At 39.4% G+C, this 72,089-nt stretch overlaps 3 protein-coding genes and 2 pseudogenes across 3 annotated transcripts; 1 reads left to right on the forward strand and 4 right to left on the reverse strand.

Moving 5' to 3' along the window:
• Positions 1 to 6,768: 6,768 nt before the first annotated feature.
• Positions 6,769 to 7,344, reverse strand: LOC140853102 (uncharacterized). Its single transcript, XM_073247200.1, has one exon. It carries the CDS (start codon positions 7,342 to 7,344, stop codon positions 6,769 to 6,771), a length of 576 nt encoding a protein of 191 aa, XP_073103301.1.
• A 5,726-nt stretch (positions 7,345 to 13,070) lies between these two features.
• LOC105056417 (L-ornithine N5-acetyltransferase NATA1-like) lies at positions 13,071 to 23,479 on the forward strand (annotated as a pseudogene).
• Positions 23,480 to 23,812: 333 nt separating this feature from the next.
• LOC105036390 (rust resistance kinase Lr10) lies at positions 23,813 to 30,644 on the reverse strand. Its single transcript, XM_073247201.1, is given in 4 exon segments — positions 23,813 to 25,247; positions 25,750 to 25,782; positions 28,052 to 28,084; positions 29,689 to 30,644. Coding segments are annotated over 4 exon segments (1,908 nt in total). The 5' UTR covers positions 30,395 to 30,644; the 3' UTR covers positions 23,813 to 24,111.
• Positions 30,645 to 31,556: 912 nt separating this feature from the next.
• On the reverse strand, positions 31,557 to 43,866 carry LOC105036389 (rust resistance kinase Lr10). The gene is made up of 3 exons (XM_073247542.1): positions 43,581 to 43,866; positions 42,961 to 43,491; positions 31,557 to 32,244 (listed from the first exon to the last, which is right to left on the reverse strand). Exons 1-3 carry the CDS (start codon positions 43,783 to 43,785, stop codon positions 31,622 to 31,624), a joined length of 1,359 nt encoding a protein of 452 aa, XP_073103643.1. The 5' UTR covers positions 43,786 to 43,866; the 3' UTR covers positions 31,557 to 31,621.
• Positions 43,867 to 68,762: 24,896 nt separating this feature from the next.
• The window catches only part of LOC140853103 (rust resistance kinase Lr10-like), a 4,300-nt pseudogene continuing 973 nt past the window's right edge, over positions 68,763 to 72,089 (reverse strand).

The following is a 72,089-nucleotide window of genomic DNA, read 5'->3' on the forward strand; positions in this document are numbered from 1 at the left end:
GGAATTCCCCAACAACTTAACGGCAACCAGTTGTTCACCTGAGAGTTCACCTCTACAATATTGACCGGCATCCGCATTCTCCAAAATTTGCAGGGGAGAAAAAGGCCAAAAATTAATGGCGCAAATACAAACCTACTCCCTATTGCCAACGCTGCAAGCAGAAGTTCTACCAAGATTTTGGATGTAAGTAGTTATTTATAATGATAAGTAAGCAAAATAGTTTGAACTGTGAGCCTCAAAATCATTTGGGATCTTACTATATAGTACTGTAAAATCGTAATCAATATTACCAGGCCAAGTGTGATCCAAAAACAGCAGTAACACTTGCCTTGTAATCTACACATTTAACAAAATTAATCTCACTTTGTTTTATGAAGAAGACCAAAGAAAGTATCTGTTTGCTCGTAAAATGACTGAAAAACTCTCTGCATTTCATATGAAGGAAACAAATGTGGAGATGGATAAGATTACCCACGTTCCTTGAAAAAAAAAATGAAAAAGTGAGAGCCCATTTGGAAGAATGGGTTGAAATTTTCATTGGATTTATTAGATTGGGCCGGCAACCAATTACAAATACACTTATAGATTGGGCTACACTTGTGAATCTGCTACGCCTTTCCCTAATACAATGAACCCGTTTTGTAGGAGTACAAAAATATCTGTTGTTGAATTCATGACAAGAGCATCATGGGCCATAGGAATCATAGCTAACAGTCTGCAGTAGGGCTCAAGATACTTCACTACATATGCTTGTTTATCTACTATGACATAGACAAATGTACTATTCCGGTTCAGGCATGTAACAGGCCAATACATTAGGTTGTGCGCTGCCCGACTACAGTTCACAAAACTAGGCCATACCCTTGCCAAATAGAAGTACAAGTCTTGGGAGCTCTCATATGCTGACCAAGACTCGAGGGGGAAGTGACAACCACCATTTGCCAAGCTTGCACCGACAACATTAATCATCTCATACAAAGAACAAGGTAGAGCCTCCGTCTCACTTCTCCTTACTTCACATTGGTTGATCTGAAAAGAATGAAATAATCAAATCTTTCAGTTCGAAGCATACTCTATTTTGGAAACAACGAAGAAATCTATCAAGGTCTTTGAAGAATGGACAATGAGAACTAAGAATTCAAAAGGATCAAAAAACTCAAAGCTTTATGAAGAGATAAAACGAATACAGGAGCACGCTTCCAATTTGAGAAACATATGGGCAGCTAGATCTTCTATCAGAGAGAACGACTCTAATAATTACCAAGCGTTAGGACAGGAGAGAGACCGATTAGAAGAAATCTACCGGAAAAGCTATAATGTAGCTGTTCTGTTTTTCTACCTTCTTTTTGTATTCATCCAGTTCCCTCGGGCGTTTGGTGCTGACGACATTTCTAAACTACATTCTGTAACAAATATGTAAATATTAAATAAACTACAATCTGAAATAAATATGTAAATATTAAATATTAATATATAATACATGGCCCTAGGGAAATATCCTTTTCTTCCTTGCTTCTCAAAAAAGATATTAATCGTCTCGTAAGATTTGGTCGCATGATATTTGCCTGAGTGATAGTCCAAGATAGTTTTGTTACTATCACAGATAAATTGGCACTTTGGATCCCCACATTCAGCTGGATCGCCTTTTAGATGGAATGGGTGTCTGATGGGGAGTTGTCCTCAAGATGAAGGAGAAGAGTCTCTAGCTAATTCAACAATGGAGAGGAGACATACGAGGAGAGAATAGAGAGCAAGGTGTGGCTTCATTATGGCTGTTGGTGGACTCTTGCATCAATCTCGGAGAACTTTTAAAGCCAACCATATGAAAAGCTTGAAATGATTGGCACGTCTTTCTGTTTTATCCTATTTCTTGTTGAATTTAGAATGTTTGGAGCACACTTTTTACCTAACGAAACTTGTTTTGAGAAAACAATAGGCACGGAGTAGCTGAACAAGTTTATCAAAGAAAAAAATAAAGATGGTACAAGGAAAAGAGAGAGAAGAAAATAGGGAATGGGATGCAGTCCTCCCAGAGCGAAAAACAGCACCACGTGGTTAAGATTTGATGGAACAAAGTTTGGGGTTATATATATATATATATATATATATATATATATATATGTTTTCATCAAAAAATGTATATACAATTAAACACATAAGTTCCATATGGAGCCCACGGTTATATATATAGATATCAACGATAAAACAAGATATCTAAAAGTCCGATTTCCCATATCTGGCTTGATTTGAGATTGTGAGGCATTTGGAATCAAAAACTTTGCATAGGTTGTTCCATGTTTCTAGTGCAACCGGGCTGCGCTTGGAAAATCATGAGAAATTATTGCTTGGACAGGTAGATCCAGGCAAATCTTGAAGCAGCATCTTCATGGTGGATAATGCATAATCGGAAGTTCGTGAAATACTATGGTATGTTATCCACCGGGGATTTGGATGGTTTATTTGGGCATGGTTCAGAGAAATAAGGACAGGAAAAATTATAGCTTTGATAAGGATAGATGACTTGTCACATCCGTCAAGTCTCCTACTAAAGAACTATAGACTTTGTGCCAAGACGTAGGCGGTATGAAACCATCCTCCGACCTGAGAACGTTTTCTTCGTAAACTCCCTCACGCTAGGCGGTATTAAGGCTATTGGAGAGCAGTGTAGCCCCTTGTTCCACGCTCACGAAGACGCAGCCATGCTTGATCTCAAGGTTAATGGGACTTATCTTCATCCTTTTATTCTTTCGGTAACCAACACGAGGTTTTTGGTGTCAGAAGTGGAAGAGGCCTTGTACTCCCCATTAATTACTTCCATCCTGGTTCATGCGGTATCGCCACGATCGATGTATTAGGATGGTGGAAGAAGTCATGGACAACCAAAGGCAAATTGCTCAATGGATTAGGATAGTGGAAGAAGTGTACAATCCTGTGATGCACAACCGAATCAAGAAACATCCTTGTTCTTCTTGTTCTTTATTTTGTTTCTTTCTGTGTTCTTTTTTATTTTGTTTATTTCGAAAGGAATATTTTTTTAAAAAAAAGAAAAAAAAGATGTAGCATCACTGCTGTAACTCATGCCAACTCAGCATCACCGCTATAACTGTGTTGTGTAGGTTTTATTTAATAAAAAAAAAAGGGTAGCATCCTTCTGCCACCTATTCATATAAAAAAATAAAAAAATATGACACTGCTTTCAATAAAATGAACATTTGCAAAGAATTTTGAAATAATTCAAACATCTGATAACAAGAAAGGCTACAGCTTGTGCTAATCTCTTTCCGATATATCGTTTGAACAAAGACTTAAATTATCCAAACCTGGGATCTAAAGGACAAGATTAGGATGTAGCGATGGAAGAATCGATACTTCATGATTGATGTGCATAGAAGTAGATGCGGTTGCTTTAACTTGGGTGGCATGGAGGCTATCTCATACCAGGCGTCAGTGCGAGAGGAACCTGGTGCTTGAAACTTTGCATGGAAAGAAGCAAATAATCTACTGAATTTACGTAGCTGGTTGATTTTTTTTTTTTTTTTTGAGCATCAAACATAATCTATACTTTATAATACTTAGTAATTGATGTTTTAAACATGCTATTATAGAGGAAGAGAAATTTGGATATGACACTTTTGAGATTATTTAGATCCAAATATTTTGCAGAAATTTTATATTGTTTGCTTGCTTCCTAAGAACATGTTTTACAGAAAGCAAGAAAAATATTCTGATAATAAAAAAATCTTTAATCATTCTATTTAATTTATATTTTATATGAATTAGTTTAATATGATCTTTTTCGCATGATCATGTTTGCATTTAGCTCAAATCTTGCATAGTCACCAAAATGACCGTGAACTCAGTTTCCTGCAGCTGTAGTATTACTTGCACAAAGAAAATTATAGGAGCAAGACTAGTAAAGATCGAAGAAATAAAATTGAGAGAAGGAATCAAATTTTTTTTTTTTTTTGCTTTGCTTTCCTAATTTTATACCATGACTAACTACAAGATAAAGACTAGGCATACGTAGCTAACATTCCATAGTAATAGGAGATATAGACTCAACAAACTAACCTGGACTAACAAACTCACCAAGGGTTATTCAAGTAAAAAACAATAAAGCCAAACAATAAAGCTAACATTCCCCCTTAATCCTGATTCAAAAAAGAAGCCATCATTTCAAGCATATGCTTTAACTTGGTAAAAGCATCATACTTCTAACTTGATCTCTCAAGAAATGATAGCATGTATTAGTGTGCTTGCTTCTTCCATGTGCGATAGAATTCTTTGCCAAGTTGATTGCGGAATTATTGTCAATGAAGATCTTCATTGCCCCTCAACTGGAGCATGGATTTGGCTCATTATGTTGAGCAATCATATTGCTTGACATGCACTTGAAGCTACAGCTACATACTCTGCTTTACAAGTTGAAAGTGCAACTATGGGTTGCTTTTTTTATGACCATGAGCAAGCTGTAGCACCAAAAATAAAATAGTAGCCAGAGGTACTTTTATGGTCATCTAAATCTCCATTCCAATCACTGTTGGAGTAACCTATAAGAATATAATTATTAGATGAGGAATATAATAAACCATGATCATAAGTCCCCTTTAGGTACCGCATGATTCTTTTGGCCACCTGCATATGAGATTGGCGAGGAGATTCCAAAAACTTACTAATCAAACCAACACCATAAGAAATATCTGGCTTTGTGCATCTGAGATATCTCAAACTCCCAACAATTTGTTTGAAATAAGTTGAATCAATACGCATCCCTTCTCCATTCTTTGACAATTTGGTACCAACCTCCACAAGAGTTCTCACAGAATTACAATCTTGCATATGAAACTTCTTCAAGAGTTCAGTAGTATATCTCTTTTGACAAATAAAAATCCCATCTTCTCTTTGAACTACTTTGATACCAAGGAAATATGACATGAGACTAAGATCTGTCATTTCGAACTCATGCATCGTAGACTTCTTGAAATCTTTAATCATTCTGAGATTATTGCTTGTGAATATTAGATCATTAACATAAAGACACACCAACAGTATATTTATATCACCAGAGTCATTAATCTTCATGTAGAAAGCATGTTCAGATGGCACTTCTGGAAATCGGCCTTATAAAAAAAAGAATCAATTCATCTGTTCTATGCTCGTGGCACTTGCTTGAAGTCATACAATGCTTTCTTCAATTTGTACACCTTATCTGTATTTTTTTGCTTCATAAATACATGCGGTTGCTTGACAAAAATCTCTTCTTCAAGTGGGTCATTTAGAAAGGCTGACTTTACATCCATTTGATGGATCTTTCACTGCTTCTGGGCAGCTAAAGCAATTAGAAATCTAATTGTTTCAATTCGAGCAACAAGAGAGAAAACCTCTTCATAATCATAGCTAAGCCTTTGCTCAAATCCCTTCACCACCAATCTTGCTTTGTGTCTCTCCACCTCACTATTTGACTTCACCTTTTTCTTGAAAACCTACTTCACATTAATTGCTTTGTGACCTTGTGGGATATTAGTAAGTTTCCATGTATTGTTTCTTTCAATTGCCTTAATCTCCTCATTCATGGCATTCACCCATTTAGGATCTTGGATCGCTTGCTCGAATGTCACATGTTTACTATTTACAAAGAAAGCAAAGTGTACCAATTCTCCATCATCATCAACTTCATCATCAAGAGTTACCTCATAATCTTGCAGGCATACTGATTGTTGGTGTTGCCGCCTTGGCCTTCTTGATTCTACCGGGGCCTGTGGCAAAGAAGTTTCTTGAGCAGCCTGTGGTAAAGAAATTTCTTAAGCAAAGCTTGATGAGGCTTCTTCATTTGTGATGGAAGCTTCTACTTTTTCTTCAAGAACAGAAATAACACCTATTTGAGAAATTTTATGGGTATCCACATCCCATTTCCGAGCTTCTTCTTTAGCAAAAATTATATCTCGACTGACAATCACCTTCTTTGTCATGGGATTGAACAGCTTGTACCTCCCATGCTTGTATCCAAGAAAGACAGTCTTGTCTGCTCGATTATTTAGCTTAGTCCTCATCTCTATCGAAATGTGTGCATAAGCAATAGAACCAAATACTTTAAGATGTTTCACACTCGGCTTGAAACCACTCCATGCTTCTATAGGGGTGATATTGTGGATGCTCCTTGTTGGAGACCTATTCACCAAGTAAACAAAACATGAAATAGCTTCACCCAATTGGACATTTCTTTTACCTTTAGTATGCTCCTCGCCATATTCATTATAGTTCTATTTTTTCTTTTAGTAACTCCATTGTGCTGTGGAGTGTAGGAAAAAGTGACTTCATGCTTTATTCCCTATTCTTCACAATATTTATTAAATTCATTGGAAGTATATTCAACCCCACCATCAGTTCGTAGAACTTTAACAGAATAACCACTTTACTTTTCAACATGCACCTTGAACTTCTTAAAGCAATCAAAAACTTCAGACTTCCTTTTGCAAAAGATAGACCCAAATATTTCGAGTAAAATCATCCATAAATGTCAAAAAAATACCTATTATTACCATTTGACAAGATATTCATTGGGCCACATACATCGGAATGAATAAGCTCCAGTGGTTGTATTGCATGCCGCTGTTCTACTGCAAATGGCAATCTGTGATGCTTTCCAAGAGTGCAAGCCTCACACAATTGTTCTGGATGATGAATACTAGGCAAGCCTTTCACCATATTTTCTCTAACAAGTATTTTTAAACTTCTAAAGTTCAAATGTCCAAAGCGAAGGTGCCACAGCTAAGACTTATCATTTATGGCATTGAGACAATTATAAACACCACTAGAAATATCAACTTGAACCATAGGATTCTTTGTCAAAGGTGCTTTGAGAATGAGCATACCTTTTTTATCAAGAATGGAAAGTTGGTTGCCACAGAGGTTCATAGCATACCCCTTTTTCGCCAACTGACCTATACTGAGCAAATTACTCTTCATGCCTGGCACATAGAAGACACTAGAAATATACTTATGATCTCCATTCTTCAAGTTGATAAGAATCCATCTTTTTCCAGTCACTGGATTGGTACTGTCATCGGCAAATTTAATTTTGGTGCGAAATAACTCATCAAGATCAGCAAATAGCTCCTTTTTGCTACACATATGATTGGTACACCTAGTGTCAAAGAACCATATATGGTAGTTTGGTGCTTCACCAGTTGCAGTGACCATCAAGAGAGCATGGTTGCCACCATAATCATCATCATCTTCTTGTACACAATGAGCCCTCTGAGTGTTATCCTTATATTTGCACTCATTTGAATAATGGGCATATTTGTCACAAGAATAACACTCAACATTGGATTTGTCATACATTCCTCTACCGCGTCCACGGCTATGACCTCTTGAGTTTTGTTGATGGCTAGTACTTGATTTTTCTTGATTATTGCCTCCAACTCCATGATTGTTATTATGACCACCACGACCTCTTTTGTAGTAATAGCCACCATGTCCTCGTCCTCTGCCATGAGAACCACTGGGCTTTTGGCTTGTTTTACCACCTTGATCACCTTTGATGGGGACTTAACTTTGAAGAGCTTGCTCAATAAGGTTCTTAACTTTCTTCTCATTCATGCGTTGTTCATGGGCTTGCAAAGTGCTGGATAATTCCTCAATAGTCATTGAAGAAAGATCATGTACTTCTTCTATCACCACCATGATATGCTCAAATCTGGAAGTGAGTGACTGTAAAATCTTCTCCACTTTGGGTTGCTCCTTGTACTCCTCTCCATATATTTTTATTTGATTTGTCAAAGTAAGAACTCGACTAATATAAGTAGTAGTAGTTTCTAAAGACTCATATTGACGTCTCAGAGTTTGGAGTCTCACCTTCTTAACTCTGTCCACACCTTTGTATGACATCATCAAGGTATCCTAAGCTTGCTTTGATGTGATTGCTCTCACAATCTTCTCAAAAACTTCATCATTCACCTCTTGATGAATGAAATGTAATGCCTTCTTATTCTTTTTCTTGCTCTCGTGGTGGGTGTTCTTCTGTGCATCGGTTGTATTTTCTGCAAGATCAGCAACACCATTTTCCACGATATCTAGCAACTCGTGGTAATGAAAAAGCACCATCATTTGAACACTCCATCGATTATAATTTTTTCCATCCAAGACAGGAATTGAGAATTGAGTCGAGCTATTCATTGTACAAGCTCTGATATCACTGATGTAGTATTACTTACACAAACAAAATTATAGGAGCAAGATGAGTAAAGATCGAAGAAATAAAATTGAGAGGAGGAATCATTTTTTTTTTTTGCTTTGCTTTCCTGATTTTATGCTACCACTAACTACAAGATAAAGATTAAGCATACATAGCTAACATTCCATAGTAATAGGAGATATAGACTCAACAAACTAACCTAGACTAACAAACTCACCAAGACTTATTCAAATAAAAAACAATAAAGCAAAAGAATCGGGATTAACAGCTAACACCTACAATGGGGTTTGGACTTTGAGTTTGAACAACTAGGCAAATAGATTGTTGATACTAATTATAATTTTGGTGCATCTGTCACTAACTTTGAAACTTTTTATTACCCTCCATTTAAGCTTTTCTATTAGCTTCTATTCATCTTGAAGGACAATGAATCCTTTCATTGAATTATTTCTAGGTATTATTTACAAAAATCACTTAGAGGAAGTCATGATAGCTGAGTAGAAGATTGATGAAGTCTGAACATGGCTTAAGATTAAGCTATGCAAAGTACGAACATAACATTATACAGGATTGATAGGGTAGAACATGTATAGTATTTTGTAGTATATCAATAGTTTTTGCTCTTGAAATCTGTAAATTGTTTACACACCATTCCCTTGACTAGTGGAGGAGACGAAAGGTGTGGAAGGTATTTGCAAGCTCTCCAGGTTCCCCATCAGCATCTGAACCACTCTGGTCATAGAGGGCCGATCTATGGGGACTTGGCTATTGTGATGGATTGAATTGAGAGGTCGATGAGGGTTATTACTATACATCTCTTTTATTATGGAACATTCAGAAAGGATTTTGTAGACCAATATATTGGCTACTCCATTGTATTTTTATAATATTTATTTTTTATTTATTTGACTTGTTTGGTTGTATTCAAGTTGTATGAGTGCTCCGCCTTAGCCAAAAAAAGATAATTTTTGGATGGACCCTTAGTAATGTGAATGGTTATGGAAAGAGAGGAATGGAGGGGTCTGGATTGTATCTTATGTCCGAAAGAATAATTAATTTTCTCTCATGATGTCAGCCACTGGATGACACCTCATATAGATTTCAAAGCACCATCGAACTTTTCTTTCATCTGCTTATACAGCTTTCAAAGTGTAGATTGGGCAATCTAATGGTTAGCAATATGAAAGGAGGTGAATCATTCTTTAATGTAAAAGATGCAACTTGACACCTTCTATGCCTTCTAGGGGACCCATAGAAGGCGCATTTGTCACATTATGATTTGTGAAAGGGTGTTGGCATGGAGGCCCACCATGTGACAAGGAGTGGTGTGATGAGATATTCACAGCCATCGGATGAGAATGGTGACATTTAAGAAAACTTATGATTGGTGGGGTTTGGCATCCAAATCTTTTTCAGAAATAACTAGAGGGATCGGAGTCAATAGGAGGGGAAAGCTTTGCAATTGGTTAGGGTTGACCTTGGGTTCACTTACCCTACTAAAGTAGGAGATAATTTAGTATTTGGTTTTAAATAGAGATTTTATAGGAGCTCATATGTGTCACTAAGGAGGGCCCCTTTGCATCAATCTTATATCATGCTTGAAATTGCTGTGTTTTTTAAAAAAATTAATAATAAAGTGGTTATGCTACTATATTGCCATAAACTGACTATCACAAGGCATCAATAGTAGATAAAAGATTAAAGAAAAAACAAACCCAAAAAAAAATATGAGAGAGTAAGCAATGATATATAAAACAAGAGAAGAAAACTATAATTAGCTCCAAATAGAGTAAGTAAGCATTAGGTTAAACGATGGCCCAAATTGCATCCTCAACACCTTAAAAAACCATTGGAACCATGTAGCAAGTAGAAAAAAACTAGAGGCCCTTACTTGTGAGTATGGGATTATGAAACACCAGAATTTGAACAATTGAAATGCCTATAATAGATTTGCTGAATAGAGACACTTGCATATGGCTGTAAAAATAGCCACGTAATATAAAAAGATGAAGCAAAGGAACCTTAGAAGTATAAACATGACATGAAAACCCTGATGATAAAAGCCTTGGACCAGATGGCTTCACTTTGCTCTTCTTCCAACATTTACGGGATTTAGTTATCTAAGATTTGATGCTCTTCTTCACTTAGATGTTCTTCTTGAATCTTGACCTAGCCAAAATCAACTATGTTTCCCTCACCCTTATCCCAAAGAAAAAAGCGGCTAAGGTACCTTTCGACTTTCAGCCAATAAGTCTTGTTCATTGTTGTATAAGAATTTTTACCAAGCTGCTTGCTAACAAGTTGAGACCTTTCCTGAATGACCTAATCGATTCTAGTCGAACTACTTATATTAAGGGGCATTCTATTTTAGATAACTATTTCTTTGCCAGTGAGATCATTCACCACACCAGGCGATCCTCTGGATAAAATGTGATTTGCAAAATAGACTTCTCAAAAGCCTTTTATCAGATTATTCCTTCTTATATTGTCAAAATTCTATCTTGGTTCAACTGCTATATCCCTCCTTTTCCATTCAACTATCTTGGGCTGTCGTTGGATGGCCAGAGGCTCTCGAGATCAGACTAAAATGTTCTTCTCTCAAAGGTTGAATCTCGATTTACCACATAAAAATTCAAGCTTCTCTCCTTTATAGGGAGGCTCATCTTGGTCAACTTAGTTCTCACCTCGCTATCCTTATACTTAATGTCTTTATTCAGGTTACCTACTTGGGTGGCTAAGAAGATCGACTCTTGTTGATGGCCATTCCTTTGGGCCAGGTCCTCCTTAACCAGTGGCTTATCTTGTAAGGTCAGTTGGAGTATCGTTTGCCTGAAAAACAGGATGGCTAAGGTTAAGAATATTTACCAGTTAATACCTCTCTTCTTGCTAAGTAGTGGTGGAGATTGCTCTCAAATGAATTTGGTATGTGGAAGAAGCAAATTTAGTGGCCATATCATAAGAAAATCAGGTTAGCTAACTTATAAAGACCACCTAGGAGGTACTCTTCCTTATGGCAAGATGTCATGCATGTCTTATCTGCCTTTTGGAATCGCACTCAATTTAGCTATGCAATAGTCTCCACACCCTCTTTTGGAAAGATAATTGGATCATCAACACTCCCCTCCAAGCACTTTCTCTGACCTCTTTAAGCTCTATAGGAACAAGAATGACATGGTAGCAAGTTACTTCAATTCGAGTTCAAGAAGATGGCATCTCAAACTACTTTCTAATTCTTCATTTGAGGTATGCAACCAATTTGCCCACATCTCTATAATCTTGAGCTTTATCATGCTTTGTAGCAATGAGGACCGGCTAGTTTGGAAGGCTATTGGCAACGGCGACTTCACTACTGACTCGTTGTATCAATTTCTTAACTCCTCTGGGAGCGTCTATAGGTTTGCTTCCACCTTATGGAATCTCCATTTCTCTGAAGGTTTGATATTTTCTATGACTATGTTGGAATAATAAATTGAATACCAGAGATGCTATTGGAAAGAAGCTCAGTAAATCTTAGGTGGCTGTTCAATCTGTAGCTCTTCATCTAAAATTGTTGACCACCTTTTCTCCTGTTGCTTCTTTCTCTCCATGATTTGGAAGTCCATGTCTTGCCTTGGGGGTCTTCCACCCTCAATCAACCTTTAGGTACATATGCATAGATTGGATGGAAATGAAGTTTTCAAAGGCTGTCTAACCAGTTATCCTGATGCTCTTTGTCGATGTTGCTGGGACATGCTGAAAGGAATGTAACTCTAAGCTCTTCCTATAGAGAACCTCCTCTACATTGGTGCTCGCACGCGATGCCTTTTTCCTCTTCAGTGATTGGCTTGTCCTCTACAAGCCCAAGTAGCTTATAGTCTTTAGTGCAATTTGGTCAAAGATAAAGCAAGTCCCCACTTCCTTGGCTAGCACCTAATCTCCATTATCTTGCCCCTTGGTTTGTCCTCATTTGTAGATGTATCCTATTCGTCTCCTCAGAAGTATATCTCTTTTCCTATGTCGAGGAGCTGTGGAATCTCTCCAGCTTGTAACTCTTTCTCTAATTCCTTTTTAATAGGATCTTCCTGGTGGTTCTAGTGGCTTTCAATTTAGATAAAAAAATAAAAAGAATTATAAAACTATAGGAGAATGGAAACTAGGCTCTCAATCGCTATAGAGAAAGAAAAGAAGCCCAAGAATCTGCAATATAACATGAAAAACCAGATAATTATAGATAAAAAGAAGATTGACAATAGACTAAAGACAGAGGCCATTACAGAAATTTAGAAACCACAAGTCTAGTAGCCTAAAAAATCATTAGAGAGCACCACAGCCTATCTTTTGAGATTCAACTGAAACATAAAGAGAAGACGAAAAGCAAAATAAGCAATATTAACCATTTGCAAAATATTAGATTCGAAATTTGTGTAGCCAATATATGAGCTAGATTAGGATGAACCTTCTCATATTGAAACTAAAAAGTTATTATTCAATGCATGCTCAGCTGCTTAGTTAGTAGCTTGATGTCCTTCCCTCCTCATGTGCAACACCTTGAATTTTTTAAAAGAGTGCTTCCTTTGCAAGATATCCTACAATATTGGAGAGCAACCAGCACTGCGGTGTGAAAAACAACTGATCTAGGCCACTGCAACGTACAATCAAACTTTCTGTGGGTTATAATGAGTAACTAGAACATATAGTCTCAGCCAAGCCCCCATTAATATTAGTTCAGCATAAGATAGCGAACAAGGCCACTTATAGCTTCCTAGTTTCTCAGGGTCCCATCCAAGTTCACCATCAACACTCCAAAAGAACGGGACATCCAAGAAATAAAGGTCGAAGAGGGATGAGGCTAATGAATCAACTGAGAGATACTTAGGTCTTTGATCAAGTGCCAATGGTGAGTAAGTGTGAACCAGGTAACTGGAACATATCATAATAGAAGCAATGACAGTCTCACCAAATCCTCTGCTGTATTATGCTGCTATCAAAAAAAGCACTTATTTATGCTATATAGGTGGTCATTGCTCATATCACCTTCCTTACCAAGGTATAAGATATTTGAAATTATTGTTGATGAATAGAAATTTGCTATTTAGGACTCGATAGTAAAGTACTATCTCCTCAATCCTAACAAGATTTTCATAAGATTTTAGAGTAAAGATGCTAGTTTACCGTGGTAAAGTCTTAGATATTTGTGCAAATAGAATCCAATTTTCACTGACATCTTGAGGGTAGTATAGAGTATGAAAAATATAAATCTTTTGTGTGAAAAACCATCTCCAACTTTCACTGAGATTTCGAGGGCAAATAGGATATGAAAAATATAAATTTTTTGCATGGAAAACACGTCAAGATATATGAGTACACTTAATTACACATGCTTAGAACCTTCACATTGAGTTGTAGCAAAATTTTGTAACCTCTAGCAAGAACTATTTTTCTAGGCATAGTCTAACAAGTGAGGAAATGTTGTCACTACTATGACATCATATGGATGAACTTCTCTCTCTAATCTTTTTAAAGAGAGAAGGTTTGAAAAAAAATTTTTCTCCCACTAATCTTTGAGCACTGAGGCCTCCACTGACGGATCCCTTCCTTCAACGATCGACCACTGGGCCCCTCTCTCTTCTCCTCTCTCTCTCCCTGTTCTCCTCTTTCCTCCCCCTCTCTCTTGTTCTCTCACTACTAGAAATAAGGGCTTTACTAGTGGAATTTTCTGACAGGCATGATCCATCAGAAATTTCTGATGGATCACTAATAGATTAACGTCAAAAAAGGAGGAACAAAATATAATTAATATATCTCAAAATCTCTGACAAATTTCTGATGGATTATTTATCAGACCAACTCCATCAGAACATCTGTTAAAACATCTGTCTGAATTTTTTTAAAAAATCTAAATAATATAAAAAATATTTGTGTCTAATTTTGTGATAAATTATTTATCAGTAATATTTCTAACCAAAACTTTCATCAGAAACATAATTTTAATAATTTTTAAATTATTAAAATATCTATTTCTAATAGAAGAGCTATCAGAAATTTGAAATAAATTTTGTGATGGATAATTTGTTAGAAATTAACATCATAAGTATGATAAATTTTGTGATGGATAATTAGTCAATAATTAACATCATAAGTTTGTGATGGATAATCTATCAAAAATTAATAACACAAGTTTGAAATTTTGTGATGGATAAATGGAAGGATTTGAACTCTAAATCCTTAGATAATTTATTCACTACTTTAGCCATCAAAACCTAACCAAGACATACTTATATCATGATTGATAAACTATTTATACTACTTAAACCCTTCTATATAAATCCAACTCAAAACCCTTATTTTCCCATTGACTAAGCTTCCCTATTTGGCCACCATGTTTTTTGTTTGATTGCTCCTTCATTTGATTGAGGTTCTTGAGGATGAAAGAAGTAGAGAAAAAATAAATAAAAAACTCCAAAAAAATTGGAGAAAAAATTTAAAAAAAATTATATAGAAATAAGAGAATATGATAAGAATTGAGAGTAATAGTGGTGACACAATAGTAACGATCTAAAAAGTTGTTACTGCGCTAAGTCTATAGTGACGATATTAACATTTGTCATTAATATTGAGTATAATAGTGATAACATATAATATTGTCATAAGAGATTAATTTGTAGTGATGATATATTACTCGTGGCTAAAAAATCATCATAAATAATATATTATTTGTAAGAACATCATGTGCCATCATAAAAATTATACTATTTATGACAATATATAAGCGTTACTAGAAAGTTATGCCTTATAGTATATATTTGTGATAATAATTTATATTGTCACAAAAAGATACTATTTATGACAATATATAGTGTTACTAAAAAGTTATCATGATTTGTATATTATTTATGATAATATAAAATATCATTATAAAAAGGATGCTCTTTGTGGCGATATGTAATGCATTACTATAAAATTATTATGATTAGTATATTAGTTATGATAACATAAGATGTTGTCCCAAAAAAGTATACTATACATATGCAATATCAAAAAATTATCATGATTAGTATATTGGCTTAGTTTATTTTTAGTTTACAAAACATAATTTGTCAATAAATAATAGATGATTAATTGAATTGGCTACTGAGTTATTAAGTATGTGTAAACATTTATTATAAAATAGATTATAACAAAATTATCTATTTTTTATGTAATTTATATTTATATAATTTTTTTATATATAAATATTATCGTATCAATTAATTCTTCTCACAAGTTGGTCGAACTGATTTTATTTGAAATTTATGAAACTTGAGTGACTACAATGCAAAATTTGATAGACACGAGGCCAATTCCCCTCCATTAAACTCAATATAGTATCTGTTGCTTAATACACACCTTCGGCCCTTTTACCAAAAAAAGAAAAAAAAACTCAAGCCTATGAAATTAGTTAGCTTTGATAGTTTTTGATGTGCCCAACAATATCCAAAAATATTAGTTAGAATGTTATTAATGGAGGGCCTTAACTGTACTTGGTTGTTCATGAACCCTAGCACCCGCAACCCCTGAGCAACCCACATCCCAAACCCCTTTCCTCAAAACCCTCGCGACTTCACCGTGTTCTTCTCCTCCGCCGCCACCGCTGCCGCACCGGTTCAACCAGCCGCTGTGTAGGCTCGGATCCGTCTCGCCGACAGCCGGGACATCCCCCACATCCACCGTCTTATCCACCAGATGGTGGAGTTCGAGAAGCTGACCCACCTCTTCTCCGCCATCAAGCCCTCCCTCTCCTCCACCCTCTTCCCCTCTCCCCAACCTCCAGCCGTCCTGTCCTTCACCGTGCTCATCCTCGAGCGCTCCCCGAATCTCTTCTCCAAAGGCGATGAAGAGCACAAGGACGCGGCGAACCCCTCTCTCTTCTGCCCGATTGTTCGGCGGGTGGAGCTGAAGTGCTGGAGGACCCGAAGGCGGTGGAGTTTGCGTCGCCGTGCGGCGGAGGGGCGGTGGTGGTGGGGTTCGTGCTGTGCTTCCCGAACTACTCAACCTTCCTGGCGAAGCTGGGGAGGTACGTGGATGATATATTTGTGAGGGCGGCTTGGCGGTGAAGGGAGCTTGGTCGAATGCTGCTGTCGGCGGTGGCGGCGCAGGCTGCGAAGATGGGGATGGGGAGGGTTGACTGGTGCGTGCTCGATTGGAATGTGAATGCGATTAGCTTCCATGAGGAGATGGGGGCGGAGGTGCTGCCACAGTGGCGGATCTGCCGGCTTCCTGGAGAGGCCCTTCAGCGTTATGGGGCGGAGGGTGCTGGCCGGAGTTAGAGCGAGTTAAGTTCCTAATTTTCTATCTTCTTTTTTTTTTTCCGCTCCTTCCTTCTGAATATTGATTTTTTTTTTTTTTTTTTTTAAGAAAAGGAGCAGAGCAATGATGGATTTGCCGTTCCTTTCTATTTTAGTTTTCTGGGGTTCCTTCCCTCCCCTTCCCCATCTTCTGATGATTAGAAAATGCCTTTTTGTTCCTAGGATTGGGTGGGTGTCTCGGATTGCCGTCATTTCCTTGGGATGTGCTTTCATAGACATTCCTGTTCTATGGGTGCTTTCATGCACATCCCAAGTCCTGTGATTGCATGTATGCATTTGTTTTTGTTGCTTCAAGAAAATTTGCTGGATTACATTTTGTTTCCTGAAAGTAGTTGAGCGACGAAGAGGATCTCATAGTGTGAAGTAGTTGAGCGACTAAGAGGATCTCATGGTGTGGATGCATACTGCTGTTCTGCCTACCTTCAGGACACGGTATGGTATAATTGAAGTGGTTATAGATGCTGATGAGATCATGATAGTACATCTTGTTAACAAGTACAATACTTACAGCTTTGGGGGGAAGAAAAAGATTGTTCTTACAACATCCAATTGGCTGGGAGGCAAAAATGGTTTCCTTGAGATGGCCTATATTGCCACTGGCACCTCCTTCATTCTGATCTCAGTCTTGTTTGCTTTGACTCATGTGAAATACCAGAAGTAAATTTCTACACTGGCATGATACCATTCCTTTTAACATAATGACGTGTCTTGAAAGATTGCGTACTTTCAAAATGTTGATAACAGCTGCATATCAGGATGATCTCTTCATTCCTATCCATTGTTTTTCCTTGTAATTTCTGTATCTCTGTTGTAATATGTTATGCTTGAAGCATTCGGTTTATCATGTCATTAACAAGCTGGCTTTGCAGCAGTGACTTTCTAACTAATGCAATTATGCTGTATAGCAATACATTAAGTCATAGTCTCCCCTTAAGGTTTAAGTATATGTTATCCTTTCTTATGGTTTCTGTTTGCAAGCCCCATGGTGATCCAACTTATTTGTCTTGGAACAAGAAAAGCAACGCCAGCTAATGTGAGGTTTCTGGACCAATAATTTCAACCCTCATTCATATTTTTCTTCAATGGACAAGTTTTATGATTGAAATCTAGGTTCCAGAACAGGTTATTTTCTTTGGCTACTCAGGTCTCAAACAATTCGATTTACTGTGCCACTGGGGTGGCTCACTGTCAGAATCCATTCAGTTTCATGTGGCTGATTGTTGGCTGGTGATCATCCAGATCAGCTGCATATGGTGTCATTGATGCTTAGCATCCCAATTACGGACACTATCCCAATCAAAGTTATTGAGGAGAGTTTGCTAAAAGCTTTTCTCGACAAAGCTTGTAGTTTTAAATAGGACAGACAGATATCAAGTGTAGAAGCTTTTGTTTTCTTGTTCTTTGATGTGTATGTTGGGGGTCGATAGTGGATGATGAGCGACACCAAATTATTAAGAGAAGAATGCTGTCTCTGTTATAACTGAAATTAGCTTACGGTAATTTCTGTAAACACATTAATTAAAAATGATCACATATTTAAAATTACTTAGGTGCTCAGAAAAGTAGTGTTTTAAATTTGACTATGTAATTTATAATTTAACAAAGTTCTATTTTTAAGTTAGCAAGAAAATGAAGGTAGTATTTTATTATTATTATTTTTTTTAATGTTGAGGATACTTATGAACTGTTGGTACCAATCAAAATGTTATCTGGGTATCTCTATGATGAGGCATAAACATTCTTGACTTAAAAAGAAAGATGAGCCATGTTGTGGCCTCATTGGTGGCCTGTTCACTGAAGTGGACGATTTTTTGAAGGATGTCTAATTATGTTGTTTCCTTTTCCTTTTGACTCTCCTTTCAGTAACATAATTTCAGTAAATCTAAAAAGTTATGATTTTCTTGACCATTCGAATGTTTAGGTGAGTCATAAATTTTTGCAACAGCAGCTTAAATTGTTTCATTTGATTTCTTCTCAAGTACATGTTATTCTCTCTATCCTGAACTAGATATGCAATGAGGGATGCTGAGCTGCTTTGGCTGAAATATTAAAAATCCTCACCATGGTCTATGAAGCACATAAGTTGCCTTTGGCTCAGATATGGGTTCTTTGCAGACATCATAGGATTCTTGCACATGGTGCTGGTTCCAAAAAGAATTGCTCCAGCTTTGATGGTACTTGCATGGGACAAGTCTGCATGTCAACAACTGATGTGGCATTTCATGTCATTGATGCTTACATGTGGGGATTCAGGGAGACATGTGTGGAACATCATCTTCAAAAGGGACAAGGTGTCGCAGGCAGGGCATTCGCATCATGGAGGCCATGTTTCTTTAAAGATATTACTCAGTTCTTCAAAATTGAGTATCCTCTAGTCCATTATGCTCAAATGTTTGGATTGGCCTGCTGTTTTGCTCTATGCTTACAGACTACTCAGACTGGACATGATGATTATGTATTTGAGTTCTTCCTGTCTCTTGACTGCAAGAATGTTGGTGAACAACTGGCATTGTTGCAGTCAATGACAACCATGATGGAAAAATGTTTTTGTAGCCTAAAAGTTATCACTGATGTAGAACTACAAGAAGGATCGTCTCTTGAAGTTATTGACATGCTTGAAATTGAGAGTCAAAAATCGATCGGAACCTAAACCAATATGTATTTGAAGCTGTGAGAATGGTCTTCATACTTTCCCTGAATGTAATCCTGTTGAGGGCCTTAATGGGATGCAGAAAGAGAAAAATGCAATTCCTGAGTTGTCAGAACAACATTTCCTGACAGATGCTACTGGAACTCCTTATTCTTCCTTGGTCAATAAAAATAATAGGCCACTTGAAAGCAGACAAGGTAAAGCTGAGAAAACAATCAGTCTCGAGGTTCTCCAACAGTATTTTGCTGGGAGCCTGAAAGATCCTGCAAAAGCCTTGGAGGGAAGCTTAAGCGTGCAACTGATGCCTGCAGTCTTTTTTATAAGCTCTTACTTAGCAGTATTTATGGATTTTAAATAATGTCAGTAATGCAATGTGCCTTTATGAAATAATCATCATTATTTTTTTCCTCCTCTGTTGTCTTAGTGTAATTCGTGATGTACAATTGGCCTCTGCTTGTTTATCTTCTTGCTACTATAACGGGAAGTCCTGGGATGTTGACTCAACCACTAGATTCAACTGTTTTCAAATTTTTAATTTTCTTAACATACAATAGCGAGTCTTTATAGAACCTCAATGCTCATCAACCATTTATGTAGGGTTATATACTTTGCATGTGCATAATGCTAGTTTTCTGAAAATTCTACCTTTGTTTGTTGCACTTGCAATCTCAAAACAGAGAATCATGTATTTTTCATTTTATATATGTTATGGTGGAGCATCATGTATCTGAAACTAGTTATTTTATGTTTTCACAGTTTGTATTACAACCATGAAACATATCTATAGGCACCATGAAATCTCCAGATGGCCATCTTGCAAGGTCAATAAGGTCAACCGCTCTCTTTCCAAATGGATCTTCTCTTTTGTAAGTTGCAGGTAACTCATGGATCTTTCTACATATCCTGTATCTTCACTCCATTTTATCTGCTTCACAAGTTGGCTTCTTTAGTATTTCTCTTCTATAAGTTGTAAAAGCAACATCTATACTTGGAGGTCCTTCTGCATCCTACTCCTGCACAATCAGACAGCTCTTCATTCCAATTTAATTGGACATAGGAGCAATTTGAGGAGATGCTCAACAAATAGATGGAGGAGCCCATGTTGGTAGGGACAGTCGAGATAAAGGCACGAGTTGTAGCTTAGATGATGGTTCTGATTTCTTATTTGAAGCTTGAACACATTCAAAGGGCATGGAGGTACCATCTTCAGGCCAATTTTCACCTTCTCCTCATGATGGTAATGATCTCTAGTTGCTGATTCACTACATATTTAATATTTTGGATTTAACGTTTATATATGTAATGCACTTTTATAAGTATGTGAAGAATTTTTATTTATGGTATTAAATATATTTTAATGTAATTAACGATAAACTTTAGATCGTGAATATATGTAATTGATTGAATATTAATGGGTGTATCTCAACATTTTGTTTTGTTAAATTTGATATTCAATTAAGATTTATAAATTTTTGATGGATTTTTGATAGATTTCTTATCTGTAAATTTAGTGATGGATTATTTGTTAGTGAATGGAGAAAAATTCAAATACAATAGTGATAGATTTTTGATAGATATTCTATCAAAAATTTTTCTTACGAAAAATCTATTGGTATGAGTATCAAGTCATAAAAAATTTTTTGACGGATAGTTTGTCAAAAAAATTTCTGACGAATTATCTATCAAAAAATTCTATCATAATTATATTTCTTGACAGAAAAATAATATGCATTGGAGAATGTGGAAAGTATATTTCTAATAGATTATCTGTCATAAATTTATCAAAAAATTTTCTGATGGATACGATCTGTCATAAAAAAATTACTGACATGATTTTTCTGACAGATGAGAATCCATAAGAAAATGTGTGAGAAACACATTTTTTGATTGATTTTATAGGATTTTCTGATGGAATTGTTCATCCATGAAGCCTTTATTTCTAATAGTGTCTCTCCCTCCCCCCTCTTTCTCTTTTCTTCTCTTTCCCATCTTCTCTACCTCCCTCTTCCTCTTTTTTCAACATTGGTCGGCCAATTCGGTTAATTGGTTGGATGCTGACTTATTCTCCCATGCTTTATTTCTCTATCTTCACCGGCCCATTTTAGTGGTGAGCTTGAGCATTTTTGGGTTGGTAGTCGAGCTTCTTTCCCCCATCCTCTCCTTCTATCTCTTCACTGGTTCTTCTAGACGATTGGTGAGGTCATTTTCGACTGGGAGCCGATTTTTTCTTATCTCTCTCCCTATCCCTTGCTCCATCTCCCTATCTCTTTGCCGTTGGAAACCCATGCCCCCCCACCCCTCGGTCGAGCCCCTCATCCTCTCTTTCCTGTCGGATTTTTCATGGGTTATCACTGGCCTTCCTCGGTGGTGGGTCAATCACTGGAATTTGCACTTGGTTTCCCTTCTCTCCCTTCTTTTTTTGGTGCCAGATTTCTCACCTTCGATGTGGTTGGTCGGCCCCCCCATTCCTCCACCGTTCTCTCTTCTCTGCTTCTTTCCTTTGGCTCTAAGGATCTCTATCTTCCTCGATTGGGAACTAAATCTTTCCCCCTCTCTCTCTCCTTCATCTTCTTTCCTTCCTTTAAGGTAGTGCAAAGGCCCTCCCTGTTTCTTTTCTTTCCTAGCATTGGGATCAGGATGTTTGCTAGCCCTTCTCAGTAGTGGGCTTGCCACTGGAAGCCCCTCTTCCTTCCCTCTCTCTCAACTTCTCATATTTTGGATGCCGGATGCTGGTTGCCTTCTCTGTGCTTCTCTCCCTTTTTCCAATGCTAATGGTGTTGTGGCCGGCACCCACTCTTCCCCGATTGTCAGATTTCTGCTTCTTTTTTGGTGCCGTGCCTAGACGAGGCATGAAAATCCTTCTCATTTCTCTCTCCTCTCTTCTCTCTTTTGCGTTGGTTAAACCCCCTCGGTAGTCAACCCTCCTCCTTATTTGAAAGTTTCTCTACCTTCTCTTTCGGAGCTTTGGTGCTATCAACAATCCTCTGCTCTCTAGGTTGGCAGTTAGATCCAGCTATTAAACAATTGCCAGACCCCCTTTTCTAGGCGGTAGAATGGGTTTAGATCTTCCTCTCCTCTCTTGAGACAAGTTGAACCGATGATTTCTTCTAATGGTTAGCAATGCTCCACCTCTATCGGTAGAATGAAGGAGGTCTCTCATTTTTTAAATTCAAATTTCAGAATTTAAAAATTAATATTTTATGTATATAGGAAAATTTGAATTTTAAATATTGATGGGATGTTCGGGGGAATTTGAAATTTAAATTTCAGTGGTGATGGGTTGACAGGGGCTTCTTTTCTTAGGGATCCTTTTGTACTTTTTTTTTCTTAATAAATTTGGATTCGTTTCTTTCTTTTTTTTTTAATAAATTTGGATTGGTTTTTCTTTTCTTTTCATCAAAACAAACATGGCATCATATAAAAAAATAAAAAAAAAAGGAGAGCATGCCATCCCAGATCATGTTAAGGCAAGAGTTGCTTGGACAACACAGGTACAAATATCCCAAAAATTTGACCTAAAGATAAAGAGAACAAATGGTCAAAAGCCTAAACAAAACAAATATGTGCCTTGTCAGATTATTTAGTAAACTGCCATCCATTTATATAGAACTTCAATCTTTTTTTTTTTCTGATGAAATATAGAGCTTCAATCTTGATGATATACAATAACACAAAGTGACATCCAGTTCGACCTCCTTGTTGGGCTACTGCAAATAGCTCATGGGACAGCATTTGGGATCGGACCTGGATGTTGATCTGGATGAGGGGAAGGAGTGAGACCTGTTTGTCTTAAAATAGAAACATCTTTATTTTTCTAGTTCGCTACTTTGCTTCTTTTCTTTGTTCCTTTTTCTTTTTCCTTTTTTTTTTTGGGAAGAGAATGAAATCGAAAAGGAAACAATGTTTGGAAGAAAATGTACATTTGTAAAGAATTTTGAAGTAATTAAAATATCTCATGACAAGAAAGGCTACAGCATGTGCTAATCTCTTTCCTTCATTTGAACTAGGAATTAAATCATCCGAATCTGGGATCTAAAGGGCGAGATTAGGATGTAACGATGGAACAATCCATGACCTCGATCGGGATTGATGTGCATAGAAGCAGATGGGGTTGCTTCAACTTGGGCGACACGGAGGCTAGCTCATACCAGGCCTCAACACCAGAGGCACCTTGGTGTTTGAACTTTTGCATTGAAAATGGTCAATAATCTGCTGAATTTATATGGCTGGTTGAATTCTTTTTTTTTCTTTGATGAGCATAAAAGATAATCTATACTTCATAATACTTAGCAACTGATGTTTTAAACAGACTATAGAGGCAGAGAAATTTAGATATAATACTTTTAAGATTATTTAGATCAAAATATTTTGCGGAAAGTTTCTATTACTTCCTTGCTTCCTAAAAACATGCTTTATAGAAAGCAAGGAAAATATTCTGGCAAAAAAATATTCAAATTTTCTAGTGAATTTTATTTTATATGAATCTATTTAACATGATTTTTTTGGCACATTCATGTTTGAATTTGGCCCAAATCTTGTTGAGTCACCAGAATGCCTATGAACTCATTTTTTTGCAGAGGGGTTTCGGACTTTGAGTCTGACCAAGTTGGCAAATAGATTCCTGGCACTAGTTATAATTTTGGTGTATCCATCACTAAATTTGAAACTTTTTATTATCTTCCATCGTTTTAAGGTTTTCTACTAGCTACGGTTCATCTCAAGGGACAATCAATCCTTTTATTGAATTATTTCTAGGCATTATTTACAAAAATCACTTACAGGAAGTCATTGTAGCTAAGCAGAAGATAGATAGTCTTGACACAGTATAGGAGTAAGATATGAAAAGTACAAATATAACATTATACAGTATTGATAGGGTGGAACATTTATAGTATTCTGTGGTATGTCAACTAAGTCTGCTCTTGAAATCTGCATTTTGTTTACATGCCATTTTTTTGACCAGTGGAGGAGACGAAAGGCGTAGGAGGTATCTCCAAGCTCTCCAAATTTTTCATCAGCATGCGAATCACTTTTGTCATGGAGGGTCGATCCATTGGATTCCACTGTATGCACCACAATGCTATTATAGCAAGCTTTTTGGCGATATCTTCTTCAACTCCATTCCTCTGCATCACCAATTCTAGATCATGACCTTGTATTATCTGGCCATATACCCACTCTGGAAAATATATCTCGCTTGTTTTCTCGATTTCAGGATCAACATTCTTTCTACCACCCACCATTTCCAACACCAACATTCCAAAACTATAGACATCTGATTTATAAGATACTGTTCCAAAATTTCTACAATAGATCTCGGGTGCAATGTAGCCCATTGTTCCCCTCGCAGCAGTCATCGTGATAATACTCTGGTCTCTTGAGCATAACTTTGCAAGGCCAAAGTCTGAAATCTTTGGATTAAAGTTATGGTCCAATAAAATATTGTGAGGTTTGATGTCAAAATGTAGGATGCGCTGACTGCAACCCTGATGCAAATACTCGATACCCCGAGCAATCCCAATAGCGATCTCTTGCTGCTTTTTCATGACCAATGGTTGATGATCTGTTTTGTTTCTTTTATCAAAAATATACTTCTCTAGTGACTCATTTGGCATAAATTCATAAATAAGTGCACGCCATGTTCCTTCTGAACAAAATCCCAAAAGACGAACCACATTTGCATGGTGGATTCTTCCAACTGTGGCTACTTCATTGATGAAGTCTTCTCCCTCCCCTTTGGATTTTATCAGCGTCTTAACTGCCACTGGAATCCCATTTGGTAGCTCTCCTTTATACACGGTTCCAAATCCACCTTGGCCTAATTTATGCTTAAAATGCTTTGTCATCTTTTTAACATCAGCAAAAGAGTATCGCGTGGGTTTTGTGGCCCTGTAGGTTGCAAGGAACATTTCTATCTTTAAACGTACTTCTTTTTCCTTGTCAGATTTCTAAAGATGTAGACTAGACTGAATGCCACCGACACTAGTACGACAAATGCACCAAGGGATAAGCCTGAAGCAAAACAATGGAATACTTAGCAGAATTTGTCCTGCCACACTCAGTTGCAAGAGGAAAAAATGGTAAAATGATTGTTATATGTCATCGAGAAGGCCTCTCATCCTTATATGCCATTTATAGACCAAGTCCCGCTGTAGTTTTTACCAATGCCATGCAGTTCCTCCTAATAGTCACTCCATCTCGCATCTCGCATACTTAAAAAAGTCACATGGAAATTTTTTACAGATGAGGTCTAATGAAAAAACTGCTTATACCATACCCTTCTTTTTACTTTATTTTTTTTATTTTTTATAAAAAGGGAGGGAGTTATCCCTCTTCCATCCCATTTTATGAAGGAATAAATTTATGATGTTGGAAAGAAGAGAAGAGGAGGTAGGAAGGATAAAAGAGAGAGAACAAATTCGGTTGGGGGTGCAAGAGAGAATGCTCTACTAAAAATTTCCTGAGCAAGCCACAGGTTGACTGTTTTATTGGTCATCTATCATTAAATGTTATGTTAGATGACCGGTTCAGTGGAGTGCTTTTCTATGAAAGTCTGCTAAGAGTTTACAAGGACTCACCTATGATGAGGTTGACGTTTGAATAATCTTCACCTGCAGAAAATTAAGATTAACAGATAACATGAATTAGTTTGATATAAAATTATAGATATATGTTTAAATTAGTTAAAACAAGATAGATTATCTCATTAGCATTGGTTGACCTAGCTATGAGATGCATATATATATATATATATATATATATAGGGAAATTATGTGAGCACTATATATATATAGAGAATTAGCACGCAATCAGCACAAGTTGGATTAAAGGTCACTCAAGAGTATCACTAAATCAGCTGATTAAATGAATCTATATGGATATAAATTCCGATTAGTTGGAATATAACTTTTGAGGAGCAAGCGGGAGGGAGTGAAACTCTCCCCCAAATTTTATTAAAAGAGCAATTACCGAGTGTGCCTTGTGGGAACGAAAGAAGCTCCCACAGAAAACAAAGTGTCAAATAAAATAGAAAAGAGGAATATCACAGAGAAGATCAGGGGACAAAAGAACCAGTTAAACAGAAATACTAGCCATCAGTTGGAATATAACCAATACCTGCATTTTGTGATTTTACCTATATTTCAAAGAATACTTCCAAATAAGCAAAAGCCAAAGTTGTGATTTCTTAGCAGTCAAAATATGATGTGTCTATGAAACTAAATACTATGATCTAAATTGAAAACAGAAAGCATCAATTCCATGATAGAACCCAAACTCTGTAGCAGAGCGTTTGTCAAGCTCCCGCATGTGTCCACAAGTCTCGGCAATGTTGTAGCTCATCTTGTGCATCTCATGCATCATATTTCATTTTGAAGAGAATAGGGTCATTCAAGAGTATAACTAATTTAGCTGATTGGATTTACCCATATGGGCGGTTGGAATATGGTTGAAAGAAGAGATGTGAAGTTTATACGCCTATTAAATGTCCCGTGTCCATTTTTAGCCGTATTTTATGATTGTTTCCAATAAACAAGTCTTGTTGACTCATCAAACATGCAAAAGTTGATTAATCAAACATGCAAAAGTCAAAATGTGATTTACCAAGAGCAAGTTCTCAAGAGAGTGGTGCGGACCAGCTGAGACAAGATGGGTTGCGTTGTGAAATATTGATGGCCTACTTAGTGTAGTTTTTAGGAGTTGCTAGCATAGACCATGCAATGAAGAGTAGTAAAAATCATCGCATATTCCAATGTTGTTAAGAGTTAAGCTAATGAAGTCATGTTAGTTTTAGGACCGATTGAGTCCATTGATAATTATACCGGCATCTAAATAGCAATGCAAAGACTCAACCCAAGAGATTAGCGTATAAAAGGTTTGGCTCGTGATTTGTGGCTAGTGCCACCCCAGCGTGAATAGTAATGGTGGGCTGCACGCATGATGCATGCCTAGGCATTACCGTGTATGTGTGGTTGCATTCACCATCTTAATGATTGAGCTTAATGTTGGTAACATTCTCTTCTTTGTACTTTTTTTTATTATTTTATTTTTATTTTTATGATGGTGAAAAAGAGTTATCCCACTCCCGCTAAGGGTGAAAGAGATACGAATATTATTTGTCTGAATCTGTTTTTAAATCTAAATCAATTTGGATATGGACAGAAATTTGAGAATTCGACTAATATCTATATCCGTATCTATATCCATCAAAGAAAAATATATATAAATATAAATGGATAACTTTTTAATCTGTATCCGAATATTCAGATCTATATGTAATCCTATATAATTTTATATAATATTTATTAATTTTTTTAAAAAATATACAACTATGTAAATATATTTTTAACTTGATTTATTATCTAATTAGTAATATTTTTGACATGGTAGTTATAAAATTTAATTATTTAAGTTATATCTGCCATTATATTCATAGTTGCAAATTTCAATTATATCCATATCTGTTTAACATAAATATAGATATAAATTTTTACATTTGAATAATATCTGTATCCATATTTGTATTCATCAGATAAAATAAATATATATATCGATATACTGATATTCGATCTGTATCCGATCTGATTTTAGCCCTAACTCCTATCCAATTTTATGGAGGAACACATATAGAAGGTAGAAAAGAATTTAGAAGAGTTAGAAATCACAAGAGGGAGAATACAAGTTAGATTGCGGGTACCGATAAGATTGAATAAATCATTAAACTACATTCCATAGCAGAGACAAATGCTTTACTTAAAATTCCCCAGTCAAGCTGAATCCTTGACTTGTTTATTTGTCACATATCATTAAATTCTATCTTACATGACTAGTTCAGATGAGTGCTTTTTTAGAAAAATTTGCGAACAGTTTACAGGGACTCACCTGCAGTGTGATTCTTGTTTGAAGAATCTGAATCTGCACAAAAGATTAGCAGATAAGATGAATTTGTTTGGATGTTAAATTATAGAGATGTTTAAATTAGTTAAAATAATATAAAAGAAAAGAATGATCTCATTAACATTGAATACAATATGAGAAGCATGTACATCGGAAAATTATATGAAGTTCTTCAGAGCTTTTGCACACAATCAGCACAAGTTGGATCAAAGGTCATCCAAAAGTATAGCTGGCACAAACCCGTAAGGATGTACGTTCCAATTCGTTGGAATATAAGAAATACCTGCTACTAAGTGCCATGAGGACTATTTATGATTTTGCCTGGATTTGAAAGAATACTTCCAAATAAGCAAATGCTAAGATATGATTTCTGGGTAGCCGAAACATAATTTATGGATGAAATGAAATAACTTGAAGACAAATAAGCATAAATTATCGGCAATGTTATATCCTATCACGTGCACATGTATCACATTTTGTTTGAAATTAACATGAAATAGAAAGTGGTGAAGGAGTACAAGTGGTGAAGAAGGGTCATTCAAGAGTATAACTAATTTAGCTCATTGGATTTACCCATATTGGTAGCCGGTAGAGGTTCCAAAGGTTGGAATGTGACAGAAAGAAGAGATGCGGTCTTTACGTGCCTGTTAAATGTCATCGGACTTGTTACCAAAAAAAAAAAAAAAAAAGTCATGGGACTACTTTTAGCCGTATTTTAAGAAATTTATTTTAAATAAGCAAAAATATTGTTTTAAAATGCGATTTGTGAGATTTCTTCTTTTATTTTCTTTTTTTGGTAAATTTCTTTGTGTTTCCTTTATTTTATTTTTTTAACAAATAAGTAATTTAGTTCTTCATGACCCTGGTTCTCTCTAATGCTAAAATCACGTCTCCCAAGGGCTAGCACTTAGGAGAGTCATGCCAAAACGGTCGAGAAAGGCTAATTGGCTTGCTAAATAATTAATGCACACATTTTGTTGATCATGCTCAAATTTTGTATGATGGATGGTGGATTTATAGAATACTTAATTTCGATTTTGGACTTGTTGTTAGTATGGATTATGCAATATTAAAGACTACTGAAAATCATTGCATATTCCAACCATGTTAAAAGCAATACGAATAAAAACTTTTAGTTTGAGAATTGGTTGAGTCATATTAATAATACAAAGTGCTGTCCCCTGATCCGAGCCCAGCCTGATCTGCCCGATAAGCAGGTCTAGATTTAAGTTTATAAAGTTTATGCTTGGACGAGCAAGATCATGTAATTTTCTATATCCAAATGCTTTTAGGATCTTATGATCTTAGTTTCTGTCAAATCGGAAGAATTCTTCCTCCCCTTTTCACTCATTCCAGTGGTAAGTGAATGTGTAACATATCCACGAGTAATTAAACCGGCATCCAAATAGCCGAGCGTAAACAGAGACCAAAGAGACTAGCAACTGGAAAAAATATGGCTCGCCACCGGTGGCGAGTGCCACCTGAGTGTGAATGGTGATGGCCTGGTGCGAGTATAATGGACACCTTGGGATCGCCATAGCTCACCACCGTGAGTTAAACTGCTTCCGGCTTCCCTAGCTAGCAAATAACCATCCACTGGAGGAAGGAATATGGAAGCTCACCAGGCTGTTCGGGAAAGCTGCAGGGAGCTTGGTTTGTTGCCCAGTCAAATTTGCAACGTCCTCCATGCCATTCGCATGCTCTGCATTTATGGCCAGTCTCAGGAGAGTTCCAGTTGAGCATCACCACTCCCATTTCAAAATCTCTCCCTGGTGGAAGCACAAGATTAGTTGAAACCACCACGCAATCCAAAGGTAGCGCGCTCATAACCATGCTGTCATCAGCCAGATAAACAAAATGATCGGCACCGCTCAAGCATGAGATCGGTGTCACGCCATACTCTTCTCTTTCTCTCCCGTCATTCCATGCTTTTGAACAGTTCACCAAACTGCCTGTCGGAGGTGTGTAAACTGGCGTTTTGAGGCTGGTGGAGCTGAAGTTTTGCACCTGGCAGTCAGACCACGGCTCTCCAAGTTTGATCGTTATTAAAGATTCCGTATAGTCGATGGCAATCACCTTATGGGAGCCCGACCCAGGCAGTGAGAGAAGGGTGTCGTCTCCCAAGCACGAGAGAACTAGGCCCCGAGCACCACAGTATGGTGGACTGGATTCTAGCCGAAATGGGTATCTGATCTCTGGGCCTCCTTTTCCGCAGTAGGATGAAGGGCAAGCTGTGAACAAATCTTTTTCTTGATGCCCCAGTGTCATCTTGCTTCTGGTTTGGAGGAGCAGAAGAAAGATTGTACCGAGGAGTCCGGACACCGCCATGAACGAGCACAAGTGAGAACTTTCAGCTCCAGAAGGGATCTGGTCGGTTCTGAGTTTTCCCTTACGGCTTCATGGGGACTGAAATTATTATGCCATCATTGACCGCAACCAGATTGGACTCATAAGTGATTGACTCGGTCATCGATCCACTGAAATGCGCGTAACCAGCGAGTCTTATTCCAAGTAGATGGTAAAGAACGCTATTCTCAGGTGGACTGTTCCTGTGGAATCTTCCTTCTCCGAGTCAATGATGAGCATTTGAAGAAGTAATGGAATTTTTTTTAAAAAAAATGCAACTGAAAACAAATTTATCTTTCCAATATTGGAAGGTAATTTCCAGTATATATCAAAATACGCGCCGCTTACACCAGCGTCATCAAAACCAAATACTCACAAGAGCCCTGTACATGATTAAAGGAGGGGGGACAGAAACGGGACTCGTGCAGCTTGGAAATTGAGATTTTGCCGTTAACTTTATGTTTTTTCAATAATGGTTATTACAGCTGCATGCTCACACCTAAAGAACATATTCTCTCGGTAGCGATGCTCATAGCATCTCTTTTTTCAATAGAAACGATGCTCATATCATCAAACTACAAAAGATAGACATCCATAGAAAAGTTTGAAGCCCAGACTATTTGGTTGTCCAAACTATGCCCGAAATGTTCTACTTGAAGTGATAAACATTGATGCAATAAATTCACCAAAGAAGGAACGTGATCGAATTTCCCTTGTATGAATTGACGTACGTTCCATGTATAAATCTATGACATCAGTGTGTCTTTTTTGTGCTATCTGATTTTTTGTTTTTTTGAGGAAATTTGTCGTCCTATCTGATGATTGAATATAGAAATGCTCTCTTACTGTTTTATACATGGAAATTTGTGCCATCTGATTCTTGATTATAGAAATTTGGCCCACCCTCGCTGCAGCTAAATGCATCTTTCGTATTGTTTTGCTTCTCTTTGCCATTTATCGATGTGACCGTAAGCTGAAATTTTCTGTTGTTAGGCTCTATTGAGAGCTCTGTTGTAGAGCATTTTGTATTCCTTGTTAATTGAATAACATGGGGGTATAGTTTCCTGCTACCTCTTGTTCACATCATTAAAAAAAAAAAAAAGAAATGCTCACATCAAGGTAATGGAAGACATTCCCTACAGTCTTGCAAGGCCTTGGAGAGTTGGGAGTCATCACATTCTAGCAAGTTCCACTTTAGTGCATGGCCTATTAGAGAAGTTCATCGTGCTCGGAGATGATCGATAATTCGGTGAGAGAAGAGTCCATGCAAGACTGTCTTACAGATATAGGCTGCGAAGAAGAAAAACAAGGTCTGGGTGGCATCTGCAGGCTATTGACATCACCTTCCAACATCTCTATAACTTTACTCATCGAGGGACGACTAGATGACTTCATTTGAATGCACCACAAACCCACTATACATAGCTTTCTCTCCGCATCACCAATTTCTATGCTGTTATTGATTTCAAGTTCTTTCCCTGGTGTAAGCTGATCATAGATCCACGAAGGATAGTAAATCTGACTGGAATTCTCCACCCTTTGATCCACATTCCTCCTTCCTCCCGCCATCTCCAAGAGCAACATTCCAAAACTATAAACATCTGACTTATCAGATATTACCCCAAAATTTCTAGATATCAATTCAGGAGCTATATATCCTATCGTCCCTCCGGCAGCACTCCTGGACACCAGGCCATATTCCTTCGGGTACAACTTTGCAAATCCAAAATCTGAAATCTTTGGGGTGAAATTCCGATCAAGGAGGATATTTTGAGGCTTGATGTCAAAGTGTAGAATTTGCATATCACATCCACTGTTGGTGCAAAAATTCGCTTACGCCGGAGAAGCTGGAGTCGCGGTCGCCGCCGGGACCTGCAAAAGAAGTCTAAACCGGAGGTGGGGTTGCTCCGGCAAGACCCTCCGACGCTCAAGTCAGTTCTCTGCCTCAACAAGAATGGAGTGCTCGAACGGAAATTTTAGCAGAGTTTCTAGGTAAAAACGAGAGCTTAGAGAATAACGTACTGGGGTCCCCCTTTTATAGGCGGAGGGAGCAACAGACTGATAGTAGTGTCTGTAACCGTCTGACAGTGGACTGCCCAGAGTTAGGAGGAGTTTGTTGCGAAGAGTAGTGGGGTGGAATCGTGGCTATCACCGGGACACGCCACGTGGAGTCTGTCACGGGGAGTGGAGTGGCGTCCGTTGTCGCGACTTGCTAGAGGATGGCAGAATCGCGCTGTATCCGTCGCAGGAAGTGGAGCAGGATCGTGGGCATCATAGCGGCCTGCCAGGGAGTGATGAAGCCACGCGGAATCCGTCGCAGGAAGTGGAGCAGAGTCGTGGCCGTTACCGCGACCCGCCAAGGAGTGCAGGCCTGTCGGCTGAAGTTCGGCTGGAGTGTCTGGCGGAGAGGGGTGGTTAGCTATCCGTTTGAGAGGAGCCCGGAGTCCGGCTCCCGTAAGAGTCCGGACGAAGTCTTCCTTTAGCCGAAGTTGGGGATGAGGTCCGGCTCCCATGAGAGTCCGGACGGAGTCTTCCTGCAGTCGGAGTCAGAGACGAGGCCCAGCTCCCGTAGGGGTCCGGGCGGAGTCTTCCTGCAATTAAAGTCAGGGGTGAAATCCGGCTCCCGTAGGAGTCCGGATGAAGCTTACCAGCAGTTGAAGTTGGTGACGGAGCCCAGCTCCCATAGGAGTCCGGGCGGAGTCTGCTTGGCAGTTGGAGTTGTGGACGGAGTCTGGCTCCCGTAGGAGTCCGGGCGGAGTCTTCCTGCAATTAAAGTTGGGGACGGAGCCCGGCTCCCGTAGGAGTCCGGGCGGAGTCTTCCTTGCAGTTGAAGTTGGGGACGGAGCCCGGCTCCTATAGGAGTCCGGACGGAGTATTCCTTGCAGTTGAAGTTGGGGACGGAGCCCGGCTCCCGTAGGAGTCCGGGCGGAGTCTTCCTTGCAGTTGGAGTTGGGGACGGAGCCCGGCTCCCGTAGGAGTCCGGGCGGAGTCTTCCTTGCAGTTGAAGTTGGGGACGGAGCCCGGCTCTCGTAGGAGTCCGGGCGGCGCTTACCAGTAGTTGGAGTTGTGGACGGAGCCCGGCTCCCGTAGGAGTCCGGGCGGAGTCTTCCTGCAATTAAAGTCAGGTGCGAAGTCCGGCTCCCGTAGGAGTCCGGACGGAGCTTACCAGCAGTTGGAGTTGTGGACGGAGCCCGACTCCCGTAGGAGTCCGGATGGAGTCTTCCTGCAATTAAAGTCAGGTGCGAAGTCCGGCTCCCGTAGGAGTCCGGACGGAGCTTACCAGCAGTTGAAGTTGGTGACAGAGCCCGGCTCCCGCAGGAGTCCGGACGGAGTCCGCTTGCGGTCGGAGTTGTGGGCGGAGTCCGGCTCCCGTAGGAGTCCAGACAAGGTCTTCCTGCAATTAAAGTCAGGTGCGAAGTTCGGCTCCCGTAGGTGTCCGGACGGAGCTTACCAGCAGTTGAAGTTGGTGACGGAGCCCGATCCCGTAGGAGTCCGGGCGGAGTCTGCTTGCGGTCGGAGTTATGGGCGGAGTCCGGCTCCTGTAGGAGTCCGGACAAGGTCTTCCTGCAATTAAAGTCAGGTGCGAAGTCCGGCTCCCGTAGGAGTCCGGACGGAGCTTACCAGCAGTTGAAGTTGGTGACCGAGCCCGGCTCCCATAGGAGTCCGGGCGGAGTCTGCTTGCGGTCGGAGTTGTGGGCGGAGTCCGGCTCCCGTAGGAGTCCGGACAAGGTCTGTCTGCAGCCGGAGTTGGGGACGAGGCCCGCGAGGGTTAATCCCGTTGAGAACTTCGGCTGAGGGTATTTTATATCCAACACCAGTCTCCCTACTTCCGAATTTGAATTTCGAATGAAGGAAGTACAGAGAGGTTTGCACAGCCGAAGTTGTCCTCTTGAACCCTGTGTACGACCGCCTCCAGATATTTTGGCATTAAATGTGCGCGTGCTGGAGTCTTTTCGAATCGGGGTGATACGAAGGGACCCTTCGAAATTTCCACTGGTACGCTGGCCCAGGTACGGTGCAGTAATGACTCTGTCAGCCGTCAGCCACTTTTAGCCGCCTGCCGTGGTGAGTGGGACACGTGTCGAGCTCGGGCCGGTCTGGGGGGATTCGCGATCATTATGGCGCTGGATCCCAGGGTCTATTTAAACCCGTCCTTTCGCCTTTAAGGGCCCTATTCCGCCTGAGAGTTCCATCAGTATCCGCCCCTTCTTCGAGAGTCTCAATTCTCCTTGGCGTCTTCTTGGGCCATAGGCATCCTTCGAATCGTCCCTTTCCTCGCCCCTCTGCATCCCTCAGGGCGATCTAGGTTAGTCCCAGAACCTCCGTCCTTCTTCTTGCCATTTAGGGGCCTTTTCTTCATCATTTTCTTCTGTCGTATTCCTCCGAGTTAGTCTCCTGTGACCTCTCGTCCTTTGTCCCGTCTGTTTTCTTCGGGATCTTTAGAGTCTTCATTCGAAGTTATTTGAAATGTCTTCCGGCTCTTCCGCTTCCAGCGGTTCCGGGAGTTCTTCCGTCTCAACCCCCCAGGTCCCTCGTTCTGTAGATGAACCCGCATCTGGGGCTGGGCTTCGTCCGATTTTTACGTCGGGCGCCATTCCATGCTCCCTGACTCCGGATGAACTCCTTCTGATAAGGGTTCAGTATGGAGTTCCTCCGGAGTACGATCTGGAGCTGCCTGACCCCTCCGACCGGGCTAGCACTCCCCCACTCGGTCGTTTTTGCCTGTATCAGGAGGCGTTCCGTGCCGGGCTCCGGCTTCCGCTTCCGTCCTTTGTTGTCGCCCTCTTCTGCTTCTTAGATATCTCTTTGGCTTCAGTTGCTCTGAATTCTTTTAGGTTTTTGATAGGGTTTCTCTCCCTTTGCCACGTAGTCGAGGTCCAGCCGTCCCTCTCTCTGTTTAGGCATTTCTATACCTTCAAGCGTCATCCTTCGGTGAAGGACTGGTGGTATTTCTCCCCTCAGTTCGGCAAGAAGGGGTTGCTGAAAGGTGCCCCCTCTTCAATCCACAACTGGAAGAGAAAATACCTCTTCGTCCACTGCCCGACCCTGAGGCTGGGCCTGCCCCCTTGGGGCTCTCTGAGGGATTCTGTCCGTCGGGCCCCTAGCCTGGGGGAGGACGACCTCCAGGCTGCCCGAAAGCTTCTTGACTACTCCGCTCCTTCCCTTCCCAACCTTCTGAGGGAGCAATTTTTGTTCAACATCGGCCTGAGCCCCCAGGATCCTGCGAGTACTCCATCTTTTCCTTTCTCTTCTTTTCTTTCGTCCTTCTTCTTTTTCTTTCTTTTTCTTCTCTTTTCTCTTTTCTTTTTTTTTTTTTGCGTGCTACTCCTTCCTTTTTCATCCCATTATTGATTTCTGATTTTTGATTGATTGATTTTTTTTTCTCTTTTTTTTTTTTAAGGAATGGACGCCGAAGCAGCACGGATGCTTACCAGGGGCCTCAAGGCCCACAAAAGAAAGGGTGCTGCGGCCTCCGGATCAGCAAAGAGGGCCAGGGCAGAGGAGTCGAGCTTGGCCGCACCCGTCTAGGCGGCTCCAGCGATCGACGTTCCCTCGGATGCCGAACCAACGGCCCCCGGGCCTCTTCGAGGAGTCCGCCGACTGGGGCTCCCGTTTCGGGGGTCCGCTCCACGGAGGCGCCCGTAGTCGAGTGGGGGAAGAGAAGGAAGTCGGTGGCCCGCAGGGTGAGTAGCCACCGAGCCATCGCTGATGAGTCCCTTGGTTCCGAAGAGGAGCCGGAGAATCTCTTCAATGATAGGGACTTGATCAAGCGGTTGATCGACGGCTGCATTCTACCTGAAGTCGTCGAGAGGATCGACCGCGCCGATCCTGAGCAGCGGGTTTGGGACTCCCTAGGGTCCTTTCTCGAGGTAAACAAATCTTCATTTAATCGGCTATTCGACCCTTGTTCTGATCCCCTAACCGCCCTTGCAGATTGGGCACCAGCTCCTCACCAATATCGAGGCGACGAACCGGGCGAGGAGGGACGCCATCCAGGTGGAGGAGCGTCGTCGGGCCGAGGTCGCTCGCCTCAAAGAAAAGACAGCCGAAGTAGTTGCCCTTCAGGAGGCCCTGAAGAGAGAAAAGCAGGCCCGGGAAGAAGAGAGGCAGACCTCGGAGGAGACGGTGAGGAAGGCAGAGGCCGAGGTCACCAACTTGGTGGAGCAGATTCTGATCCTGGTCTCGGAGGCCAGGGTTCTTGCAGTGGAGGAGTTCAAGACCTCCGCAGAGATGAGGGACCTGAACGTCAGGTTCGGTCAAGAAGCATTCATCAAGGGGTTCGAGCTCTGCCAGGAGAAGGTGGTCAGAAAATTTCCCGAGCTCGACCTCAGCTTTTTGGGCGAAGAGTCTGAGGATGAGGCCGGTCCTTCTCCTGCCGCTACTGCTGCCACAGCCCCCCCTCCAGGAACACCGAACTCTCCAACTCCTGCTTCTGAGGTCTGAGACCTCCGACCTTGTATCTTTCTTTTACCGCAATTTTTCTTTTCCTTTTTGTCTTCAAGAATCATTCAATCAATAAAGTTGAATTTCTCACCGTGGATGGCTTCTCTTCTCCCCCTTCCTCCCTTTTTATTTTTCTTTCTGCAATGAGACGCGCCTTGATGCTTCTGTCTCTCGATGGCAGTGTCCTACCAAAGCACTTCTCCTGCCCCAGGAGATCCTGCTGAAGTCCACGATCCAGCGGCTGAAGAAGGAAGTTCTTCATGTGACGAAAAGGTCGAAGAAGATGGAAGGTGAGCTCCGCAGGTTAAGGGAGGGTTACTCTGAAGCCCCTCTGAGGCCATCCACTTTCGGAATCTCCACGTGAAAGGGATCATGGAGTATAGCCGGAGGAAGGCGGACTTTGCGAAGGAGCTTGAGGAACACAAGAAGAGTGCCAGCGATCGAATTTGGGCTCAAGCTGCTAAGATCAGCTCTCTCAGGGTGGAACTGTCAGCTGCGCAGGAGAGGATTGGCCAGCTAGAAGGGAGTTCGTCTCGGCTCTTGGCTGGGGCCGACGGCGATCGGGAGTGGTTGAAGAAGGTCTCCGACCTTCAGCAGCAGCTTCAGGACGCCGAGGTGAGCTACGACGTGCATCGGACCGGTTGGCGCAGGCAGGTGGATGAATATAAAGGGAGACTCAAGGTGGCGGCCGACGAAGTCACCCGTCTTCAGAGGCAGCTGGCTAACAGGGCTCAACTTACTTCTGCTCGAGATTCTAATGAACTCCAATCTCTAAGAGAAACCGTCGAAGGGCTTTCTGTCGCCCTCGGGGAAAGGACGGCTGAGCTGCAGCAATTGAAGATCCAACTGGCGTACGAGCAGCAGGCCGTCACGGACGCGGAGGCAGAATCTAAGGTCCTGAGAAAGAGGCGTCGAGAGGCGGAGACCGAAAGCCAGCGACTTCGTCGGGCGCTCCAGGACGCGCTGCTGAAAAAGAGAGAGCTAGAAGAAGAAGTTGAGAATCTGAGGCAGTCCTGGATAAGGGGTGGAGTAGATAATTCTAGGTCGGAAGGAGCAGAGCTTCCCTAGGGCTCTTCTTGGCCTTCTGTCTTTTCATGTATACATTTTCCCTTTTGTTGTTTTATCTCGCTTTTGTCGTTTTGCTTTTCTTCCTTTGGCCTTCTGGGCTTCGTGGTGTATATTTCGCAAATGAAATGAAAAGGAGATTTTGTGTTACATCGTCCGCATATTGTATTAAATTATCATCCGCCGAACTTCTCTTGTCATTCGACTTGTCCGACGTTGACGTCGTTTGGAGGTGCCCAATCATCGATATGCTGGTTAGCTTTCCTCGTCGTTCATGGCCGTAGGCTCGAGCTTGGTGGTCTGAACTCCGCATTACCTCGGAGGCGTCGCTGTTTTCTTGACCTGTATCGAGAGCCTTCTTAGAGGTCGAGGGTGTTTGGTAGGAACTTTCCGTCTTTGTTGAGACGAGGTTCCTTAGGTCTTTGGTGTGGTTTGTCCTTCATCTGTTTCCGACATAGTTCATCGCTTTTTCTTTTTAATTTCCCTCCTCTTTTTAGAGTGAGGGCCCTCCCCTTGCTTTTTACGGGGTTGCGTAGAAGTGTGAAGGTGCCGCTGAGGGGCCTTTCCCCTTCATCCGATCTTGTTGGACGGTCGGGTTTCGTTACCGTCAGGACGAAGTTCTCCTTCCGTTCCTGACGTAGTCGATCTCAGCTTAGATTAGGACGAGGTTCTCCTCCTATTCCCAACGGGGCCACGGGGGCACATAAGGGCCATCGCAAGGGTCTCTCCCTCCATCCGGTCTAAAAGAATCGGGCCTTCGACTTTGCTCATGCCAGGATGAGGTTCTCCTTCTGTTCCTGACATGGCTGTGGGGGCACATTAGGACATTGTAAGGCCTCTCCCCCCATCTGGTCTAAAAGAACCGGGCCTTTGACTTTGCTCATGCCAGGACGAGGTTCTCCTCCTGTTCCTGACATGACTATGGGGGCGCATTAGGGTGTTGTAAGGCCTCTCCCCCCATCCGATCTAAAAGAATCGGGCCTTTGACTTTGCTCATGCCAGGATGAGGTTCTCCTCCTGTTCCTGACATGGCTGTGGGGGCGCATTAGGACGTTGTAAGGCCTCTCCCCCCATCCGGTCTAAAAGAATCGGGCCTTTGACTTTGCTCATGTCAGGCCGAGGTTCTCCTCCTGTTCCTGACATGGCTGTGGGGGCGCATTCGAGTGTTGTAAGGCCTCTCCCCCAATCCGATCTCAAGATGATCGGACTTTCATTTTATTTATGTTAGGATGAGGTTCTCCTTCCGTTCCTAACATAACCTTGTTTTAATTGTTTGAAGGGGTCATCCCCAGTCGTAACAAATCCATGTCAAATGGGAGGAACATGCAAAGTTGAAAGAAATTTAGATTCAGGGCAAAGTCGTAAGCGATACATTTACAGGTTTTCCGAGTTTCATGGTCGTGGAAGGTCTGCTCCTCCTTGAGGCCCTCCGGTGATGGAGTCGATGGTCCCAATTGGAGGCCGATCTCCGGGCTGCTCCTCCCTCTTTGGCGGTTCAGGTTGCGGCAGGGCCCTTGGCCGATCTTCTCTACCCTCAGGCCGACGTCGGATGAACCTGTCGAGTCGACCTCGCTGGATGAGCTCCTCGATCTCATCTCGGAGCTGGATGCATTCCTTCGTGTCGTGGCCGTGGTCGCAGTGGTAGAGACAGAACTTGTTGGGGTTGCACTTCCCGGGGTGTGTGCGCATCCTCTCTGGCCTAGGGAGCTGCTCCCTGACCTCCATCAGTACCTGGGTCTTCGAGGCATTGAGGAGGGCGTAGTTGCGAAATCTTTCCGGTGGAGAACCCCGCTGAACCCCACGATCCGGACTTCTCTGTCTACGTACTCGGGGCGGAGTATGGGCATGCTTGTGCCCAGGAGGGGATCGAGAACGCGGCCGAGCTTCTCTCGACCTTTTTTTGACTGCGGACTTACTCGAGTCTCCCGCCCGCCGCTCTCTCGCGGTCACCTCATCCTTTATTTTGAAGGCTTCTTCCGCTCGGGCGTACCCTTCAGCCCGAGCCAACAAATCAGCAAAATTTCTGGGGTACTTCTTCTCCAGAGAGAACAAAAGGTCATTCTTCTGAAGGCCGCCCTTCAGAGTGGCCATTGCGACTGATTGGTCCAAATTCTGGACCTCCAGCGCTGCGACATTGAAACGGTTGATGTAGGCCCGAATGGACTCCCCTTCCCTCTGCTTGATATTGATGGGAGACTCCGAACCCTTCCGGGGGCGCCGGCTGCTGACAAAATGGGCCACGAATTGGTGGCTCATCTGATCGAAGAAAAAGATGGTACCCGGCTTCAGCGTCGAGTACCAGTTTCTCGTCGCTCCCTTCAAGGTGGATGGGAAGGCTCGGCATAGAATGGCATCGGGAGTGTCATGAAACAGCATCATCGTCCGGAAGGCTTCCAGATGATCAACTGGGTCCGAAGTCCCGTCGTAGCTTTCGAACTGGGGGAGTTTGAAGTTTGGCGGGATCGGTTCCTGCATGATCATTTGAGAAAAGGGAGGGTCAGTGCAAATATCCTCACCATAAGCGGGGGGGGGGGGCGTGGCAGAGTTCTTCGATCCGTCGGTTCATCTCTTGGAGTCTCCGATCCAGGAAATCCTCTCGACTTCGGGTCTCGAAGGTCCTCTGACAGAATGGGGGCAGGGATCTTCCAGGGGTGGAGTCGTGATCCGATTGAGGGCTCTCCACCCTCAGGTTCGTCTTCCCAGGAAAGATGGGACGACTGGCCCAAGTGGCCCGTCCCACCGTCGGATTCTGGTGTTCCGGTGACACCCTTTCCAGGCGCACTGATGTCTGCGGCTGCTGCTGCTGCTGCATGGCCTGCACAGCTTCAGTGAGGTCTCTGACCTGCTGCGCTAGCAGATCAAACTGCTCCGCGCCGACCGCCATCACCGGAGGAGGAGGAGGTTGGGAAACAGGAGGTGAGGCTGGAGCCTGAGATCTGGCCGCGGAGGCCGTGGATCATCGCGTGGATGCCTTGCGGGAAGGCATCGAGCAAAGACCAAGTGGAGGAAGGAGGAGAGGATGTCCGAAAAGATGCCCGGGGGCGGTCCCGTTGAGCGCTCCTTTAAGAACAAGGATACTGCGAAGACACAGGCCCTTCCTCTAGCACCAATCCTGTTGGTGCAAAAATTCGCTTACGCCGGAGAAGCTGGAGTCGTGGTCGCCGCCGGGACCTGCAAAAGAAGTCTAAACTGGAGGTGGGGTTGCTCCGGCAAGACCCTCCGACGCTCAAGTCAGTTCTCTACCTCAACAAAAATGGAGTGCTCGAATGAAAATTTTAGCAGAGTTTCTAGGTAAAAATGAGAGCTTAGAGAATAACGTATCTGGGGTCCTCCTTTTATAGACGGAGGGAGCAACAGACTGATAGCAGTGTCTGTAACCGTCTGGCAGTGAGCTGCCCAGAGTTAGGAGGAGTTTGTTGCGAAGAGTAGTGGGGTGGAATCATGGTTATCACCGGGACACACCACGTGGAGTCTGTCACGGAGAGTGGAGCGGTGTCCGTTGTCGCGACTTGTCAGAGGATGGCAGAATCGCACGGTATCCGTCGCAGGAAGTGGAGCAGGATCGTGGGCATCATAGCGGCCTGCCAAGGAGTGATGGAGCCGCACGGAATCCATCGCAGGAAGTGGAGCAGAGTCGTGGCCGTTACCGCGACCCGCCAAGGAGTGCAGGCCTGTCGGCTGAAGTTCGGCTGGAGTGTCTGGCGGAGAGGGGTGGTTAGCTATCCGTTTGAGAGGAGCCCGGAGTCCGGCTCCCGTAAGAGTCCGGACGAAGTCTTCCTTCAGCCGAAGTTGGGGACGAGGTCCGGCTCCCGTGAGAGTCCGGACGGAGTCTTCCTGCAGTCGGAGTCGGAGACGAGGCCCAGCTCCCGTAGGGGTCCGGGCGGAGTCTTCCTGCAATTAAAGTCAGGGGCGAAATCCGGCTCCCGTAGGAGTCCGGACGAAGCTTACCAGCAGTTTAAGTTGGTGACGGAGCCCGGCTCCCGTAGGAGTCCGGGCGGAGTCTGCTTGGTAGTTGGAGTTGTGGGCGGAGTCTGGCTCCCGTAGGAGTCCGGGCAGAATCTTCCTGCAATTAAAGTTGGGGACGGAGCCCGGCTCCCGTAGGAGTCCGGGCGGAGTCTTCCTTGCAGTTGAAGTTGGGGACGGAGCCCGGCTCCCGTAGGAGTCCGGGCGGAGTCTTCCTTGCGGTTGGAGTTGGGGACGGAGCCCGGCTCCCGTAGGAGTCCGGGAGGAGTCTTCCTTGCAGTTGAAGTTGGGGACGGAGCTCGGCTCCCGTAGGAGTCCGGGCGGCGCTTACCAGCAGTTGGAGTTGTGGACAGAGCCCGGCTCCCGTAGGAGTCCAGGCGGAGTCTTCCTGCAATTAAAGTCAGGTGCGAAGTCCGGCTCCCGTAGGAGTCTGGACGGAGCTTACTAGCAGTTGGAGTTGTGGACGGAGCACGGCTCCCGTAGGAGTCCGGGCGGAGTCTTCCTGCAATTAAAGTCAGGTGCGAAGTCTGGCTCCCGTAGAAGTCCGGACGGAGCTTACTAGCAGTTGAAGTTGGTGACGGAGCCCGGCTCCCGTAGGAGTCCGGGCGGAGTCTGCTTGCGGTCGGAGTTGTGGGCGGAGTCTGGCTCCCGTAGGAGTCCGGACAAGGTTTTCCTGCAATTAAAGTCAGGTGCGAAGTCTGGCTCCCGTAGGAGTCCGGACGGAGCTTACCAGCAGTTGAAGTTGGTGACGGAGCTCGGCTCCCGTAGGAGTACATGCGGAGTCTGCTTGCGGTCGGAGTTGTGGGCGGAGTCCGGACAAGGTCTTCCTGCAATTAAAGTCACGTGCGAAGTCCGGCTCCCGTAGGAGTCCGGATGGAGCTTACCAGCAGTTGAAGTTGGTGACGGAGCCCGGCTCCCGTAGGAGTCCGGGCGGAGTCTGCTTGCGGTCGGAGTTGTGGGCGGAGTTCGGCTCCCGTAGGGGTCCGGACAAGGTCTGTCTGCAGCCGGAGTCGGGGATGAGGCCCGCGAGGGTTAATCCCGTTGAGAACTTCGGCTGAAGGTATTTTATATCCAACATCCACGATGTAGATAATCGATACCTCGAGCCACTCCCAGTGCTATATCATTGAGTTTATCCCAAGTGAAATTAAAAGGACGATGTCTCGTTCTACTCGGTGAGAAGATGTACTTATCAAGTGACCCGTTGGGCATGTACTCATATACGAGAGCCCTGTTGGATCCCTCTGAACTGAAGCCAACAAGTTGCACTACATTAATGTGGTGAATCCTGCCAATTGTGGAGACCTCGTTGATGAATTCTTCTCCGTTGTACTTGGAATTGCCCAACATCTTGATGGCAACCAGATGGTCACCAAAGAGTTTCCCTTTGAAAACGGACCCAAAACCCCCTTGTCCTATTTTTTCTTTGAAGTGGCTTGTGATTGCAACGATGTCGGTGTATGAATACCTTGTCGGCATAAGTGTTTGCTGGTTCCGCAAAAACTTCTCGACGTTGTCGATGGATGCTCGTGCGCTCAAGAATTTGTAGGCAAGAAAAAGGTAAACTGCTATAGGCGCAAATACAAGCCTTCCTAGTATTGCCAGTCCTGCAAATTAAACAGACGTCTTTAGTCGGTTCTGCGTTAAGTAAGAAAACTGGTTAGTGACATGGGACTCGATCGATGGATGGCCTTACCTATCAAGATCTCTACAATAATCACTGAATAATACAAGAGGATATCGCTAGAATTAGCTCGAATGTATTCATCCACCATGCAGCGTAAGAAGTTGAAGCTCATTTGATAGGCAGAGAAAATCCGAGTGGGAAGTTCCTTAGCCTTTAAATCACCGAACGGCCACCTGTATGACATGCGAAGATGTGGAAAACAAATTAGGAACATTCACCTCTAAGATTGGGAAAGAGATCGAGAGTTTGAGGCTCGTCACCAATTTGAGTCGTCCAGAAAGATCTGGAGTTTGGTTCTTGTTGGGGGATACCCACCGACCGACCGCCGGAGGGCCCGACCGACTGCAGGAGGGCCCGACCGACTGCAGGAGGGTCCGACCGACTGACGGGAGCCACCAGCGGCTAATCGCCGACTTGAGGTATGTCGGGCGTATCCATCCCGACCGACTGAACCCAGGGGTCTGAGGCCCGACTTACATGAAGCTCGCCGACCGGCCGGAGGAACCCGACGCCACTCCGCTGGCTGCCGACCTAGGGTCGGCTGACTCTTCTAACCGCCGTACAGCCGCCAGACGTTGTCAGCTCTGACACGGACATGCGGCACAGTTACCTAGGGGCATTGTCCCACCGAGGGCCGGGTCAACCCTGGTGATTAGACGGCCGCACGGCGACATGACGTTTTCACGGCGGCTCTGACAGCTCACAGTGAGTTGACAGTTCCTCACTTGTCCGCGCCATTAATGACGGCGCCATACCTAGCTCCACTATATATGCCGGGGAAGGCAACAGTGCAAGCGGTCGATCCGCCCGTTTCTTCCACATACGCAGGCTCGCTCCTCCCTCTCTCTCTCCCTCTCTCTTTTTCAGAGCTCTCCGTCTGCATTTCACTGTTGCCCAGTCACCTCTCTGACTTGACCGTCGGAGGGTCCCCGCTGGAGCCGCCTCCGGTCAGTGCGGACTTTCTTTTGCAGGTGCACGCTTCCCGGCGATCGGGCGACGAGGCGATTGGCCGCAACAGTTCTTGATCCACTGAACCATTTAAGAACAAACCCTTTCTGAAGGAGTTTGAAAACATCTGTCGTTGAATCCATTTCAGGAGAACGAGCCGTGGGAATCCCAGCCAGAAACCTGCAGGAAGGCTCAAGAAACTGCAACGAATTCGCTTCTTCTCCAACAACGACATAAGCAAAAGTGTTGTTGTTGTGGCTCAGGCAAGGAATGAGCCGATACGTATCATTCTTAATCTGCCTCGTGCAATTCATGAAACTAGCCCAGATATTTAACGAATAAAAAAAAAAGAATCCGGGCGGCTGGGGTTGGTAAATATCATATAAAGATCCAAGGGGAAAGACACAACGGCCGCTTGCCAAGCCAAAATGAACTAAATTGATTGTCTGATGCTTATATGAAATTGCAGTAACGTAGTACCTGTTTGATTGGGTATTCCAGATTGTATTGTTACCTTCGCAACTGAGTTGGCACGATGGAAGACCACAACCTACCGGATCATCTTTTAAACGAAAAGGGTATCTGATTCTTTGTAATCCACAGGAGGAAGAACAGCCATTTTGCTTTGCGAGGCCTATAGCTAATCTGATACTGAAGAAGAGGAGAAATGAAAGCATAGAACAGACGGATGAAACTTGGTGTGCGCCCATAACGGGATAGAGAGCAAATTTCTTCGCCACGGCCGAAATGGTTGGAAATGGGGCGAACACAAGCATGTGTAAACAAGTCGAGGAATAAAGATCCGCACCAGTCAAACTGACATCATTGGAAAAATTCCCAGCTCCCAGTTGATGGGAACGTAGGGATCAACTGGAACCAGAAATTTGGCAGCAACGTCCGACCGCAGATGTCGAGGGAAAGCCTTTAGTACAAGGTTTTATATATATGCATAAAATTAAATAATAAAAAGGTAGTGCCGGTGCGCAATGTCTTTCCCAGAATGGGTCTTCAATGATGTGCATGCGGCGATACAATGTGCTCGTGGATGCCGTCCATCATAAGATGGACGGTTATGTATGAGCGCAAATCATGCGATGGATATATATTGCATGTGTTGTTTGGCGGCCGCCTATTCTACGATGGACAGCATTTGTGGATGCACTCGCATCCGTTTTCGTGCCTTTGCACACTCTGAAGTATCTGCGCTTCAGTTTCCAAGGAGCACCAGCATTAACACCTACAGAAAAGTCATATTAAATGAAGTCCAAATACTAAAAAATCACTCTAGAAAAGCCGCTAGGGTCGATAAGTACTATATAGAAGGTTCATGGCTTATAGCGGAGTAGATAATATGTTAGGCATCTCCAAATCAGCCCCTATTTAATCCTGTTTGAGTGATGAAATATTGAGTATTTGTTCCTTACCATAACGAAACTTGCTCTCTTATTATGAGAAAAACCGCCCGATGCGTTGCTGTATATATATATGCAATACCAGAACACAGATCATGTTCCATGATCATGCGAGTAAAGGCAACATAAGAAAATTTCGATTAAAGTTTGTTCGGATAAAATTTTGATGAATTTTAGACTAAAGTAAGTTTTTCTGAGGAAAAGTAAAGTAGATTTTATCAAATCTCAAGCCAATATTTATTCGTTTTCGTTGATTTCTAGAATTTAAGATTGGGAAAATAATTAGAGCTCATGACGTCCTGGGTCATTGATCCCTGTTTCATGTTGGCCGGCACAATTGATTGATTCATCCCCAAACTCATTTGCTGCTGGTAGTCATTTTGGTCGAATTAATTGCCATAATAGAACTGGGTACAGGGGAAGTTCGTTTGCCCAGAATTTTGGTATGGCTGATGGTGCTTGATTCAACCTACATCTTATATTTTTTCCGCCAAAAATGATCAAAAAGAATCCTGCATGGCTTGGGATTAAACAAATTAGAATGAGTCATACAGCTACAAAGCTTTTCTAGAGTTTTATCCCAATTTAGTAAGGTCATAATAGAATTAGTACATTCCTTCAAAAAGTGGGGAAAAAAAAAATCTCAAAATCGTACGTCCGGTATGTGACTGCCGGATGCGTTAAAAGCATCGAAGAACTGAAGTCTATCGCCAAGAGCCTCACTGGAGGACTTGATTGTGGAAAGGAGATTGGTGATGTATGGACAGCTGCTCATCTTGATGCTTCTGCCGATAGATGCCTAAGATTTTGAGCCACGGACAGAGTCAGAGACATCAGCACCGTTTCACATGAGAAGGTGCATCCCTCTTGTAGGAGTCTAGATCTAAATACATCTGAGGGTATTTCGACTTAGGGAGGGACACCGGCATCATTTCCAATGAAAAAGTGAACCCCTCTTGGAGGAGTCTATGATCTACATGCATCCAGGTGTATCGGCTTCCAAAAAGCATGTTGCTCGAAGCTCTAACAATCAAAGACCTCAAAAAAAAAAAGTATATTAAAACTCTTCGATCTGATCGAGGAGGTGAATACCTTTCCAATGATTTTCTGACATATCTTGGAGAGAATGAAATTCTCTCTTAATGGACTCCTCCTGGAACGCCACAGCATAATGATGTATCTGAAAGGAGGAATCGGACCTTGTTGGACATGCTTCGATCCATGATGGGGTTTGCTGGTCTGCCGATCTCCCTTTGGGGATATGCGCTCGAATCAGCTTGTTACCTTCTAAATAGGATTCCGAGTAAGTCTGTAACCAAAACGCCATATGAGATATGGATAGAACGTAAGCCAGTACTCTCGCACCTTAAGGTTTGGGGGTGTCCGGCTTATGTTAAATATTTAATTACGGACAAGCTTGGACCTAGGTCTAACAAGTGTAATTTTATAGGATACCCAAAAGAGACCAAAGGATATTATTTCTACCTGGCTGATGAGCAAAAGATGTTTGTCAGACTTAAGGCAATCTTTTTGGAAAAAGAGTTCCTTGATGAAGGAACTGTTGCCTCTAAGGTCGAACTTGACGAAGTTCGACAGGTGAAAAAATCGACACAAGTTGCTGAACCTGAACCAGATTTGATTAGATCAGATCCGGAGCTCATTGTTCAAGCACCCTTAAGGCGATCTGATAGAGTACCACATCAACCAGACAGATACTATACTTTCTTAGTCCGAGATGATGATCCTATCAAACTTGATGAAAATGATGAGGATCCGATCACCTACATGGATGCAATGCAGAGATCCGACTCTGAGAAATGGCTAGAGGCCATGAAATCCGAAATAGAGTCCATGAAGATCAACGATGTGTGGACATTGGTTGACCCACCCGAAGGAGTAAAACCCATAGGGTGTAAGTGGGTCTGCAAGAGGAAGAGGGACGCAGATGAAAAGGTGAAAACCTATAAAGCCCGTCTGGTTGCCAAGGGATATCGTCAACGTTATGGTATAGACTATGACGAGATATTTTTTTCTGTGGCAATGCTCAAATCCATTCGGATTATGCTTGCGATAGCTGCACATCTGAACTATAAAATCTGGCAGATGGATGTGAAGACAGCTTTCCTAAATGGAGAGCTGGATGAAGAGGTATATATGATACAACCTGAAGGATTCATATCCACTGATGAGTCTAAGGTGTGCAGACTACAGAAGTCCATTTATAGACTTAAGCAAGCATCCCGGAGTTGGAACATACGTTTTGATAGGACGATCAAAACATATGGCTTCGTTAAGAACGGAGAAGAGCCCTGCATTTATAAGTGGGCTAATGGTCCAGTAGTGGTATTTCTTGTATTGTATGTGGATGATATTCTCTTAATCGAGAATGATGTCCCTGCATTACAGGGAATAAAGATTTGGTTGTCGTCACAGTTCTCCATGAAGGATTTGGGAGAAGCTTCCTACATCCTAGGGATGAGGATCTATAGGGATAGATCTAAAAGGTTACTTGGTTTATCCCAGTCTATGTACATAGATACTATGTTGAAGAGGTTCAGCATGGAGAATTCTAAGAAAGGCTATCTACCGATAAGTCATGGAATTTTTCTCTCGAAGAGGGATTGTCCGACAACACTTCAAGAGAGAGAGCGTATGGGTAGGATTCCATATGCTTCGGCAGTGGGATCTATCATGTACGCCATGACATGTACACGACCAGATGTGGCATACTCACTAGGGGTAGTGAATAGATACCAATCTGATCCAGGGGAGAATCACTGAAAGATTGTTAAAACCATCCTGAAGTATTTAAGAAATACTAAGGACCAGTGATTTATTTATGGTGAATCGAATTTGAGACTTATAGGATTTACAGACTCTAGTTTTCAGTCTGATCACGATGACAGCAAAAGTGTGTCGGGATTTATTTTTACCCTTAATGGTGGAGCTATCTGCTGGAAGAGTTCCAAGCAACACACAGTGGCTGATTCAGTTTGCGAGACGGAGTATGTCGCTGCATCAGATACTACCAAAGAAGCAGTGTGGCTGAGAAAATTCATCACTGAGCTCGGAGTAGCATCCTTCCTTGTTGGTCCAGTTCTACTCTACTGTGACAGCTCTAGAGCCATTGCTCAGGCGAAGAAACCCAAGGCACACCAGCGGACGAAGCATATTCTGCGCCGCTACCATCTCATCTAGAAAATTATAGATCGAGGTGACGTCGACCTTCAGAAGATCGACGGAAAGGAGAACCTGGCTGACCCATTCACTAAAGCTATTACGGTGAAGGAGTTCGACGACTATAAGTCGAAGATGGGTATTAGATACTGCACCGATTGACTTTAAGCCAAGTGGGAGATTGTTGGGAATAGTGTCTCAAAGCCAATCGTCAGCCTGTTGACGGTTGTGCTCATTTTTGTATATGTACATGAATTACGAATTAATAAAAGTTATTTTGATATTTTTCATCATAAAATATTTCATCTTCTAATGAACTCCTATGTTGTGGTGAAGTCCTTAGGACTATTTAGACTCGACAAAGGAGGATTTGTCGTTTAGTCCTTAAATCTGTTCGCGATCAAATGATACGTTGTTACCAAGGACGATAATATTTATCAAGCATAGGTCGTTGTGTGCCATATAGGTTGGTTGTCCTCTTAACCAATGAGTGTGGAGACACTGGTATGGCATACAGGTGAGATGTAAGGGTACATCTGCACTGAATGTGATCGACTCCGGAGCTATTTCTGCTGTCAAAATTTGCTCCGATGGAATATGGGTATAAATGTCCCTCCAACCTGAGACCGCCACGGTGACTTGCAAGCAACTCACTGCACTTAGGCACTGGACTATCTGAATTTCTAATTCAGTGACGGAAGGCTGCTGGGTGTAGTCAAGTACTTGACTTGTCGGTGCGTGTGTCAAGATGGGATTGACCACTCCAGTTTAGGAGCTGTGTACAGTCGTATTTTAATTTAGCAAAACCTTGGCCAGGATAGTCTTTGTGAGGAGTCACAGGACTGTTTAAGTTGAGCACGATTCGGATGATCTAATCAGGGTTGACAGTTTAACCCTGAGTCGTCCTAAACACAGAGGTCAAAAAGATGAATTATATAGTAACCATATTCATGTAGGTTCTGAGTGTTACGATTGTGACTATTCGACCTATCCGATCGTCAGGTACCATTACTAGATGGTCACTTCGATTAGTACAGGAATTGGTTCCTGTGCTACCGGCTTAGGTTCGAACCTGCGAGGTCACACACATTAGAGGTTCCTATCCGATCTGATGGCTGATGAAGAGTCTTAATGCTCATGGACTATCAGTCCTATGTGTCTGAGACTTTATGATCGAGAATCAAAATTATCTGATCATGAGTCCCGCACATTTTGGATACCGGGGTCAAGAGTCCCACTGGTTTGGGACTCTTCGATCAGGGTTACATATCGATGAATTATGATGCCCGATTACCCATCGGATTTGGACTCAATATTTATGAGAGATTTAATTAGTGATTTGATCACTAATTAACTCAATTTGATTGAGTAATTATTTTTGGATTAAGTCCAATTGAATTGGATTCAGTTGGATTTGACCCGATTAGGTTAAGAGTTGACCTAATCATCGAGATGGTTTGGTCCCTGATTTGATCAGGGGTTGGGCTTAATCAATTCTTGATTTGATTAGAATTTTATTGAGCCTAATTAAGTCTAATTAAGTTGGATTTAAATTAGTCTAATTGGGCCTAACTTATTTGGTTCAATTAGGTTGGTTTAAATAATGAAACCACCTTGACCCATTCTCCATGCGCCACCTCACTTCCACTGCGCCCATTTGAATTCACGAGAAGGAAGTTCTCATGAATTTTTTCTCACGCAAAGCCCTCCTCACGCCCTACTTTAATGCACTAAATGAGTGGATAAGGATGATTGGTTGGCCATTCAAATTCAAAATAAAGTTTGAATTTGAATGAGCAACCAATCTTAGCGCCTTGACCTTATCCTCTTTTAGCACCCCATTTATTACACGAGAAAATGTTTCTCATGAAATCACTCACGCACAAATTAAGCCACACCCTCCTCTTCTCACGCCCTTAGTGGATAGGGATAAATTGATTTCCATTTGAATTCAAAATTTGATTTGAATTCCAATGTGCAATTACTCATCTTTATCCTCTCACGTGGATAAGACGTTTGATATTGTTTTAAAAGGAGGAGAAGAGTGGGGCGTGTGCAAGAAAAGTTTTGGAGAGAAAATCTGGGCGTGAGAAATCCTTGTGTATAAGGTGAAGGTCTATATCCTTCCGAGAGAAAAAGAAACAAAAGAAAGAAAAAGTATGCGTAGGGTTTCAGTGAGTTCTTCAGGGTTTCAGCCTGGAGTTCGGAAAGTGAGAAGGTGAGCTACGAGTATCGTGAGCCCACCAAATTTCAGAAAGATCTTCAACATCCTCTCAAGCACGTCTGCTGATGATCCGGAGCATCCAAAGAATCGATAGACATCGATCGAAGGAGTTCGATCAGCATCGACCGTTTAAGGGCTCTACAACGAGCTAGCACTCGTGAGGAGTCGATCAGATCGGAAGCTTCGTGTGGATGATCCACAGAGGTTAGACATACTGTGTGGCTACATCGTGATGATCAGACTCTCCCGATGGAGATCAGATTGCGGCGATCTACTATCCACATAAAGGTATTGTGTTCTGAACACATTACTGTAAAGTGTTTAATGTTCAAATTCAAATTTCAAATTTAAATGCATGCATGCTATATATCATATTTAGATCTTAGTATAGGATAAATTTATATTAATTAAATAGATTAATTAATAATTTCCACTGTAAAATAGTAATTTTGAAAAAAATTTAAAATTACCATTTTACCCCTGCACTGAATTTTTCCCACAAACTTCAGGGGGGTCTTGGACAGCGGTCACTTCAGGGGGGTCTTTCTAGAGAGAGAGCTTTTGTGAGGGAGAATTTTTTATGAGAGAAAAATTAAGTGTATGAGGATTGAGGATGAGATCTTCTTTTATAATATTTTTTTTTCATAGTGAAGTTGCATGTCCCGTTGAGGCGAGCCCTTTTTTAGCTGATCCACGTAATTGATTATTTTCTATTTTATTTTTTTTTTTCTTGCTACATTGCATGGTACCGAAAAGGTTCTGGAAGATGATGTCCTGATCAGACATCTACCAACATATAGAAGGTTCATTGCTTATAGCTGAGTAGATAATATGTTAAGCATCTCCAAATCAACCCCTATTTAATCCTGTTTGAGTGATGAAATATTGAGCATTTGTTCCTTACCATAACGAAACTTGCTCTCTTATTATGAGAAAAACCGCCCCATGCGTTGCTGCATATATATATATATATGCAATACCAGAACACAGATCATGTTCCATGATCATGCGAGTAAAGGCAAGATAAGAAAATTTCGATTAAAGTTTGTTTGGATAAAATTTTGATGAATTTTAGACTAAAGTAGTTTTTTTCTGAGGAAAAGTAAAGTAGGCTTTATCAAATCTCAAGCCAATATTTATTCATTTTTGTTGATTTCCAGAATTTAAGATTGGGAAAATAATTAGAGCTCATGATGTCCTGGGTCATTAATCCCTGTTTCATGTTCACCGGCACAACTCATTTGCTGCTGGTAGTCATTTTAGTCGAATTAATTGTCATAATAGAACTGGGTACAGGGGAAGTTCATTTGCCCAAAATTTTGGTATGGCTGATGGTGCTTGATTCAACCTACATCTTAGATTTTTTTTCGTCAAAATGATCAAAAAGTATCCTGCATGGCTTGGGATTAAACAAATTAGAATGAGTCATACAGCTACAAAGCTTTTCTCGAGTTTTATCCCAATTTAGTAAGGTCATAATAGAATTAGTACATTCCTTCGAAAAGAGGGGAAAAAAAAATCTCAAAATCGTAGGTCCGGTATGTGACTGTCGGATGTGTTAAAAGCATCGAAGAACTGAAGTCTATCGCCAAGAGCCTCACTAGAGGACTTGATTGTGGAAAGGAGATTGGTGATGTATGGATAGCTACTCATCTTGATGCTTCTGTCGATAGATATCTAAGATTTTGAGCCACGGACAGAGTTAGAGACACCAGCACCGTTTCACATGAGAAGGTGCATCCCTCTTGTAGGAGTCTAGATCTAAATACATCTGAGGGTATTTCGACTCAGGGAGGGACAACGGCATCATTTCCAATGAAAAAGTGAACCCCTCTTGGAGGAGTCTATGATCTACATGCATCCAGATGTATCGGCTTCCAAAAAGCATGTTGCTCGAAGCTCTAACAATCAAAGACCTCAAAAAAAAAAAAAAAAAAAGCCCTAGTTAGAAAGTATTTTTAGAGTTTTTAACATGTATAAGCACTCAAGTGTGCTCATAGATTCTCACATATTCTCCATTTTAACCCTTAAGTCCTTACCAACAAAAGGTCCAAATTCAAGCATATCCAATTACCAATACCATGATCAGTTATGGTCAATCCAAATGACCCCATATTATAGTATCTACTAGTCTACGTGGAAGCTGGCCCTAGTACACTTTGATATCATTTGCTACAAATCAAATTTTTATCCCAAAATACTAGCTGAAAGGCATTATTTGAGTTTCTTAGTCCTATATAAGTATTCAAGATTTTTCAAACATGTGACTACTGTAAGACTAAATACATGCTCGCATGACTTTTTATATTTTTGGGCCATTATAATGGTGTTAGAGAGGATGCAGTTCATGGCCTATGCAGATCAGGATATATTATCTTGGTGTATTTGGACCAACTATGGGCCGATCTTGGTATTTTTTTACTAGATTTGATCGAATTTGGATTCTTAGTCTACTAAGGATGCTAGGCTTCAAATGGGAGGAGTATGGAGGGAACTATATAAACATATATTTAGTCTCATATGGATTACGTACTAGAAAGATTTTTAGTAACTAAAACATCTGAATAACACCCTCTGACTAGCCACGAAGCAAGAATCAGATGATATTAATCTCTATGTTCTTATGCATTCCCTAAAAAAAGATCTTTATGTTCTTATATGAAATATTGATATAAAAAAGAGAGGCACTTTCGCTGCTTTTGGAAGGAGAATAAAAGATAGGTTTAAACCTAATTAAAGATAGCTATTGAAGATATTAAAATAGAGAATTGACGAGGAGTGTGTTGGGTGAACCCATATGAAAGTATTGAAAGCAATATTCTTCCTCAACATCAAGACTGCTTATATCAAAATGAAACTAATGTTAAGCATGCTACGATATTGTAGAGAATATACAATGAGTCATAGGGGATGGGATCGAAAATTCCTCATCAAATTTTTTATTTTTTTTCAAGAAAACAATAGGTATAAAAAATGCCTAAAGAAATGAAATTTAATAAGTAGGGTTACAAAAAAAAAAGAAAAAAAAATAAAGGAAAGTTACAATACTATTACACCTTTGACTCATTCTTCTGAAGAAAAGACTTATAGGTCTAAAATCCTTAGGTCACCCATGAAGTGTTACATCAACAATAAAATAGGATGCCTTGAAGTCTAATTTTTTGTCTCTGACTTGATTTGAGTCTGTCTAGAAATATGGCATAGGAAGCTCTGTATTTCTAGTTTAACCTAGTTGCACTTAAAAAATTATAGCTATGACTAGGAATATGTGGAAAAATAACATGATTGGTCACATATATCAAGTCTCATATTAGTAATTTGTCATGAACTTGTCCTTTTACATTGGGAGGAAATTATATTGATCTTGACTCTTGCATTAACCTCCAAGAAGTTTCATAAGCTAACAACGTGAAAGGCTAAAACCAAATATCTGTGGCCCCTACAAATCAATCCTTTATTGAAAGAATTGAATATTTTCTCTTATCTTATCCCATTCTTTCTCGCATTGGGAATGTGTGGACTACACTTCATTTTTTAAATTATTTTTTAGATACTATGCCTCTTGTTCTCTTAGAAAGAGAATAACACTTGAAAAGCAAGTCATATCTATCCAGCTTCGCACCATTAATTTGCTATGAATTTTTTCTTTCTTATTGAAGAGCAAGTTAATGTCACCTTGACTCTTGCATCAATCTTAAAGAGTTTTAAAAGCCAATCAGGTTTGAAAGAATTGGACATGTCGTCCTATCTTATCTCATTTCTTCTTGAATTTAGAACGTGTGGACTACACTTTCATAATGGATCTACTCAAAAATTTGTTCTTAGAGAATAGTAGGCACAAAGAAAATCATAGCTCCGACAAGAAATATGTGGAAAAATAATATGACTAATAACATTTATCAAGCCTCACATCAGAAATTTGCCATAAACTTTTCTTTTTGCATGGGGAGCAAGTTGCTTTTATCTTGAGTCTTACGTTAACTTTCAATAAATTTTAAATGCTAACCATATGAGGTTGGAACTAAACTTCTGTCCCCTCCAAATTTGTCCTTTATAAAAATTTGCCATGAATTTTTTCTTTTGTATGGGGAGCAAGTCGCTTTTATCTTGACTCTTAAATCAACTTCTAATAAATTTCAAATGCTAACCATATGAAAGGTTGTAACCAAATTTCTGCCACCCCTCCAAATTTGTCCTTTGTAGAAATTTGCCATGAACTTTTTCTTTTGCGTGGGGAGCAAGTCACTTTTATTTTGACTCTTACGTCAACTTTTAATAAATTTCAAACACTAACCATATGAAAGGTTGGAACCAAACTTTTGCCATCCAAATTTGTCTGTTGTAGAAATTTGCCATGAACTTTTTCTTTTGCGTGAGGAGCAAGTTGCTTTTATCTTGACTGTTACGTCAACTTTCAATAAATTTCAAGATTGCTTATATCAAAATGGAACTAATGTTAAGCATGCCACGATGTTGTAGAGAATATACAATGAGTCATAGGAGATGGGATCGAAAATTCCTCATCAAATTTTTTATTTTTTTTCAAGAAAATAATAGGTATAAAAAAAGCCTAAAAAAATTTTAATAAGCAGGGTTACAAAAAAGAAAAAGAAAATAAATGAAAGTTACAATACTAGTACACTCTTGACTCATTCTTCTGAAAAAAAGTCTCGTAGCTTTAAAATCCTTAGGTCACCCATGAAGTGTTACATCAATAATAAAATAGGATGCCTTAAAGTCTAATTTCTTGTCTCTGGCTTGATTTGAGTCTGTCTAGAAATATGGCATAGGATGCTCTGTATTTCTAGTCTAACCTAGTTGCGCTTAAAAAATCATAGCTACGTCTAGGAATATGTGGAAAAATAACATGATTGGTCACATCTATCAAGTCTCATATTAGCAATTTGTCATGAACTTTTCCCTTTGCATTGGGAGGAAATTATATTGATCTTGACTCTTGCATTAACCTCTAAAAAGTTTCAAAAGCTAACAACGTGAAAGGTTGAAACCAAATATCAGTAGCCCCTATAAATCAGTTTTTTATTGAAAGAATTGAACATTTTCTCTTATCTTATCCCATTCTTTCTCACATTTGGAATGTGTGGACCACACTTCTTTTTTTTAATTATTTTTTAGATACTATGCCTCTTGTTCTCTTAGAAAGAGAATAACACTTGAAAAGCAAGTCATATCTATCCAGCTTCACACCATTAATTTGCTATGAATTTTTTCTTTCTTATCGAAGAGCAAGTTAATGTCACCTTGACTCTTGCATCAATCTCAAAGAGTTTTAAAAGCCAACCAGGTTTGAAAGAATTGGACATGTTGTCCTATCTTATCCCATTTCTACTTGAATTTAAAACGTGTGGACCACACTTTCATAATGGATCTACTATTATTCTTAGAGAATAATAGGCACAAAGAAAATCATAGCTCCGACAAGGAATATGTGGAAAAATAACATGATTGATCATATTTATCAAGCCTCACATCGAAAATTTGCCATGAACTTTTTCTTTTGCATGGGGAGCAAGTTGCTTATATCTTGACTCTTACATTAACTTCCAATAAATTTCAAATGCTAACCATATGAAAGGTTGGAACCAAACTTCTGCCCCATCCAAATTTGTTCTTTGTAGAAATTTATCATGAACTTTTTCTTTTGCATGGGGAGCGAGTCGCTTTTATCTTGACTCTTAAATCAACTTCTAATAAATTTCAAATGCCAACCATATGAAAGGTTGGAACCAAATTTCTGCCACCCCTCCAAATTTTTCTTTTGTAGAAATTTGCCATGAACTTTTTTTTTTGTATGGGGAGCAAGTCACTTTTATCTTGACTCTTATGTCAACTTTCAATAAATTTCCAATACTAATCATATGAAAGGTTGGAACCAAACTTTTGCCACCGCTCCAAATTTATCCTTTGTAGAAATTTGCCATGAACTTTTCCTTTTGCATGGGGAGCAAGTTGCTTTTATCTTGACTCTTACGTCAACTTTCAATAAATTTCAAATGCTAACCATATGAAATGTTGGAACCAAACTTCTACCAACCCTCCAAATTTGTCCTTTGTTGAAAGTATTGAACATTTTCTCCTATCTTATCCCATTCCTTCTCGCATTTGAAATGTGTGGACCACACTTCATTTTTTTAAATTAATTTTTCTAGACACTCCATGCCTCTTAGTTTTTCAAAAAGAGAATAGTAGTTGAAAAGTAAGTATATTTATCCAGCTTCACACCATTAATTTGCTATTAACTTTTTCTTTCTTATTGAATAACCAAGCTAGTATCACCTTGACTCTTTCATCAATCTTGAACAATTTTTAAAGCCAACCATATGAAAGGCCTGAAAGAATTGGACATGTCCTACTATCTTGTCCCATTTCTTCTTGAATTTAGATTGTGTGTGGACCACACTTTCATAATAGATCCACTCTCAAACATTGTTCTTAGAGAATGGTAGGTATTGAGCAACCAAACAAATTAATTAAATTAAGAAAAAAGCAAAGTTAGTACAAGTAGAAGTAAATAGAAAGAAATAGGGAACGAGATGTAGTCCTCCTAGCCTAAGCAGAAGAAAAAGTGCCATACAGTTTAAGATCCTATTTGGGATTACTGTTGACAATAGAGCTTTTGAAGTTTCTAAAAGTAGAACTTTTGAAAAGTAAAATTTTTGAAAGTAGAATTTTTACAAGAAGTTGTTTGCTGTTTGGTAATCACATTTATAAAGTACTTTGAAACTTTAACATATGTTTGGCAACTAAGATAAAGAAAATACTTTTGGTATAATAAAATGATAATAAAAAATATTAGATAATATTATATAGTAGAGAATAATATGATATAATATTATATTTTATTATATATTAAATTATTATTATAATTATAATATAATTTATAATATAATATACTATATTGGTCATAATCTAATTTAATAATAGATTATAACATAATAAAATTATATTAATTATATTATTATAAAAATATTATTATATTATAATAGATATATCATATATTTATAATGTAAATATTATTTTTTAAAATATTATTTTATTATGTAATATTATTATCATATAATATAATATAATATTTTAATATAATATAATATTATGCTATAATATAATATCAAAAGTTATGATGTAATATATAATGTGATATAAAATGATGGATATAATCTAATCTAATGATAAATTATAATATATATTATATTATATTATAATAATATAATAATATTATATTATTATTAAAAATTAATATTTTAAATTATTTTTTTAATATAATAACACTATAATAGATTATGTTATATATTTATAATATATTATAGTATTAGTTTTATTATATTATATTATATTTATAGTATAATAATATAATATGATATGATATAAGATATAACTATGAGATTTGTTAATAAGTATTTTACTCATTAAAAAAATTATTTAAATCAAAATAACTTTGCGGTATTAGTCAGAAAGCACTTTTAGAGAAAGTTTTAATATAGAGCTTTTCTCAAGTAGATATTTTCAACTTTTTGATAAAACTAAAATAGTTTTTCGATTTTTTACCAAGCATCACCATACTATCCAAAAGTGCTTTAAGAGGACTGGCAAGTACTTTTTGACACTCTAAAAGCTTAACTAAATAGGGTCTAAGTCTTAAAAAAACCAAGCTAGGGATTACACATAAGTTTCGGAGTGGGTAGGCCTTAGGCCAAGTGGATCGATCTAAACTCTCATATAATGTGTGGGCTCAAATTGTAGGCCCCATTTGACCCATTAGGCTTAAATTTAGTATCAAGTGTAGGTCCATTCAGAATGCTATAGGCTTTGGCAAGCTGTCTGATATTTAAATAAATTAATACTTGGGGTACATATCCACTCCAATAGCTAAGAGTATGAGGTATCAAAACAAAGAATTGATGGTGAAGGGTTGTGTGAACCCATGAAAGAATGGAAAGCAAGATTCTTCTTCAACATAGCTATTAGTTTCAAAATGGAACTAATTTTAAGCATGTCACAATGTTGTAGAGAACACAAAATGAGCCATAGAAGACAACATCAGGAATTCCTCCTCAATATTAATAAATAGGGTTGCAAAAAGGCAAAGAAAAGAAATAGAAAATAAATGAAGGCTACAACACCACCCTTGACTCATTCTTCTAAAGAAAAGTCTCATAGCTCTATAGTCTTTAGGCTCCTATTAGAAATGTTGCATCAATAATAAAACAAGATGGCTATAGAATTTTGATTTTCCATCTCTGGCTTGATTTGAGTTTGCTGGGCATTTGGAGCTACAAATGTTGCTAGGATGCTCTGTGTTTTTGATCTAATTTGACTGCACCTAAAAAATCATAACTCTGATAAGAAAGATCTAGGAAAGTAACATTACCTGACATGTCTATCAAGCCTTACATCGGTAAGCTGCCATGAACATTTTTATGTATTGGAGAGCAAGTCATATTTATCTTGACTTTCATGCTAACCTCCAAAAAAATTCAAAAGCTAACAGCATGAATGACTGAAACCAAATTTCTGCTACCCCTCCAGATTTGTCGTTTGTTGGAAGAATTGAGTATTTTCTCCTATCTCATCCCATTTCTTCTCGCAATTGGAATGTGTGTGCTGCACGTTATTTTTTAATAATTTATTTAGACACTTGATGCCTCTTGTTCTCTATTACACCATTAATTTGCCATTTTTCTATTGAAGAGCAAATCATTATCATTAGGGGTGAGTAAAAATCAAACTTGAATCAATCAAACTGGTGAAACCAAACTTAATTGCAGGTTTGCTTTAGTTTAAAATTATATTCGGTTTGATTTGATTGGTTTTTGATATATAAAAAATATGTTTAGATTGGTTCAGATTTATCAGTGAATAAAATCATTCTCAAATCGAACTGGACTGGCTTTAATAAAATGACATCATTTTGATTAAGATATTATTTATGTTGGAGTATTAATGTATTGGAAAATAATTTTGGATTTATGATATTTTTTATCAATTTAGTTTTATGTTGATTAGCCTTAAACCATAAGTCATTTACTTACTAAATTGTTTATTTTTCTTGTAATATATTGGAGGCCTTTATCTTAATCCTTAATGAGGATGTTTATTTAAGAATTTTATTTTGTTGAGTGATAATATCTTATATCAATTTAAATCATTTTACTTGATAAATTCTTTTGATGGTGCTTTTATGTGAAAAAAAAATAAATCTTCATGAATAATAATAATAATAATATAAACTGGTAAACCAAATCAAACTAGACCATTTAAATCATGTTGGTTTGGTTTGATTTTAATCTTCTATTAAACAGATTTGGTTTTTAGAAATGTCAAACTATTTAGGACTAGTTCGGCTTAGGTTTTAGCATGAAACCAATCCAAATTGGACCATGCTCACCCCTAATTGTCATTTGACATTTGTGTCAGCTCGCTCAAAGCCAACCACATGAAAGGCTTGAAAGGATAGGGACTTGTCCTCCTATTTTATCTTATTTCTTCTCGTATTTCATAATAGACCTACTGTAAAAAAAAATTTTAAGATAATAGTAGGCATAGTGTGGCTAAACAAATTCTTTAAAAGAAAAAAATAAAGCTGGTTCAAGGAGAAAGAAAGAGAAGACAATCGGGAACCGGAGGTAGTAGTCCTAGACTGAGCGATAAAGAAAAAAAGCACAATGTGGTTAAGTCTTAATAAAACCAAGCACCTTGATCATTGTTCTTTATAGGATAGATAAAACCTCTTCATTTTCTTAATTTAAAATACTTGGGGCTTAAACCCTTAAGCCATGTCAAAACAAAGTCACATCATTTCCCCATCCAACAGCACTTCAAACAAAAAGAGGAAAAAAAAAAGAAAAAAAATCCCTGAGGCCTGAGCAGCCTCTTGTATACTGATTAATTCTTATACATTGATCTCCAAGGTGAGGCCACCTAATTAGGTTAAACAACTTGGTCAAGTATCTAGACTAAGAGGTAGCCTAGTGGAGATAGATCAATGGAGAATAATCCTAATCATAAATGGGGAATCAAAACCTCAGGGATTGGAGAATAATATCTGTGACAGCTCTTTGGATTTTTTTTAGTGAACACGAGTCTTCATTTGAAGTCATCTAAAATAGGGAATCCAAATTTGACATGTGGTGGTGGTTAATTTGCGGGTCTTCGATAATGTAACATAGGATAAGATGTAGAACTTTAGCTAGCCTTAGAGACCCTTGAGTTAAAGGATTAATTTTTGAAATGGTTGTGAGGATTTGTTAAATTTAATGTCAGGATTGCTTATTTACTGAAGTTAGTTGAGACTTCTATATATAGTATTGTTTTTAAAATGTGTCTAATTGTTTGGCGAATTCAACTGATTTGGGATGCCTAAGAAGATCATGAGGATAAGGAATAGAGGCAATAAATAATGAGATGCATATTGTATATCTATTCTCAATTGTATTTTCATAGATAGTTGTGAAAAGAGGAATTAATATATTCTACTCAAAAAATAAGTGGCATAAATAATTATAATCTTGTAAGTTTGCTATATTTATAATTTAATATTGTTGAGTATGTCTTGGGCTTACAAGATCTAAAGAGGCAAAAAGGAACCTATTTTTCGAAGCAGAGAAAGTAAGCGAGTGGAGCAGAGTGATATATATATATATATATATATATATATATATATATATATATTGTGGTGTAAAAGAAAGAACATTACTAATCTCACGTTGATTATGAGTCAATGGAGACTCTAGTTTATATAGGAAAGGACCATCCTACTCACATGAGGGACCTTTCGAAGGAAAAACTATAAGACTCATGGGTCAGAATGGATAATACCTCACATGTTAAGTCATGAGATCTTGACTGCAATAGTGGCACTCTAGGAAGGGGACTACTCCGTAATCGTAAGGCTCCTCCTACTTATACGCCAGTCTGTTATAAAAATAAGGAGGAGGGCACCTTTCGTCCATACACAGACTCCCTCTTTATTAGGAGGCTGTGGTAAAAATAAAAATGAGGGCACCTCCCATCCATATAGACTTATATAGGGAGGGACCATTCTTTCCACATGAAGGGATAAAATCATGAGGCCTATGGGACAAAGTGGTTAATATTTCATATGTTGAGCTATGAGCCCTTAGCTACAACAATATATATTATCCAAATTTATTAAGGAGAAAGATTACAGAAGTGTACAGTAAAAGAAGCCCCCCAATGTCTTATTAACATTCGAAATTTCAGTTCAACTTCCCCTAATATCCCATCAATATTTGAAAACTCAAATCCCCCATACAAACAAAACAATGTCTTTTGAAATTTGAATTTCAAAATTGAGATGCTTCCATCTTACTGCCACCTGAGAAGAATGTAGAGAGGGAAAGAAGCAACCGCTAGGTCCACAATAACTTAATCAAGACCTAGACACTGTCGAGAGGAAGGGAGGAAGAGAAGAGGCTCATCTGCCATCCAACATCGGGAAAGGAAAGAGAGAGGAGGAAGGAGAACCTATTTTGTACCTTGGGGCTGGAGGGAATGAAGGAAGAAAAAGGTAGGAACATCCTCGAGGCTAGAGGAAGGAGCAAAAGAGAGGAAAACCATATTGGAGGGGATAGATCTGGCATCAAAATGAGAAGAGAGAGAAGGAAGATCGAAAATAGAATCTGGCGACTAATCCACTATTGAGAAAGGCTGGCAGCAACCCACACAAAGGGTCCAGCAGCAAAGAGAGGGAGAGGGTGAGAGGCTTGGCCAGGGGAGGAATTCTGACGGTAAAAAGAGAGAGAGAGGGAGAAATGGATGGGGTGAAGGAGAGGAAGTCGGCTCGGCTTGGCCCATAGCTGAGAAGAGCTGATAAAGAGAAAGAAACAGAGGATGGGGAGAGTAGCTCGGCTCTCAATCAGAGATGGGCCCACCATCAAAAAAGGGTAGACAAAGAGGGAGGAAGAGAGGGTGGGGGGAGGAGGAGAGAGAGATAACAAGAGAGAGAGAGGGGGGAGAGAGAGAGAAAGGAAGGTGAAAGAGAGAGGCTTGACCAAAGAAGTCCTCAATTAAGATTGAAAAAATATGACCTAACCACTACAAAAAAAATGAGTATTAGCGACGGCTATTAGTGACATCAGATTAGCCATCGCTAATAAATATTTTTACCGACGATAATTAGCGATGACAATTTTGCGATCGCTAATAAAAAGTTTTTTTATTTTTTAAGATTATTAGTGATGGATTCTTAATTATTAGTGACAGCATTTCCTCATCGCTAATAAAAAATATTTTTAACATCATTATTAAAATTATTAATGATGGTGAAAAAAATATTAGCAACGATGAGTACCATTGCTAATAACCATTAGCGATGGCACTATTAGCAATGGCGTATCCATCATAAAAAATAAAAAAAATATTTATTATAATTATTAATGATGGTGCAAAAAGTATTCGAGACAGTAAATACCGTCGCTAATAATTATTAGCAATAAAAATATTAGCGATGGAACATCTACCGCAAGAAGAAACAATTTTTTTTTTATTTTTTTTTGAATATAGTATAATTTTAAAATTTAAAATTTATCTTTATCGTTCATTATCTAAATAATTATCGTTAGAGTATTATCACAACAGATCACCTCGATCCAGTGGTCCTAGGTATGTTGGTTATTAAAATTCAATTTCGATGGTTATGAACAATCGTATGATGATCTGATAGAAAAAGACCATCGATAGATCTGAAAACTTACAATGATCATCTTGATAATTTGGATTCAATTACTTCAATCGGACATTATTATCATAGTCAATTTAGTACAGAATGATTTGAAGTGTTAAATAAAAATCAAGTGATCAAAAGGTCAAACGACATCCGATTATAATACGATTTTTTAGATAAATAATTTTTGCTACTATTTTGATCATTTGTATGGTGGTGATTATAAAATTTAAACTCTTAAACGATCTAAAACTATATCTCTCTTGATACTCATTTTTAAAGTCCATAAATAATTATACTTGTGCTTTTGTAAGATTTGCTTAACATGGATGGTTCATATATATATGATTTAAATTTTATGATCATCATCATACAAATGATTAAAATAATAGTAAAGATCATTTATCTAAAAAATCATCTTAATCTGATGTCGTTTGATATTTTGATCACTCATTTTTTATTTAACAGTTGAAATCATCTCATGCTAAATTGACCATAATAATGATGTCCGATTCAAATAAAATTTTGATAGTATGTTACAAATATCACCATATTCATTATTATAAGTTTTTGAATCCATCGATGATCTCTATCTATTAAATCATGATGCGATCGTTCGTGATCGTCAAAATTAAATTTTATTGATCGACATAGCTAGGGCTATCGGATCGAGATAATTTTTTGTGACGATACTCTAACGATAGTTATTTAGATAATGAATGATGAAGATGAGCTTTAAATTTTAAAATTATATTTAGATAATTTTTTAAGAATTGAGTCATGATTATTAGCAATAGATTTTAGCGACGGCAAATATGCCATGGCTAATATCTTTACTGACGGCATTAACAACAGTATGTTTGCTGTCACTAATAGTCCGCCATATAAACCACCATGGAAAAAAAAAATTTCGCTCGCCCACTCATTCTATCCCATTCCCGCCTCTCATCGGCGCCCTCACCCCCGCAACCCCCCTTTCCTCCCATCTCTCCGATGTCCCGTGATTGCTTCAACATTGCCAACCCCGTACCCATGCCGGCCCTAAGCCAAGCCACCCTCGCAGCCCTTGCCCCGACCCTACCTCGAGCCGACCCCATCGACCCTATGGCCCCTGTCCGACCTTACGGCCCCTGCCCTGTCGCTCCCAGCCTACAGCCCCACCTCGTCAGCCCTCGAGCCCCCACCCCAGCCGCAACATCCCCGACATGACCCCGCGGTCACCCTAAGCCCCATCCACTAGATCTTGAGCCCCTTGGCTACCTCCCGCCTCCTCGAGCCCCCAGCCTACCTCCCTTTGGCTGCCTCTGGTCTCCACTATTCCTCGCCACCGAATCTGGCTTCCTTGAGCGGCCAGCCGCCTCCCTTTGACCGCCTCCTTAAGCCTCGAGCCCTCGACCGCCTCCCCGAGCCCTCGGCCTCCCTCCCCCCGACCACCTCCCCGAGCCCTCATCCATCGGATCTATAGCCCCTTGGCCGCCTTCCGCCTCTCCAAGGCCCCAGCCTGCCTTCCCGAGGCCTCAGCTCACCTCCCTCTGAGTAGATCGCCAATTATCAGCATGTGATAGTTTAATCTTTTGGATCTTTGTTTCTGATGGTTTCTTGATATTTTGTTTGGTGGTTTATTGTTGTCCAGGTGTTAACATACAAAGTGAAGAATTATATCGATAACATGGTTGGATTGCAGTCAAAAGAGTTATTAGGTAATTCCATACTGTCTAGTCACATATCATAATTCTGAAAACTAGATGTAGTATTTTATTTTTAAACATTCATTATTCATATATGCATGCTTTAATATTTTTTTTTAATCCATTAGCTAGTTTTACATGCATACTATCTTTTTTATGTTACCAGATCTTGTTTTGTATCCAAGGGCTTAGATTAATGTTTGCTTGTCCATGATTCTAAAAATAGTTCTCATGTTTGTAGATTAACCTAGTTGAGTACATGCATTCAAGGACCTGGTCGTAAAGCAAATTAGGTACATTATTATATTACATTGGCTCTACTTTCTTAGTGTTTAAGAATATAAATTGCATTTGTTGGTCTGATGCTGTAGTAGAACTTGTATCTTTTTATAAATAAGTTAGTGTCAAGATTTTGATTCATCCTACTTGATCATAGATTGATGTTGTTAAATGGCAAATTTTTACTTATTATGTATTGATGTCTTCTACTTCCCAAACCTAAATGCCTTGATATTAGTTTTTGCATGTCCAGTTTGATTGATTCACTAATATCAATTAATGTCGGTTGCACCTTGGATTGCTTATCATATATGATAATCAGAATAAGAAATAATCTTGGATTACTTGAAACAATTTGTAAATGTAAGGATGGAAATTCTTGTATAGTCAAATTTTTGAAGTAGAATTTCTGCATCTCTAAAGAAAATTCACTTTTACAGGGTTTATTTTTTGACAATGAACCCACAATTTTATTTGACATTTCCTTGCCTTAACCTCTGATAACTTAAATGAAAAAAAAAATAAAGAAATATAGCTAGTCAAGAATATGTAGCATCTATCTTTGCAAAATTAGATCTATTTTAGAGCTTTTCTTGACAAAGAATGATAGTTTTGATCATTTGAAATAAGAAAAAATATTAAAGAGTGTTCTTAGCCATTATCACCACATGCATGCTTTCTTATTAACTTTAGACAAGCAGTGCCTTCATTTAATGGCTGGCTTTCGGTTGTTTATTCTAATACTTCGGCAATTACGACACCTTGATAATGGTTCAAGTTTTTGTCTAGCATAATTTATAGAGCAAATCAATTCACTACAGTTTAGTGAATAAAGTAATGGAATGCACTGTGAAATCAAAGTATAAAAGCACCATCGATAGCTTTAAAATATTTAAAAATCTTACATGCTTTACTTCTTTCTTTAACTCTTGTTAATTTGTGCCCCTTCTTCTTGACTATCCTTGTGATCTTTCAACCATTTTACTTCAATATGAATATAGAGAATAGTTTGTTTTGATCTATTCTACATTTCAATAGCTTAATAGACATCCACTATTAACAGCTATGCTTATTTAGTTCCCTACAAAAAATTATGTTAAATAATTTAGATTTTTAATATAATATAATTAATTTTTTTATTTATAATTTTATTAAATAATTATTATTTTATTTATAACAAATTTTAAAAAATAATTATAAAATATATTTTAAAATATTTAATTATAAATTTTTTAAAAATAAAAATTATTAGTGATGGCATTAGCAACGGCATTAGTGATGGCTTACCGTCGTTAATAGTTTCTTAAAAATTATAATTAAAAAATATTAGTGATGGTTGGTCTATCGCTAATAGTTTTTTTTAAAATTATAATTAAAAAATAAAAAATTATTAGTGACGGCAATGCCATCACTAATTATCATTATTAACGATGGTAAAATCGCTGTCGCTAATAATGGTTATTAGCAAGTAAGATATTTTTTTTGGATTTTTAATGACGACAAACTGACAATTAGCGATGATAATTAGCCATCCTAATAGTCAATTTTCTTGTAGTGGACCTGCTAACCTAACCTATATTCAATCTACTCTAAATAGGTTTAAGTTTAGACTAAATGGATTCAGATCATAAATAGATCGACTCATTTAACCCATTTAATATTTGGATCAAATTTAAATTTTAGATATTTGATCTATTTAACCCATTTAATCTATTTAATATTTAGATCGGATTGAGTCAGACAATCCGTTTAATCTATTTAATCAATTTAAAATTATTTAATCTATTTCTAATCTGTTTAACCCGACTTGCTTAATTTGTTTTATCTGTTTAATCTGCTAAAAATCTATTTAACCTATTTAATTTATTTAGTCTAACTTGATCTGTTTAATAAATAGGTCAAATGGATCGAATTAGATTACTTATTTAATAAATAGATCGGATTTAAATTTAAATTTTTGATATATTTAATAAATAGGTCAGGCTCGGATTGATGATTTTTTGATCCAATCTATACCAGTCCGATCCATATCCGATCCGACCAGACTTGATTGCCACCCCTATCCTCAGTACTCGAAGAGTAGGGAAAGAGTGAGAAAGAGGGAGGGAAGAGGGAGATCCAATTCTTTATAGTAGAACTTTTGCACAGGCTCTACCAATGCATGTAGGCCAACAGGCCAAACCACATAAATATTATTTATCTTTATTATTTTTCTTTTCTTCTGGTTCTGTTATTTTTCCTATCTGTCCTAACAAATTTCAAGATTTTGTATTGGCCACGGTTTATTTCGCGAGGCTAGCTGTCCTTGGGAGGAGTAAATGTAATTCTTTCACCGGATCTAGCATTATATCGCGTGTTGTTTCCAAAATTAACTAGGAGGCCACGATATAATATAGAAATTGATCAAGCCTTCCCATGGAAGAAGTAAACGCTCTCATCACCTCCTATCCTAAGGCTTACAAAAAGAGTGGGGTACATGGGAGAGAGAGCTGTGCAAAAAACACAAATATTATTAAGACCAGGGAAAGTGAAGATAATAAAATTCATGAAAGCAATGGACACAAGTCTTTAATTAGTATTTTTCCGAAAGGTCTTTCACATTGAGTAGCAAATAAAAAAATTCAGGAAAAAGGTCAAGCAAGATTCCATAATTCCGCATGAACATAACAGGATGCACAATGCCATGGATTTATTGCAAACTGAAATATAATCTGATATTACCTAAAGAAGGAAATACAATCTGATAGACCTGTGCTTTAGTTAGGGAAGGTCATCATGCTGTGAAATGATTGATAATCCTGTGGAAAGTGAGTTGATGCAAGTCTGTCTTGTAGAGTTTGGCTGTGGTGAGTAAAAAAAGGGCATAGGTGGCATTTGCAGGTTATCCATATCCCCTTCCAGCATCTCAACAATTTGGCTCACGGAGGGCCAATTAGTTGACTTCATCTTAATGCACCATAAACCCACTTTACATATATAGCTTGCTTTTCACTTCACCAATCTCCACGGTGTTTCCAATTTTGAGCCCTTCTTGTTGAGTGAGCTGATCATATATACATGAGGGGTAGTAAATCTGACTTGAATTCTCCACTCTTGGATCCACATTCCTTCTCCTCCCTGCCATCTCCGCTAGCAACATTCCAAAACTATAAACATTAGATTTGTTAGGTATAACCCCAAAGATCCTTGATATCAATTTAGGAGTGATGTATCCTATTGTTGCCCCACCACTAAGGGATACTGAAGAACAGCATACTACACACAGTAGATCGACTGTGCTGGCTCAAGATTCAAAACAAACACTAAGCAAAAAATATTTGCAAAAAGTCGCATGAAAAAAATAATTATAGAAGAATAAAAATTAGGAGAGAAAAATAATTTATTTAATATATATATATATATATATATATATATATATATATATATATATATATATATATATATATATATATATATATATATATATATATCAAAACCTTGCAAAGGCATCTCACAAAGAGTCTCCACGTGCACAAATAATTTTTCCCCTCTTTTCCTTCATACTTTTTCTACCGTCTTCCATAGATTCTCTACATGATTTTATATATATATTAAGGAAACACCAAAGGTCTTTGTAAATAGAGCACCACGTAGATGGGATTTTGACTCCTATCTTTACTAAAAAAACAAAAGTTACTTAAACACAAACTCTTAATTAAATAAGATAACACTAGAGATAAAGTCTTATTTCAAAAAAAATATACACAAAAATAAATAAATAAATAGAGTTCTAGTTGGACACAATTATTCTCAACACTCCCCCTCATTGCGAAGTCCACACTGATAGTATTGAAATTATTGATATCATAAAGAGCCATCGTAGCGATTGCCATCATTATCGCAGTAATAGCAACATGTAATAATTTATCGAATTAATAATTGAATAATAAAACTTCTTTATTGGTTTGAATATTAATTTCTTAACTAGTTTGTCCCCGTCGATGCATATGTCAAAATCAGTGATAATGTCACACAACACTTTCTCTCGATATTGGTTCCACGATCATGATGTCGAGATTCTTTTGAGCATCCAACTTATCCCAATAAATTTTAAGTTGTCGGTTACAATAACTATAAACATTGATCACTACCTGCATACTAGTAAAATCAAAAATAGAAAATTGGTTATATTTACATGCCTCCACTTGGGAAGCCTTAAGTATCTACACATAGTTGGCTTCTACATATGCATTCAAATCTTTATGCATAGAGTCTTCTAATAGCTTAAATTTTGGAGTAGTTTTAAAATCAACTAATACCAAGACACAACAAGAATAATCTCCATCAAGTATATCTTTTTGTTTCTTGATCTCTGAAGTTATTTTAATATCAACTAGTTTTTCATCTTTATAGCTGACTAAATCTCCATAAAAAATATCCTGATCTTGGAAGCTTCAACATAGAACTCTTCCATATGATTTGAGTCTTCAATACAAATCTCCATAACTGGATAAGTGTAGCATCCTTTGATTCTTCCTGAGCGATTTCAAAATTAACAAATTCTTTAATTATGATTTCTTTTGAACTTGAGACTGTAGCCATCTGATCAATTTTTTTTTGCTTAAGATCTTTTGGACAATCCTCAGGCTAGTCAACCTTGTCATGCTTTGAATCTTCAAAACTCGATCCAGTCTCTAGCTGATCAAGCTCCTCTTATTTTAAATCTTCATCTTTAAACCAATTTTATTCTTTTTTAAAATTTTTAAAAAATATGGAACCAAAATCTACTATTCAGGTAATTTTTGTCTGAGATGTCTCAGTTTACATGAATTTGAGTGGATAGCTACAAGAATATCCTACGCATTTTTCAGCTCCTTTACATCCTGAATATAAAAAAAAAAAAAAAAAATTCTTTATCAATTGAAATTTGAAGAATTTACATCACCTTTTTGGATTTCAGATTCTACTTTCTTCTTGCAATCTCATTTGTTGGAATCATTTTTGACTCATGCAAAATATCCTATAAATCTTTGCCTTTCAAATAAAATCTCACAAGCTCCTTCCAATATGCATTATAGGTATTGTTCAACTTATAAAGATAAATGATAGTAGTAAAAGTAGACTTATTGATGTTGGTAAGATCAGGTATCTCATAAGTAAATCCATTGATAGAGACAGTAATAGCATCAGCCATAATGATTTATTTTTTGAATCATCAAACAATAGTCCACATATTTGCACTACGGTAAAATGAATTACTGAAAGCTTTTCAACCATACTAAGCTACAAATATAGGAACCACCAATAGTCAAGTCATTGCTAAAAAAAAAAATTATGCTCTGAATATATCTGATCGAAGCCATAAACTGCTCAATAATTCTCCAAGTTAGCCTATAGCCCTAATATCATGTAGAGGCACAAACATACAGGCTACCAATCTCTAAGTTTATAGCTCTGATATCATGTAGAATGGCATACTACATGTACTAGATTGATTGTGTTGGCTCAAGATCCAATGCAAATACCAAACAAAAAATATTTATGGAGAATCATGAGAAAAAAATAATTATAGAAAAACAAAAATTAAAAGAGAAAAATAATTTATTCAAAAAAGAATAAGTACCAAAACGTCGTAAAGGTACCTCACAAAGAGTCTCTACGTGCACAAAGAATCTCTCCTCTCTCTTTCTTTCTATACACTTTTTCACTATCTTCCACATAGTTCTCTACATAGTTTTTTCTATATATTAAAGAGACACCAAAGATCCCTTTAAATAGAGTACTATGTGGATGGAAGTTTGACTCCTATCTTGACTCTGAAGATAAAAACCATTTAAACAAAAACTCTTAATTAAATAAGGTAATACTAGAGATAAACTTCTATTTCAAATAGGACACACATAAAAATAAATAAATAAATAGGGTCCTAGTTGGCCATGCAATAATTCTCAACAGGACACTAGGCTATGATCCTTTGGATACAACTTTGCAAGCCCAAAATCTGAATCTCTGGGGTGAAATTATGGTCTATTTGGATGCTGTGGGGCTTGATGTGAAAGTGTAGAATTTGAATATTGCATCCCCGATGGAGGTAATTGATGCCTCCAG

The sequence above is a fragment of the Elaeis guineensis genome, chromosome 13, assembly GCF_000442705.2.
Source record: "Elaeis guineensis isolate ETL-2024a chromosome 13, EG11, whole genome shotgun sequence".
In the NCBI taxonomy this organism is placed as follows: Eukaryota; Viridiplantae; Streptophyta; class Magnoliopsida; order Arecales; family Arecaceae; genus Elaeis; species Elaeis guineensis.

What these genes read in the sequence shown, in the direction of transcription:
- LOC140853102 (XM_073247200.1), bottom strand. Translation starts at nt 7,344, where the DNA reads ATGTATGACAAATCCAATGTTGAGTGTTATTCTTGTGACAAATATGCC.
- LOC105036389 (XM_073247542.1), bottom strand. Translation starts at nt 43,785, where the DNA reads ATGTTCCTAATTTGTTTTCCACATCTTCGCATGTCATACAGGTGGCCG. An exon ending in TATTGTAGAGATCTTGATAG is followed by an intron (nt 43,492 to 43,580) that starts GTAAGGCCATCC and finishes TTTAATTTGCAG; the next exon opens with GACTGGCAATACTAGGAAGG. An exon ending in CGATTATCTACATCGTGGAT is followed by an intron (nt 32,245 to 42,960) that starts GTTGGATATAAA and finishes CTCCGGCGTAAG; the next exon opens with CGAATTTTTGCACCAACAGT.